Source organism: Nymphaea colorata, chromosome 10, assembly GCF_008831285.2.
Source record: "Nymphaea colorata isolate Beijing-Zhang1983 chromosome 10, ASM883128v2, whole genome shotgun sequence".
NCBI classification, from domain to species: Eukaryota; Viridiplantae; Streptophyta; class Magnoliopsida; order Nymphaeales; family Nymphaeaceae; genus Nymphaea; species Nymphaea colorata.
Window position 1 is genome coordinate 2,541,819 of NC_045147.1, and position 71,897 is coordinate 2,613,715.

The window sequence follows — 71,897 nt, forward strand, 5'->3', positions numbered from 1 at the left end:
ACATGCACATCTGGTTTCCCTTTCAGAAAGTAGAAGAAGGGAAATTACCAAACAACAAGTGAATAGCATTGTTCTTCAAAAGAATTAAAAGAACTATTGTAAAACCAATTCATGTCTTCCCTTCATTTTCCTTTTAATATCTTCGAAATAAAAGTTTAAAAAGGCTGTTCACCGTCATCGTCCGCTGGTAATATTTAAGAGACAGACCAAGTAAGATAAATATTAAAGACGAAAAGAGTCACTTTTCTCTGAGGCACAGATATATCCAAGCATACAATGCACAGAAAATTTACAAGAGCCCTAAAAGAATACTGAAAATATACGAATCTGTCCAATATAAAACATGATCAGAACACCAAAAAAGACTATGCAAGACATACCATACACTCACTGAAATCAGAAAACCCTTAAAAAAGAGAAGGAATACACTACCAAGCAATCAGAAAAGTCCTACAAAAAGACATTGAAAACAGAAAGTTGAGGAAAATATAAAACAGAAAGAGAGAGAGAGAGAGAGAGAGAGAGAGAGAGAGAGAATCACTGGGACTGACTGGAGAAGGTCGAAGGAGCGATGGGGACTGTGGGGCGTCCACGGACGGTGAGGGCGTAAACGGTCTGTTTGGTGGAGGAGGAGGACGAGGACGAGTATGACGAGCCGCTTTTGCTTCTAGCAGGAGGGAAGAAAATCCGGATCTGAAAATGAGCGGACCCCTACTGGAAATTGCAAAAATTAAAATAAATAACCCATCACATTCACATCCGTGTCTTTTCATTGAAATTGGAGTGAAGATTCAATTGGGTCGGACAGCATCTCTGCCTTTCTGTCTAAAATCTCCACTGTCCTTTGCTTTTGGTTGGGTTGCGCGACTCATTTTTTTACGTACAAAAGAACAAACATACATAGTGGATCCGACGGAGATGTCACAATACTGAGATGCCCACTAACTGCTTCACAATTTTCGGCACCCAATCTTTTTGAACCACTTTTGTGATTCCCCCAAACCTGGCTTCTGTTGATCAGTACTTACTTTAGACGTCAGTGGGAATATAAATGGTTCTTAATTCCACTTAATTACGTTCGTTTTGATTAACGGGGGGCTTAAATTCGGACCTTATTTATAAACCAAAAGGTGTAAACGTTAGTCAAATTTAGATATGGACCTTGTTTATAAAATGCATTTCAAAATTGACTAGAATAAGATCCAACATATGTACATAATCGGGTAGTATTCATCAGATCTCAAGACACCAAACTCAAACTAAGATTCGATTATGAAATTTGCAAGACAAATTCAAATCTGATCCATAATCCATTCAGGGAGGTTTTTGATCTTCAAACTAGACTGAATGGCTTCAAAATCATACTGATAATCATATATATCCAATCTACTTGCACTCATCCTGGATGGCTCCACAAATTCTTTACGTGATTATGGTACATGCTTTAACAACTATTTTTGGAACTTTTTCGAGTTTGGTATTTTTGTTTTCAGTTCTTCTATAGCTGGGTGATAAACCACTAATTTTTCTTTTTTTTTTTGTTTTTGGCAGGCAGTTGGTGATGTTGGTACTAGATCATCCATTTTCCCTTCGTAATTTTTAGTGAATTTTTCATTATGTGAAATGCAGAGGGGTTTCATAAACTTAGTGTTGAAGATGAAAATCCCAGCCTTCACCTGGCACTGCATTGAGTTGTTGTGGTGTTCTTGTTGAAAAATATAAAAGAAGCAGAATAAATAAGAACAAGCAATGAAAAACTTGTTTTCATTAAATGTGTATGGTTTTTCACCATAGAAGGCCATCATGAGCCTTGATTACACAACGCAAAGAAGGTGCTTAAATAGGTGACGTTACCAAAATCTTGGCAATGATAAGCATGGAAAACTAAATCTAATTTTATGAAAAGATTTTATTTTCCTTTATCATTAATTTTGATTTATCTTGTTGGGATTCTTTCCTTGAATCTCTTTAGAAACGGTTGTCTTTCAACCTTACCATTAACATCCTCCCTCAAACTGGATGATGAATCTAAAAGTCCAAGTTTGCTGCAAAAGTTTATAAAAGCTAATCATTCCATCTCTTTGATGGTGATTTGGCGAGCCCAAATTTGCTTTATGAAGTTCTGCTTCAAAAGGATCAAGTCCTTGCTTTGATGAAGAAGATAGCGATGTCTTTGGTTGTCTGTAGGCCATCTTTGGGCTTCGATCTTCTCTCCTGCTTTTGTAAAAGCTGATCATGCCATCTCTTTGGCAGTGATTCGGCGTGCCTAAATTTGCTTCATGAAGTTTTTGTTTACAGGATCAAGTCTTTGCTTTGGTGAAGAAGGCAGCAATGTCTTTGATCTTCTGCAGGCCATCTTGGGGCTTCGATCATCTTCTCCTGCTCTGATGCCATCTTGAAAAAATATAAAAGCAGAACAAATAAGAACAAGCAATGAAAAACTTGTTTTCATTAAATGTACATGATTTTTAACCATGGAATGCAATCATGAGCCTTGATTACACAACGCAAAGAAGGTGTTTAAATAGGTAATGTTACCATCATCTTGGCAACGATAAGCATGAGAAACTAAATTTAATTTTATAGGAAGATTTTATTTTTCTTTATCATTGATTTTGATTTATTTTGTTGAGATTCTTTCCTTGAATCTATTTAGAAACGGCTGCCTTTCAACCTTACCACTAACAGTTCTTTTTTGTAAGTTATGATGATTGTAGCTTACCCGTGCACTCTACCTTTTTGGCAAATATTAGGGTTTCTCCAATGGGGCCTTCCCCTGATATAGAGGGGTGAATTGATGATGTTGGAGGACCCCCTTCCTCCTTCTTCCATTGTTGTTAAGGGAGTGTGATCATGCAGTCTCGAAGGAGAATGATATTAAGCAAGGAGCCAGGTGAGATTGGTTTCCATATTAAAAAAAAAAAACTAGAGATCGTGGGTTCCCATCATCTCTGGAGAAATTGTAGAGTGTCGACCTAAGCTTGAAATGGAGATAAGGGAGGTTAATGGCAGGAAGAGGCTTTTTATCCCAAAGTTGGTGTATGCTCGGATATGTCATCCTTTAGCTTTGACTGCGATTGCAGCTGAAGGGTAGGCTTGATTGTGCCTACATATTTGCTTCACTCAAAGATTTGTGGGTTGATATGCCCTCGAACAAATTTTCTTCAACAAGGGCATCTTCCTAATTAGAGCATCTTCAGTTTATCATAAGCCCTGCAAGGTGGAGAATCAGTGATTGTACACTCATTGAAAATCGCTGAAGGTCCGAAATGCCCATAAAAGTGGAGGTTTCCAATCGAGTTCGCCTCTAGGTGAAACTCCCATTACTACCAGTGATGGTCTGATGCCTCAAATGCTACAACCAAATTGCTTCGATGATTGGTGCTGCATTTGTTTTTGTTGATGTTTTCACCAATGATCTTTATTAATATTGTAGATGTTTCTAGACCTCCCACTATGCTGATCGTGTGAGTAGTGGTGGCCGACTGATCGTGTGAGAAAGAAGTGCCATATGGTGATCGTGTGAGAAAGAAGCAGTGGCTGAACCACCCACTATGCTGATCCACTGTGCTGAGCGTGTGAGGAAGAAGTTTCTAGAAAGTGCTGATCGTGCAGACGTGAGAAAAGAAGTGCTGATCAGTTCAAGAACCACCCAGCGAGAAGTGTTGTGAGAAAAAGGTGTCGATCGTGGGATCTCCTTTATCATGTAACATGTAACTGTAAAATCCCTGCTTGATGTATAAAAGGACACACACATAACAATGAAAAATGGTGAAAAACGAGAAGTTTTCTTCCAATCTTCATTTTCCTTTTTATGGTATCAGAGCCATTGTAAAGAAAGGTCTCGCCCATGGCTTCTCCCATTGCTCACATCGCCTCAAACCAGAAGTTTCCTTACCCATATACATTGAATGTAGCCAATTTCGTTTCCATAAAGCTTTCTCAAACAAACTTCCTCCTATGGAAAACACAAGTACTTTGCCTTATTGAAAGTCAAGACTTGCAAGGGTTCATCAGCGGAGAAATCGCTGCGTCAGATAAATTCATCATTACTGGTAGCAAGCAAGAAATCAAACCCCTGCAATGGAAGAAGTTAGATCGACTCCTACGTGGATGGATCACAGGTACGCTCACAGAGGATGTTCTAGGCTTGGTCGTTGGATTGGAAACAACACAACAAGTGTGGAAAACACTTGAAGAAGCTTATGCACTGGATTCCCAAGAAAGAGAATGTTGCCTGCTGCAAAAGTTGCACACGCATAAGAAGAAAAATATGAATATATCGGATTACATCCAAATATTCAAAAGCACATGCGATGAACTTCAAGCGATTGGAAAATCAGTGAATGATCACACCAAAGTTTTCCTTCTTTTGAATGGATTGGGATCAAAATATGAATCCTTCATCACATCCATGTTGAAGCCCCCAATTTCATCTTATAAGGAGGTCGTCCCACTGCTCCAAAGTCACGAAACAATGAAGCAGCTCAAGGACAAGAAGAAAACGCTCAGCATCAATCCATTTTCTACACTCAAAGGTCTGGATTCAATAGCAATCATAGAGGAAGAGGAAAACCAACATTCTCTTCTCACAGAAGGGGGTTTTACTCGTACAACCGAGGACAACAAAAGAAACTTGGGAACCTGAACCAGGCATCATTAAACCAAATAGGTGCTCAACAAAAATCTTCGGACAACAAAGGCAAAGCTACAACAAACAAAGAAAAAGATATTACTTGTCAGATCTGTTCTAAACCCAATCACTCTGCACTCAAATGTTGGTTCAAGTATAACGATGCCTATAAGGTAGAAAATGCTACTGAGACATTGGCAGCAGTAACTATGGCCTATAACCAAGATCAAGCTTGGTTTCCAGACTCTGGAGCAACATCGCATGTAAGACCCACGAATTTTATTAAGTTTCCTTTAATATTTGAAACGTTAATTTGGGGAGGAATCAAAAGAAAGATCAAATGATTCTTAATGATTTTTCAAAAACCGTCAAGTTTATCATAAAGGAGATAATTATGGAAAAGATAGGGATGAGGTTGTAACTGTCAAGGGTAACCGCAACACTCGTATGGAAAGAAAGGAAGGGGAAAGAGAAACTGACGTGATTCCTTTACTTGAGAGAGGATAAAAGATAAACATCCCTTATTGCTACAGCCATCGACGAGAGAGTCCAGCAACGAGAGGATTCAAGAAAGAGTGAGTGAGGGACGCCCTCATCTTTGCCCTCCTTCTAGTTGAGGTAGAGATTGGTGGCTGTTGTGAGGGAACCGGAAGCGCAAGAAGACTGCGGCTGAAAGTTTAGCTTGGATTTGAAAGGTATGGGAATTTCCAGTTATGAATGTAGCATGAAGCATGTAATTTTGGATGCGGTATAGATGCATATACATGTAGATTTACTATATGTGAATCCACGCATGAGGTGTTTTGATGCACAACGTTCTTAGTAAGAGTTATCTTTGATCTTTTTGAAATAAAGCATGTTTGATACAAATGTGAAGTGCAAGGCCTGTAAATCATAGTTGAAGTTTTGAAACCCTCGGGTTCCTGCGTTAAGTTGTATGCATGAGTCCCTCTGTGAGAAACCAAGATTTCTTCCGACCCTGAAACAGAGCATGTATGGCTAAATGTAGGGCGTTGTTAAAAGAATTTGAACAAGCTACATGAAAGAAATTTGTATACCACCACCCTCACGGAGGGTCTGGCCACAGAACAATCTACTGCAACCCACGGAGGGCCTGATCACAGAACTTGTCATACAAATCCAAAGTGAGAAGACTGCTGTCATTCCGAACTTACCAAGATTTCTTCCGACCCTGAAATAGAGCATGTATGGCTAAATGTAGGGCGTTGTTAAAAGGATTTGAACAAGCTACATGAAAGAAATTTGTATACCACCACCCTCACGGAGGGTCTGGCCACAGAACAATCTACTAGAACCCACGGAGGGCCTGATCAGAGAACTTGTGATACAAATCCAAAGTGAGAAGACTGCTGTCATTCCGAACTTAAGATTATACAAAAAAAAAGAGAATAAGAAAAAGGGGAGAGTCGCCTTTTTTTGTGGTGGTAGCAGAGGCTAGTTGGGGGAAAAAGAGGATAACGGCATCATCCTTCCGTCGTCCCCCGTTCCCTGCCGGTTCCTCTTCGTCGTGAGGCAGAGATGAAGGACGAGAGTAGAGAAGGGAGCGGCGGTGTTGGTCGGACGATTGGCTGCGGCTGGAGGCGTCGCTCAGACGGTGGGCGGTGATATGTAACCCGAGCGTTGGAGCTCGCGGGAGGAGGACAGATCTCTCCCCATGCTCCCGCTTTCCTCTGGTTTTGGTTGATTGAAGAGTCGGTGGAAGCTCCACCGTCAGTCGCTCGAGAAGGGAAGGAAGGAGCAGCCCGCAAGGAGAGAGAAAAACAGGCGAAGGAAATGAAAAACGCTAGGGTTCGACTGATTTTAAATCAAAGTTGGAAATATTCAAAACAGGTCCATCTTATTAGATTAATTCACAAATAAGCTGTTATAATTTTTATAGTTTCATGCCGCAACGTTTTTGCTGAAAACCTCTTCAAGAAGAGGCTTGCGAAAGTGATTTTCAGCAAAAACTGCGTATTTAATATGAAATTGTGTTTTTCTACCCTCCGAGTTCTTAGAAATATCAAAAAGGGGGATTTCAGATAATTGTTGAAATTTCAATAGAGAAATTAATTGTTACGTATTATTGCTCTTTGGTAGCCTTAGTTTTATTTAAATTTCAGAAAAATGGTGCTGAACTCTTTTGTTTCTAAATAGTGATTTTTGTGTTTATTCTGGATGTGATACTCTATACCGTTGCATGTCTTATCGATCTTGTTCTGGTGACATTAAATTAAGATTTAAAATGGCTGAATTATTTCTGTTGTCTGGGAAACCGAGCCCGAGGGCGGTTTCTGTGAGAGGCACTAGACGAGGTCTAGTGATGATAAACCCTCACATTTGAAATTCGAAGGCGAAACGTGGACTTTGTACGATGGTTTATGCGAGTGCGACCTTTTTGTTTTGCCCAGTGTTTGGTTTTGTCCCGGGAGGTGTGGTGCGTGAGAGTTCTCTTTTGACGCTCACTCCTCTGTCTGTACTGGAGGGCCCACAGGGTATTGGGTGGCACAAGGGCTCGGGATTCTGTTCCATTTTTGTTTTGGAGCGAGACGTCTCCTGGTCTCTCCACCCGGGTTCCTAGAGAGACCATGCTGCTGCAGTGGCGATCTGGGATATCTCTGGAGGCTTCACTACAGGTGCCCTCGATCCGTTGGATCGCCTGGTGAAGAGATGTTCTGTTTTGCCCGTGAGTGCCCACGGGGATTTCTGTTGCTCGGCACAATGACCATGACATTGTCAGAGAACCACGGTTGGAAGCCTACGAAATTTTGGAGGTTGTGCACACCTCGTTTTGTTTCTGTTAATGTGACGTAACTCAAATATGTGCTAAGATTTGAAGATATTTGTTTTACAAAAGTAAAATATTATTTTATTGGGTCATGTTCTATTCATGGCTGGATTTTCTCCATACTCAAAGGAATTCTGACCCTTCTTTCTATCTCTACAGGTAGTCCTTGTTAGATTTGGGCTCTTGGAGTGACGACCTCAGGCTTTTTGATGGACGGGCATTGGCATTCTGGACACTGTGTCAGTTTTGGGGACTTGTGTTTATTTTAGTTGTTTGGGTCCAAATGTTTTATTATTGAAATAAAACAATGTCTCATTTCTTTATGTTTTGGTCAAGACTCAATGTTGTTTCTGCTATTATAGAAATGAAAAGAAAATTTTTGGTGTCAAAAAAATTGGGTCGTGACACCTTTGGTATCAGAGCACAGTGTCTAGAGTCCTTGTCTAATGCCAATGTCGATCACAAGCAGAGGAAATGTCATCCAAGCCGGTTAGAGAATGGTGTTTTGATTTGTTGTGAATATTGAGTTTTAAAGTCTTATATTAGTCCAAAATGGTCGTGTTTTTACAGTAGCTTTTAGGGATCTCATGAATCGGATATTTCTTGAGTATTTAGATCGATTCGTTATAGTGTTCATTGACGATGTACTAGTGTACTAAGAGTGTGAAGCAATGCATGCGGTACATCTCGCGATAGTAATGAAATTATTGAGACAAAACCAATTGTATGCCAAGTATTCTAAGTGTGAGTTTTGGCTAGACAATGTGAATTTCTTGGGACACATAATCTCAAAGGATGGAGTAGCAGTTGATCTGGCCAAGGTGGAAGCCGTACAACAATGGAATGTGCCAACCAAGGTCACCCAAATCAGAAATTTTCTTGGTTTGACAGGCTATTACAAGAAGTTCATTAAGGATTTTTCGAGAATTGCAACCCCAATGACTAAACTACTACGAAAGGGAGTGAAATTTATGTGGACAAATGACTATCAAAAGAGTTACAGATGTTGAAAGATAGTTTGACAAGTGCCCCAATTCTAGCACTGCAAAAAGGGAAGAAAGGATTTGTGGTATATACAGATACGTCAGGAACAGGTTATGGAGCAGTGCTTATGCAAGAAGAGAACGTCATAGCATATGCCTCTAGACAATGAAACTACATGAGAAAAAAAAAACTATTCAACGCATGATTTGGAATTAGGAACTGTGGTATTTGCACTAAAATATAGGGACATTATCTCTATGGTGTGGAATTTGAAGTATTTTCTGACCACAAATCCCTCAAATACTTGTTCTCGCATGAGGAATTAAATCTAAGACAGAGAAGATGGCTGGAATATCTCAAAGATTATGACTTTGAAATAAAGTATCATTCAGGAAAGGCTAACGTGGTAGCCGATGCACTCAGCAGAACGACGACTGCTAAAGCTAGTGGACTATTAAAGCAGACATGGAATTTGGTGGAATATTTTGAAAAATGGCATCCATTGCGAGATGATAATGGAAATGTGAAGTGTGCTGGAATAATTTGAGATAGTTTCCTTGATGAAATTATTGAGAAACAAAAACAGATCCCTGAATATGCGAATTTGAAACTTGAGTGTCACAAGAAGGAAGAAACTCCTTATTCTAAGGATGACGACGGATCTGTGGTGGTTCAACGGTAGATTGTGGGTTCTGAATGATCCAGAGGTGAAAAACAAACTGCTTGAGGAGGTACACAAAACAAGATACACCATACATCCAGGAAGCACAAAGATGTATCAAAATTTAAGGATAAACTTTTGGTGGCCAGGAATGAAGAAAGAGATTGCTGAGTTCGTCTCACAATGCTTGGTGTGTCAACAAGTTAAAATGGAACATCAGAAACCAGGTAGTTTGATGCAACAGATAGAAATTCTTCAATGAAAATGGGAAGACATCACCACGGACTTCGTAGTGGGGTTACCACGTACTCGACGACAACACGATGCTATTTGGGTAGTGGTAGACCGCCTAACTAAATCTGCACATTTTCTTCCGATCAAGATTTCACAATCACTAGAAAGTTTGGTAGATTTGTATGTTGATGAAATTGTGAAACTTTATGGAATCCCTAAATCAATAATCTCTAACAGAGATCTGAGATTTACATTCAAGTTTTGGGGAAGGTTATAGGAAGCATTGGGAACAAAATTGAAGCTGAGTATGGCATTTCATCCGCAGACAGATGGACAGACTGAGCGAACCATCCAGACTGTTGAAGATATGTTAAGAGCTTGTGTTTTGCAATGGAAGGGTGAATGAGATAAACATGTGAAGTTGGCTGAATTTGCCTACAACAACAACTATCACTCTAGCATTGAAATGGCTCTGTTTGAAGCTCTTTATGGCCGACCTTGTAGATGACCATCATGTTGGACTGAGATAGGAGACAACAAGATTGAAGATCCTTTGGTGATCCAGCATTACACTGATCAGGTCAACATGATTAGAAAGAAACTTTTGGCTGCTCAGAGTCGACAAAAGAGTTATGCAGACCAACGACAAAGAGAACTAGCTTTTGAAGCAGGAGATCATGTATTTGTCAAGATATCACCCACCAAGAGTGTTTTTCGATTCGAAAAAAAAGGAGAAATTGAGCCCAAGATACATTGGTCCATTCGAGATTCTGGACAAAGTTGGAGAGGTTGCATATCGAATTGCACTTCCACCACAATATAGTCATGTTCATCCAGTATTTCACGTGTCGATGTTAAGGAAGTATGTACATGATCCTTCGCATGTGATAGACTATGAAGAAGTTGATTTGCAAGAGGACATGACAACCGAGGAAAGGCCGCTTCGGATCATAGACCGAAAGGAGCATGTGTTGCGGAAGAAGATCATCCCACTAGTTCAAGTGGAATGGCAACATCATGGAATCAATGAATGTACATGAGAGCCAAAACAAGACATGACAAAGAGTTATCCCCAGTTGTTTCAATAAGGTACGCACATCATGTACATGTACACCAGGGGGGAAGGATGTAAGACCCACGAATTTTATTAAGTTTCCTTTAATATTTGAAACGTTAATTTGGGGAGGAATCAAAAGAAAGATCAAATGATTCTTAATGATTTTTCAAAAACCGTCAAGTTTATCATAAAGGAGATAATTATGGAAAAGATAGGAATGAAGTTGTAACTGTCAAGGGTAACCGCAACACTCGTATGGAAAGAAAGGAAGGGGAAAGAGAAACTGACGTGATTCCTTTACTTGAGAGAGGATGAAAGACAAACATCCCTTATTGCTACAGCCATCGACGAGAGAGTCCAGCAACGAGAGGATTCAAGAAAGAGTGAGTGAGGGACGTCCTCATCTTTTCCCTCCTTCTAGTTGAGGTAGAGATTGGTGGCTGTTGTGAGGGAACCGGAAGCGCAAGAAGACTGCAGCTGAAAGTTTAACTTGGATTTGAAAGGTATGGGAATTTCCAGTTATGAATGTAGCATGAAGCATGTAATTTTGGATGCGGTATAGATACATATACATGTAGATTTACTATATGTGAATCCACGCATGAGGCGTTTTGATGCACAACGTTCTTAGTAAGAGTTATCTTTGATCTTTTTGAAATAAAGCATGTTTGATACAAATGTGAAGTGCAAGGCCTGTAAATCATAGTTGAAGTTTTGAAACCCTCGGGTTCCTGCGTTAAGTTGTATGCATTAGTCCCTCTGTGAGAAACCAAGATTTCTTCCGACCCTGAAACAGAGCATGTATGGCTAAATGTAGGGCGTTGTTAAAAGGATTTGAACAAGCTACATGAAAGAAATTTGTATACCACCACCCTCACAGAGGGTCTGGCCACAGAACAATCTACTAGAACCCATGGAGGGACTGATCACAGAACTTGTGATACAAATCCAAAGTGAGAAGACTGCTGTCATTCCGAACTTAAGATTATACAAAAAAAAAAAAAAAAGAGAATAAGAAAAAGGGGAGAGTCGCCTTTTTTTGTGGTGGTAGCAGAGGCTAGTTGGGGGAAAAAGAGGATAACGGCATCATCCTTCCATCGTCCCCCGTTCCCTGCCGGTTCCTCTTCGTCATGAGGCAGAGATGAAGGACGAGAGTAGAGAAGGGAGCGACGGCGTTGGTCGGACGATTGGCTGCGGCTGGAGGCGTCGCTCGGACGGTGGGCGGTGACGTGTAACCCGAGCGTTGGAGCTCGCGGGAGGAGGACAGATCTCTCCCCATGCTCCCGCTTTCCTCTGGTTTTGGTTGATTGAAGAGTCGGTGGAAGCTCCACCGTCAGTCGCTCGAGAAGGGAAGGAAGGAGCAGCCCGCAAGGAGAGAGAAAAATAGGCGAAGGAAATGAAAAACGCTAGGGTGACTGATTTTAAATCAAAGTTGGAAATATTCAAAACAGGTCCATCTTATTAGAGTAATTCACAAATAAGCTGTTATAATTTTTATAGATTCATGCCGCAACGTTTTTGCTGAAAACCTCTTCAAGAAGAGGCTTGCGAAAGTGATTTTCAGCAAAAACTGCATATTTAATATGAAATTGCGTTTTTGTACCCTCCGAGTTCTTAGAAATATCAAAAAGGGGGATTTCAGATAATTGTTGAAATTTCAATAGAGAAATGAATTGTTACGTATTATTGCTCTTTGGTAGCCTTAGTTTTATTTAAATTTCAGAAAAATGGTGCTGAACTCTTTTGTTTCTAAATAGTGATTTTTGTGTTTATTCTAGATGTGATACTCTATACCGTTGCATGTATTATCGATCTTGTTCTGGTGCCATTAAATTAAGATTTAAAATGGCTGAATTATTTCTATTGTCTGGGAAACCGAGCACGAGGGCGGTTTCTGTGAGAGGCACTAGACGAGGTCTAGTGATGATAAACCCTCACATTTGAAATTCGAAGGTGAAACGTGGACTTTGTACGATGGTTTATGCGAGTGCGACCTTTTTGTTTTGCCCAGTGTTTGGTTTTGTCTCGGGAGGTGTGGTGCGCGAGAGTTCTCTTTTGACGCTCACTCCTCTGTCTGTACTGGAGGGTCCACAGGATATTGGGCAGCACAAGGCCCGGGATTTTGTTCTGTTTCTGTTTGGGAGCGAGACGTCTCTTGGTCTCTCCACCCGGGTTCCTAGAGAGACCCTGCTGCTGCAGCAACGATCTGGGATATCTCTGGAGGCTTCACTGCAGGTGCCCTCGATCCGTTGGATCGCCTGGTGAAGAGATGTTCTGTTCTGCCCGTGAGTGCCCACGGGGATTTCTGTTGCTCGGCACGATGACCATGACATTGTCAGAGGACCACGGTTGGAAGCCTACAAAATTTTGGAGGTTGTGCACACCTCGTTTTGTTTCTGTTAATGTGACATAACTCAAATATGTGCTAAGATTTGAAGATATTTGTTTTACAAAAGTAAAATATTAATTTATTGGGCCATGTTCTATTCATGACTGGATTTTTTCCATACTCAGAGGAATTCTGACCCTTTTTTCTATCTCTACAGGTAGTCCTTGATAGATTTGGGCTCTTGGAGTGCCGACCTCAGGCTTTGTGATGGACGGGCATTGGCATTCTGGACACTGTGTCAGTTTTGGGGACTTGTGTTTATTTTAGTTGTTTGGGTCCAAATGTTTTATTATTGAAATAAAACAATGTCTCATTTCTTTATGTTTTGGTCATGACTCAATGTTGCTTCCGCTATTATAGAAATGAAAAGAAAATTTTTGGTGTCAAAAAAATTGGGTCGTGACATCGCACGTTACCTCAAACCCACGTATGCTTGATAATTTATCTAGATACAAAGAAAAAGATAGTGTACTCGTTGGTAATGGAAATGCTCTTAAGATCACTCTTGTTGGCGATACTAAAATTAGTTCAAAGAATGATGAATTAGAGTTAAGAAATGTGTTAGTTGTTCCTGAAATTAAGAGGAATTTGTTTTCAGTAAGCCAGTTGACAAAGGATTTACCAATTGATTTTTGTTTTTCACATGATCGCTTCCAAATCAAGAACAGAGAATCAGGGAGAGTGATTGCTGAAGGCCAACGACAGGGTGATCTTTATGTTTTTGCGACAGAAACAAAGGAGGTATGCTTCTCCAATCGTCAAAGGTGGTTTGTCTTGAAATATGGGATAGAAGATTAGCTCATGTTAATTTTGGAATTTTAAAGTTCTTGAGTAGACAAAACCATATATGTAGCTCAAATGTTACAGAAAGAAATATATGTGTTGGTTGTGCTATGGCAAAATCTTCTCATTTACCTTTCTTCTCTGTTGACAATAGGCATTCACAACCTTTTGACATATTACATTGTGATTTATGGGGGCCTTCACCAGTAAATTCAGTTCAAGGCATGAGATATTATGCAATATTTGTCGATGACAACCAAATTTAGTTGGCTTTTCCCTTTAAAAGAAAAATCAGATTTTGTGCATTGTTTTGAAAGATTCATTATATATGTAAAGAATCAATTTAGTAGAATGATCCAATCATTTCACTCAGATGGTGGAATGGAATTTGATAATTTCAGGATGAAGAAACTTTTTCAAGAAAATGGAATTCAACATAAGATGTCTTGTCCATACACGCCACTACAAAATGGACAAGCAGAGAGAAAACACAGGGTTGTAGCATAACTTGGGTTAGCTATGATGTTTCATGCTGGTTTGCGGCCTAAATATTGGGTGGAGGCATTCAATACTGCAGTTTGGGTTCATAATAGAGTTCCTTCACCTAGGTTGAATATGACATCTCCATATGAAAATTTATTTAAAACTAAGCCTGACTATAGTTATATGAGAACTTTTGAATGTTTACGTTTTCCATATCTAAGAGATTACGTCCAACATAAACTCAATCCAAGATCATTGCCATGCATTTCCTTGGGCTATAGTGCAATGCATAAAGGTTACAGGTCCCTACATGTAAAAACGGGGTGTGTATATATTTCTAGGCACTGAATTTGATGAGAATAAATTTCCCTTTTAAAAATATAGACGATGCGAGAACTCCAATTTCTGAAGTTGAATATGAAGCATGGTTTTCTGTTGATGAAGAGGCAAGTAAAAACCCACTTAATGGAGAGCAAAGACAAAACGTCCACCATGACAGAACAACAAGTGGTCTCACAAAAATGCATAGCATCGAGGATGCAAGTCAAGCTACTCATAATCAGTAACCTACTTGTTCGCAAGATGGCAGCTCAAACAATGGTGACCAAAGAGAAGAGCATGATGACATGGAAGAGATTATTACATCCTCCAATGAACAACTTGAAACCGACCAAACAGAGGTAATTTCAGCACCCATTCCTATAAGGCAAATGACAACTCGCTCTATGCATGGAATAGTGAAACCGAACCCTCGGTATTCACTCACTTGTGAGAAACTGCCTAAGGAACCAAGTTCCATTAGGGACCATTTGATGCACAGGAAAAATCCTGTGCATTGGTTGAAATCTGTACGGGCGGGTGAACTTTCACCCGCCCGTCTCACGCCGTATCAAACGGTGTGAAATTTCAGCCGAAATTTGATCTTCGATCGGGTGAAATTTCACCTATGAAAAAGTCCGACCTGTGAGGTCAGACTTTTTCACGGAGACAAAGTCGAGAGCCATTAGGGCTCTCGATTTTCCCCTCTCTTATGCCCATTTCCCCCTCTCGACTTGCGTCTCCTCCTCCCTCGCAGTCTTGAACATCTCCTCTCTCGCGGCAGTGTTGTGTTCATCGGCAACATCCCTTCTCACCGGCAGGGAAGAGGGTCGCAGAGACAGGGAGAGTCGTGCGGGTCAGAGCTGCCACCGTCGCCGTCCTCCACTAGGCCACCATTCACCATCGCCACATGTAAGGGTTTCTCTCTTGCTCTCGCTGTCTCCCTTTCAAAAACGCCCAAAAAATGTGTCTCTGTTTTTCTCTCTTGCTCTCGCTGTCTCCCTTTCTACTCTTGTTGATGCCTGGATATTCCCGCAGCATCCCTTTTCACCGGCAGTGAAGAAGACTTCACCAGGTTCTTTCTGCCTCTCTTTCTCTTTCATCTTATCTCTCTGTTCACAACAAATGGAATGGCTTGCTTGATAAACTTTCTATCAGTAGCATAGCTTGCCTATTGCTTGATTCTGTTATGAGGAAAATCTACGTGTTCTCTTTCATTTTGCTGTTTGGATTTTGTGGTGTTCCTTTTCTTCTTGTCTTACGTTAAACTCTTCATAGTGGTGTGAAGTTAGGCATCGCTTGTTCTGCTTCTTTCATAGAGTAAAGACAAGTTAAGTTTGGGCTTTATTGCTTTTTCAGTTCTTTTCTTGCTTGGCTTCCCTTGCCACCACTGCTCCCACTTCCTCTTTACATCATTGATTAGATTCATAGTAGAAGATAATGAGAAAGTGTTTTGGGTCAACATTCTAGTTTTGCTCTGCGTACGTCATAGAAACCCAAATGCAATACTAGGCAATAGGATTATTTCCAGTGATAAGTATGAATCAGTACAGTTCATAGCCAAGTGTGGCTACTAAACAGAGGCTGAGAGGAATAAAGACAAGGATAAAATAGCAAGCATTAACAAAGTCCATGCCAAGCAACTAAAGTTCTTGGACAAGGTGACTAATCCATGGAAGAGGATACCTACATCAGAGCATTATCAAGACTGAACAACTGAGCACGATAGGAAAGCATGGTAGTTTTGAAAGCATGACTGATTTTTTTTTTTAAAGAAGTGGCTCTCTTTTCCTATGTCCATCGACCGAACCTGTCTTTATACAATTATTTCTATTGCTTGAAGCCCCCTCTGTGATCCTTCCCATTCATTCCTTTGCAATCCTCAGACCTATATCTCTTTGTTTTTCTTTTGTCTTTGATTAAATGAGGGAATGGGCTCCATTTTTTGTGTCTATCTAGTTGGATCACTTGATCCCATCTCTAATATGGGTCTGGAATCATATCAGAAATCAGTACAGTTCTAATGACTTGCTACTCTTTGGTGAACCTAAACTTGCCTTTTTGTAGATATTACTGTTTTCTACATGCTTGTGAAGTGTTGTAATTCATACACATTGTTTAATTTTATTTCGTCAACTATATTGCACTCTTGGATGTCATGGTTCTAACTGTGTTATTTTATTTTTACCTGAATTTTTTTTGGTACTGCATGCTTAATGCGTAGGTGTCAACATCAAGATTTTGTTGTTTTGGAAGATCATCTTCTTATTTCTTCCCACGTGAAATTGGGGAGGAGAAGAAAAAAAAAACAACCACTACTAACAGTCCTAAAAAAAAGTCTCTCAAACTTTCTACCCTATGCATCAAACAAGGTTAATTTTACCCTACAAAAAACTACCATGTGCATCAAAGAGGGTTAATTTTACCACGTTAAATTCTACCCTATCATCAAACAGGGTCTTAGATTGGAAGAGGGAGAAATTTCATCCTGTAAATTTTTTTAGAAAAAATTACCATGGTAAATTTAACAAGTTAAATTCTTCCAAGCCATCAAACGGGCCCTTAGAAAAGCCTTATCAGATGCAGGTTGGACAGCTGCAATGAAGGAAGAAATAGATGCTCTCAAACAAACAAAAACATGGGATTTGGTTGCTAAAGAACAATCTATGCATATTATTGGCTACAAATGGGTGTTTAAAAGCAAAGTAAAGGCAGATGGAAGCTTAGAGCGATTGAAAGCAAGAGTTGTGGCTAAATGATACGACCAACTTCCAGGTATAGATTTCGTGGAAACATTTTTGCCAGTTATTAAACCTACAACAATCAGAATTATCTTCACAGTTGCTCTCTCTAAAGGATGGAAGATACATCAAATTGACATAAAAAATGCATTCCTCCATGGCGAGTTGGAAGAACCTGTGTATATGGATCAACCACCAGGATTCAAGGACCCAAACAAGCCCAATCATGTATGTAAGTTAAACAAAGCCATATATGGACTGCGTCAATCTGCTAGGATGTGGTTTAATAAATTCAGTGATTTCCTATTGAACTATGGATTCTTACCATGGAGTTATATGGTTGCTCTTGTATGTCGATGACATACTCATAACCGGCGACAGGCCTAACACATTGAAGAAGTTTATTTCAGACATCAACCATACCTTTGCTATGAAAGATTTAGGAAGCATCCATTATTTCCTTGGTATACAGGTACAACATAATGAAACATGCATATTTCTCAACCAGACAAGATATGCCAAGGAGATCCTCCAACGTGCTAACATGCTAGATTGCAAGCCTGACAACACTCCCATGGTAGAATCTCTGTATTGTAATCAACCCACATCAAATTTTTAGGATGCTACCCTTTTCAGCCTCAGGAGTTTGGTTGGTAGCTCACAATACTTAACATTCACATGTCCGGATTTGGTTTATAGTGTTAATTTTGTGTCTCAGTATATGCAGTCTCCATCGCAATTTCATTTCCAACTGGTCAAGAAAATCCTCAGGTATGTAAAGGTCACTATCAATCATGGTTTAAGAATAAAACCTACAGAGTCTATGCTTCTACAGGGGTACTCGAATGCTGATTGGGCAGGATGTCCAATCACTCGGCATTCAACAACAGGCTATAGCATATACCTCGAGCCTAATTGCATCTCTTCATCTGCTAAAAAGCAGCCAACCATCACACAATCAAGTTCAGAGGCAGAGTACCGTGCACTAGCTGCAGCACCAGCTGAAATGACTTGGATCAGCTACATACTGAGAGATATTGGAGTTAGTATACACAACACACCCATTTTATTTTGCAATAATCTATCAGCGTTACACATGACCACCAATCCGGTACAACATAGATCGGTCCAAACATATTGAATTGGACTATCATTATGTTCGAGAAAGAGTGGCTGCCAAGCGCCTTGAAACCCAATATGTTCCTTCAACAGATCAGATCACTGATATCTTCATGAAGCCATTGGGAAGAGCACGATTCCTTTATTGGAGAAACAAACTTGGCTTGGACCACAACACCAGTCCCATTTGAAGGGGGATATGAACATTATAGATGTTTCTAGACCTCCCACTATGCTGATCGTGTGAGTAGTGGTGGCCGGCTGATCATGTGAGAAAGAAGTGCCATGTGGTGATCATGTGAGAAAGAAGAACCGCCCACTATGCATGTGAGAAAGAAGTGCTGGCTGAACCACCCACTATGCTGATCCACCAAGCTGAGCGTGTGAGGAAGAAATTTCTAGAAAGTGCTGATCGTGCAAACGTGAGAAAAGAGGTGCTGATCAGTTCAAGAACCACCCAGCGAGAAGTGTTGTGAGAAAAAGGTGTTGATCGTGGGATCTCCTTTATCATGTAACATGTAACTGTAAAATCCCTGCTTGGTGTATAAAAGGGCACACACATAACAATGAAAAATGGTGAAAAACGGGAAGTTTTCTTCCAATCTTCATATTTCTTTTTAACCTTTCCCAAATTGGATTCACTTGAGGTTTTTTTTCGGCTTCATTCCTATGAAGACATTGAATTGGAAGTTGAAGGGGGACAAGTGGTGGTCCAAATGATTGAATATGAAGCAAGGTAAGATACTGCCAGAATGTGGTTCTCCTAGCCACTATGTGGTTGATTGCCCAAACTCCCCTCAACAAGGTTCATCTTCTCCTGACAAAGAGAATGCATGGCATGAAGTAAAGTTTGCAAGAAGGAACAACAAAGCTATAGCTCAAGTTTATGCTAATGGAATGAATCCCTCAAACCAGTTTCATGTGTTCCAAGAAGTGGTGGATATGGAAGAATAACAAGTTAAACTGCAGGTAGAGCTGGTAGATTCACACTCATGGATGTACCACGATTCAACTATTAAGAAGATGTTTGTAATATGTCAAACAACTTAGATTTGGAGTAAGAATGAAGTCAACAAGTTTAAACATTGCATCAAAGGTATCATGGATGCATCGTCATAGGTTGAAGTTGAGGCTCAAAAGGGCTCTACGATTGTTGCTTATGAGGAGAACAAACTTAAAATCGAGCTACACTTTCTTATCTTGCAAGAGGAAGAGTTTTGGCATAAAAAGTCAAGGATTATATGGGCTTCCAAAAAAGAATTTAAATACAAATTTTTTCGTGCAAATGTCCAGCAACATGTGCTGCAAGAATAAACTCCAGCCCATTGTTGTTAGATACCCCCATTACTGAGGCTCCAAGGATTTTTGAAGACCACACCAACTAGTTTATGAATATTCTGGATATAGATGCAAACATGGGTGGACTCTCTGAGAGAATTGTTAAGGGCCTCCTCGTGTCCCATAAGGAAATTGATAATCTCCTTTGACCAGCTACAAATATTGAGATTCATTGGGTGGTGATGGATGCTGATGGGGATTCTGCTCTGGCACATATGGCTTTCCCAATAATTTTTTTAGACTTTCTAGCCTATCATTAAAGAGGATGACTCTAAGCCCTTAAGGATTTTTTTAGAACTAGAAAGATTATTAAAAACATCAACCAAACTCACGTTACTTAATTCCTAACATGTAAAGTGCAATTCAAGTTGACAATTCTGCCCTATCTCCATATGCAATAGCATCCCTAAATTTATTAGTCATATCACAGCACTTAGGATTCAGCCCATCATCGGCTACATTATTGGAAGAACTGGAGTGCTTTCTTTCATGAAAGGCATGCCCAAGATAGCAATCTGTTAGCACATGAAGCAGTAGTAGGTCTCAACACAGGAAAATGTAAAGAAGACTGCATTAAATTGGATCTCGGTGAGGTTTATGATCGAGTCAGTTGGATCTTGCTATTTAACGTGCTTAGCCATCTGGTTTTCATGAAGCATGGTTAGGGCGAGTGCACACTTACATTACGTTAGTCTCTTTTGCCCTTCACATCAATGGACATGAAGGTGATTGCTTTCTTCCAACTAGAGGCCTTCTTTAAAGTGATTTTTGTCACCTTACTTTTTACTGTCATGGAGTTCTTTTCATGCAGCTTGGAGTTTTAGATGGCTAATTTACTGGTAGGGGTATTGAACATTGGATTTAAGCACCTTCACATTGTGTCTATACTGTATGTGGATGACTTATTGAACTTTGCTGTATGCAGACTTAAAAATCTGTATAGCTATCTATCTATGAGAACTGTTTGGAGACAAATTAGAGGTACCTAATTTTACTGGCTTCAATCTTTCATATTCAAGCTAATTTTGGGTGGAGAAATCAGGAATTGCCTTTTACTTGCTTAGGCATGCCTTTACTCTCTAGTGATCAAAGTCATTGCCCTTCCTTTTATTTAGAGTGGACAACCATCTTTAACGCTGGAAACAATGAATTTCACCATATGCAGCACATGCATGCCTAATAAATTGTATATTCTTTGATCTATTACTCCATACTGGGGGCTTGTTTTTAAGATCCCGCCTAGTGCAATTTGAAAAATTAAAAGAGCTTGTACCAGTTTCTTCTCTGAACAGAATAAAGTATCTCATAACAAACATCTAGTCTGCTGGTCAGACTTGGTAGGCCCAAAGTGGAGGGTAGACCAGGGTTGAGACACCCTAGGATTTTCTTTCAAAGGCAGATATTAAAGACAAGAAACTTTCACTAGATGGCGATTGGGTGTTTCTTGGCAAGGAAGTCGAGGAACGGGATGGAGTTCAGCTTCATCATTGTTGGCCTTAGAAGTCTACGGAAGGATGTTAGGAATCTAAGGTAGCCTCAATTGTACCTTTTTTTGCAGACCTCGACACCAACCTCATTCCTTATCTAATAGCCGACAATCATTAGGGACCCCTAGAGATTTGTTGGCAAGCTAGTGACATCTAAAACAGAGCTCCAAGACAGTCTTAGAAGGAACAAGGAAATGGGAAGAAATGACAGCCAATTGGTTCTTAGAGGTTGATGAGTCCCCTTGCTTTCATTGTTGCTTCAGCCAGAGAGTGAGGATCAAAATTGAGAGAGAGAGAAAGAGAAGATGCTAATCAAGCCAGTAACTAGCAATCCACTAGGGAAAGAGACTGATGGAGAGTGAGAGAGGGAGGGAGAGGAAGAGAGGTGATACTAGTGGTGAATGGAGGAGGCATGTGGGTGGGGGATGCAATGGAGTGGGCAAGGTTTTTTTGAAGCAATAGAGTGGGAAAGGGTTTTAAAATAAAATTAACCATAGTTTTAGGAACATGCATGAAACTGGTCCTATAGATCATGTCTTAACTCTTAAGAATTGTTGTAATGATAAGGATATGCGAAACAAATGCTGCTCAAAACATACATAGTGTTTCATTCCCAAAACCATAGTTGACAAAGTACCCTTAAACGGTAGTTGAGTACCCTAATGTGTTGCCATTTCTAATTAATCGGACTTCTGCCTTCCAACACAGCTCTGAGTTTACGCTTCCAGCCTTCATTGTTTGTTGTGACCCCAAAATTTCCATTAACTATCTCCATAGATTGCAGTCAGCCATTCAGCATGTGCAATTTCGTCTCATTGTCCTTAGAGCGAGCTCCAGTAAAATGGGTCTCACTAGATTCCATACTTCTCAATCTCCACATACTCATCACCGTGGTTTTTATGCCCATCTTTGCAAGTGAAAATTTAAAGCACAACAACTTCCATGTTTAAGCTTGAGAGACTGCCCTCACATAGGATTCTAGTAAGCAACCAAGTCGACAGTGCCTTACGTTCCACGTCCTCCAGCTGCAGACTTTAAAAAGCCTCCTTTGTTGAGCACCAAATAATAGAGAAATCAGTGCAATCGTAAACATGGTCACTCTCCCATGAGCCACTTCATTTCTAAACCACCACAACTTCTACACAATGATTGGGAAGAGCAACATCCAACAATTAAGCCATTTAGCCTTGAAGGGGACCTTGCTCTAAAGCTTGATTTCTTTATCTATACTTTGCCATGGGTGCCTACTCCTGCCAAACTTAGAGATCGCCTTGCTCTACACCATTTGCACTACCAGACACTTGAGCAGGACATGCAAATTGCACTCCTCCACCCTTTTGCATAAGTGGCATCTATTTGCCAAATGCACTTCGTGCCTTTGTAATCTCTTTTGAGTGGTCAGTCTCGTGTGGCTGGCAAGGTAAGTGATCCAACTTGCTCTAGCTGGAATGTGTTTGTTCCATATACCCTTCTGCCAGCCTTCATGACTACCCTTTTGGCTTGTGGCTTCTCAAATCCACCTAGAGCTTAGATCCTTGAGTTCCTAGGCATTGCTAACTAGTTGGTCAGGCCCACTAGTTAGTTAAATATGACCAGTTGCGGATAACACCTTGCTCGGTAGAGCTAGTCTACCCTCACTCACCTCCTTTACTTCAACCATTGATAGCTTCAACTGATCAATTATGACACCATATTCCTCCCCACTCATTGATTTCACCAAAATTTCATCATGCCATCAGTCTGACAAAAAAGAAACTGATTTCCATCACTAATGTTCCACCTCACCTAGCTTTCTATCTTTTTCCAACCTTTTCCTAAGCTTTTTCAAGCCCAAAAACCCCTCCATGGTTTTTGCACCGTCCACAAACTCCTAGATTTATGATATCTTGCCCACCACTAAGCAAAGAGGGAGTTGTTACTAAAGGAAGAGCAAAGTTTGCTCGCAAGTAGTGAATCATTAACATCCTTAAGAGGGCATATGCCAATCCCTCCTTCAGCTTTGGGCTTGCACAAGGAAGTCCAGGCTATTTGGTGGATACACCAGTTGTCCTTTTTATCAGCCCAAAGGAAACCAGCCATGCATCTCTCATCTTCACTACATCATGTGGGAGAGAGAATGATCGTATCCCCAAAAATTTATTTGGTTTTTTTAGCACTCCAAAAAAATAGAGTTTTGTTTTGAAAATGAGAGTGAAAGGGACTTGCCCGTCGGTATGAGGAAACCAGCTATGCTTATCCTTGACGCATTTCATTTTAGCTTAAACATTTTCTTTATTTTGAATGAAGTATTGTGTTTGAGAAAATGTTGAAGATTTGATGTTTCAAACTTTTGAAAAAGTTCTTGCAGAATCACTTGAGAATGAAAAACATTTTGATTTGAGAAAATTTTGAATTGAGAAATCTTTCCAAATATTTTTTGGAAACATTTGAAGATCATCGTTTGGAAATCATTTTGGTGTTCTCTTAAAACTTTAAGTAGGTCTGAGGTTTTGCTCTAATTTGGTTACTACCTAGTTAGAGCTCCATCTCATCTTTCTTAAGTTCTTTTAGAGAGGTGCTTGTGATTCATACTGTAAAGTGAATGTAGATACATGAATGCATTGGTCCTACATGATTCATTCCTACCATGACATTTATCTACAAGCATTCCTACCATCATATACATCTAGTTTTTTATTTTTTATTTATAAAATTGTCGTAAATATTGTTATAAAAAGAGAAAAGTTTTTGAAAATGAAATGTGGTTATAGACTATCAAGCATGAAAGCAATATTGGGTCATTACTTGAGTTTTAGTCTTGATGAAGTCCACAAATGAGAAATTAAAACATTAAATCATGGAAGAAAAATATTTGAAAGAATGAAAAAGATGAAAGACTTGAATGTAAGAGGAATGTGGAGAAAAGGAGAGAGAATGATATTCTGAAAATCACAAACCAAAGAATTTAAAAGAAAGAGAGATACGTATTCATGTACATAATTGTATATACATATATATGTATATATATACGTATGGATATGTATATAAAATTTTGTGAAAAGGAGATTTAAATCAAATAGAGAGGATAAGAAGATTTTTAAAAAGAAAGGAAAAGATTTTGAAATGGAATACACGTATATATTCATATATACGTATACAAGAGTTTGTAAAAGACTATGTTAAATCACAAAGAGAGAAAGACAAATAAAGATTCATGTGCACGTATATGTATATAACATGTATATATGCATATGTTTTCATGAGTATTAAAATCAAGAAGTGACTTGAAAATATCCGATTTCAATTTTTATGTAAGCCAGAGGGGAACTTCGACTCATGCAAGAATCTAAGCTAAGTCTCCAAGGCCTTATTAGAGAGGGTTTTGCTTTTGAAAATCTTTTGGAAGATATGATTTCAAATATATTTGATGTGTGAACATAAAATCATGTTTATCACAAGAAAATTTAGTTCTCCCACCGTTGGGTATGAAAGAAAATCAAACATTAATGAAATGAAAAGCAAACTAAGAAAACACTCATTGGGGTCCCTAATTGAGTGATTAAGAAATAAATTAAACATGAGAATGACATGAAAATGCATATGAACATGTACAAATTCTTTAGGGGCTTTCACAGGTTGGATAAGTTCCAACCTCAAAAATCAACATAAAAATGAGAAAATCTCAAACCAAACACTAGTTCTTGCCATGCATTTGGTCATCAATTGAGGAAAAATTAATACATCAAGCATGAACATCATCTTCCAGCATACAAGAAGCATATTTTTGGAAATAAATGAAGAAATAGAATTTGTTTTGCCTTGCTCATACTTCCAGTGCCCTCAAGATGTAGCTCCCGTCACCGGATAGGAAATCTTTAGGGCTTTTTTGTACTGCCATATGGAGGAAGCAAGGGAAAACAAAGAATGAAAAATAAGAGAAGGATTACATACCTCTAATATGAATGATATTAGAAATGAGCCCTCTCTTTTGAATGATCTTTGGAGTCGCATCAGATGACACACCAATATTATGAACTCCCAAGAGATCTCTTTGTGCTCATTTGAAGAATTTAAACTTGGCGAAGCTTGCTCCCAAGGATGGAGAAGAAGAGAAAATTGGAAAGAGAGAGCTAAGGAAAAGTTTAAATTTTCAAGTGTGGAAGCACAAAACGTTCCTCTATGGTTGGCTTATGCCCAAGAGGGAATATTGTGGGGGTATTTATAGAGAGTTTTTGAGCCAAAATTCAAAATTTGAAATTCAAAATTTGAATGTAAGAGGGAATAGTTTTTGAGGTAAAATTCAAAATTTGAAATTTAAAATTTGAATTCAAGAGGGAAGAGTTTTGGAGCCAAAATTCAAAATTTGAAATTTAAAATTTGAATTCAAGAGGGAAGAGTTTTGGACCCAAAATTTAAAATTTGATTATAAAAAGGGATGTTTAGTATAAGACTATTTTTTATTTAAAATGTGTATAAAAAATGCTTGTTGTTACAAATGGGTGGGCCGACTCCATTCTGAATGACTTTGGGTTTTCTTTAAATTAGATTGGGTTCAATTGGTCGTCAACGCGTTCTAATGAGCGATTTAGGCTCAAAACACATCTTGGCGCGAGAACATAACATAAAACAAAGGGAAGGCCCGTGCATGCGTGCGCGGTGTTCATAAATTCAAATTTTGTTGTTTTGATTTCGGTTTTAGAATTTGAGTTTGGAATTCTCAATTTGGATCTAATACGGATCTGATAATTGGATTTTGGATTTGAATCTTGCGTCTATGGTTGGGTTTGGACAACGGTTTAGAAATTCATTTTGGATCAATAGTCGCAAAGTGTTTTGAGTCTAAAATTTAAATTTAAATAATAAAATATAGTCTTTTTGAAAAATTTGGGGTGATAACAGAGAAACATTGCATTCAGAAATTACCCATGAAGCTAAGGCTATGAGTGATAAGGCCGTCACACCCTGCATAAGATAGGAGTTGGGATTTCCAAGGAGCCATCTTCTTCTCAAATTTAACAATCAATCATGCGCAATGCTCCGCATTTAAGTTCTCTATAAAAAGAGGAACACCCAGATATTCTTTGGGCAGCTTAACCACTGCCAGCCACAAACATTGACCAGCCTTTACTATGGAGGAGCATCTATATTAAAGGTAAACAGAGAGGATTTGGAGTTATTGATTATGAAGTCCACTCTCTTCTATAATTGGTTGAGGAGTCTCTTGATGCTAGTAAGTGATTTGACTGAAGCTACACTAAACAACAAGAGATCATCTGCAAACATTAGGTAGTGGACATTAGATATGGCTCTAACTGAGGAGGGGAGCCGAATGGCCCTCCTCATTATTTCCCCTTAAAGTTCTTTGCTACAATTTTGATTACTATGATGAGTAGGTAGGGGGACATTGGATCTCCTTGCCTAACACCCTTTGTAGCAGTGAAATTTCTCTTTACCTCTCTATTAATCATCACTTCATAGGAGACTGATCAGACACAAACCATAAGCTTTTGCATCAATGATGGGTGAAATCTAAGATAAATAAGGCCATTTTGCAAGAATCTCTAAGATATTCTATTATATGCCTTTGAGATATCAAGTTTGAGACAAGCCACCGCCTCTTTCTTGTTGTCAAATAGATGAACCAGCTCATTGGTCATAGCAATATGATCATGGATCACCCTAGACTTAACAAAGGCTCATTGAGTTGTCCCAATCAATGGAGATAGGATCTTCTTCATGCGTTGAACCATAACTCTAACAATCCCTTTTTAAAGACTATCGTAGAGGACAATGGGCCAAAAGTCCTCAATCTAGCGAGCTCTTCTTTTGTTGGGGATGAGCATCAAGTAAGTATTGTTTAAACTTTGCACTATCTTCCATGTTCTCAAAAAAAAAAAATTCCACTACTCTCTAGATATCTTGTCCAATCTTCTTCCACATGATTTGGTAAAAGGAGTTCAAGAACCCATCAGGCCTTGGGGCACTGTCCTTGTCAAGAGTCATAACTACTGATCCTATAATGGAGGTGCTCTCCTCTTCCATGATGAGTTCTCCCTCCCAAATGTCATTAGGGATATCACCACTCGCCCTATCATCATTGGCGAAGCGTTCAAAGTAGTTGCTAGTTGCTTCCAACATGCTGTCGGGGGTTGAGAAGGTTTGAATGATCTGCAATGCCATTCCTCCTTAATCTATTGATGGCTATTGTTTGAAAAAAAGTGTGTTTTTGTCACCATCTAATGACTACATAACTGTAGACTTTTTCTTTCACATAATCTTTCAAAGGAAATGTCTACTTCAGCTTCCTCTTGATGGATTAATCTTCCTTATATGCCCACCCATCTCCTGCTTCACTATTCATTTGAGTTTGCTTCAGCCGACATTGTAGGGACTTTATGTTCTCCTCAATTCTCTTAAAAGAGGTTATGTTCTAGTGTACAAGACTCTTCTTAACCACTTTTAGCTTTTGAAGGATCCGCAAAGTAGGGCACCCTTGCACAGCTGCCCCCAAGCTTCACTAACAACATGGCGGCCTTCCCAAGTCAGCAGCCAAGATTTTATGACTCTGAAACATCTACTTTTCCTATTATGTCATAAAGGACTCTTCATCTTGACTATGAACACATTATGGTTTGACGTGGCTTGGGGGACGTAGAAAGAACATATACTACATTGGTTTGTCTCTCTCAAGCAGTATTTGTAAAGCCCCAATCAAGTTGTACGTGATCTTATCATTTTCCTGGTGTTTATTGGATCAAGTATAATTGCTCTAATTGTCGCATAGCTCCTTCAAATTGGAAGATAGGATGAACCTACTAAAGTTAATACATGCTTGAGCAATCAGAGTCTTACCAGTTTTGTTAAGGCTGTTCCGCATAACATTAAAGTCCTCATAGATCAGAGTAGGAATGTCCTACACATTAAGAAAATGACCTATCTCTCCAAAACTATTATGTCGTATAAGAGGGTTATTTGGCATGTAGATTATTATTATCCAAAAGATCTACTGAACACCGATAAAAGTGAAATATCCTGCCAACCACCACTGGCTTTTCACCCATCCATGGGTATGAACATACTCCTGGTTTCATAGGCAGAAAATACACGCTCACCCATCTTCCTCATCTTCATTCCTCTAAACCACTTCCATGCTCAAACGACAAGCAATACTCTTGATTACCATCTCCTTAACTTGTGCATCAAGGAGAAACCATATCATTGGCCTTTGAGAATTACAAAAATTTATGAGGCCTTGTTGGGCCACCGGCCATGCAGCCCCCCTTATGTTCCAACAAGCGAGTTTCATCGGCACATTGCTGACTTGTCTCCGTCCCTCCCCCCACCATTCCCTAACCACTTCTATTCCTCCTAGCTGTTGTTTATTTTTTTCCCCTCTTAAGACACAACCTATCTACTTAATTAGGTCAAATTGTTCTTTCCTTATCTTCCACCCAACCCTAATCCATTCGTTTTCACCATCCTTTTGGTTAGTCTTTTTTTCTAGAGGAGTCCTATCAATGGACTGTTGACCTTGCTTCTTTGGTCTATACCCATTAACATGGGTACATTTGCTCACCACCTTATCATTGGATTTAGTTCCTTTGGTCTCGCCCCCATTGGGTTTGAGCACCATCGCCGGCCTCCTAGATTTAAAGGTGAAGCCAGGTGGGCTGAGTTCCTCCATCTTACTATTGTTAGCCGAGGCATCAAAAGGGTTGGGAGCAAAGGGTATGGAAGGGCTACCTGAATCTCGATGATTCGGCTCCATTGCTTGATTCTTGGCTGTCCCTCTCCCATTGTCACCTTGCAATACTTTTCCCTTGGTCTGCTCCTTTTGACGAGCAAATGGCTTGTGTTTCACCTCCTACTCCCTAGATTTGTTCCTTACCTTTGCAGCACCTAACATGGTCAGTTTGGTGGTAAGTGGTCTTCCCTTTCATTGGTGCCTCTTCCTGGCTTTGGTCGCCATTTTCTCCCTGGACCAAGGGTTTCTTGTGGTTTGCTTCCCCTCTACATGTTGCTTACACATTGACCTCGTGTGAGTGAGGGTACCACATAGGCCACAAAATGAAATCCTAGCTTCGTAAACAACCTCTTGTAAGATCAATTGACCATCTCCCAAGTCCAGAGAAATCCACTGCACTGGGGAAAATTTGATCGATACTTTGATCTTCACCTTCGCAAAACCAACCTTCTCCCATTTGCCCGAACAGCTATCTTCCTCAACATATTCTCCCTTTAGAGCCCTTTCTATGGCCTTGTAGCAGTATTCCTTCCATAGGTGAACCAGTAGCTGAAGGAGCTGAATCCACAACAAAACCGTTTCTACTGCTTTAATCTTCATCTCCTGACCAGGTTGCCATCAGTTGGAGATTAGAGTGCACCCACCCAACTCTCCATGCCCTTCTCTTCACAATTTCAGCCAAATCATCTTCTATATCAACCCTGATAAAAAACCTTATGTTCCCCGCTATGGAGAATTGTGGGTTCTTTATCTTCCCCTACTGCTTTTTCGAGGAAGAGAAAACAAAACTCAAGTCAGAGTCCCATCACCTCCAAGCAACCCAGCAATGGCCGCAAATTTAAAGGGCTCTTCTAGTCGCTTCCTCCATTTCACCCAGGCATGGCTTTTCTTGGATATCCACTACCTTCGTCCAAGAACGGCTCCATCCATTTTCCTCACCCACCTCATCGCCTGCAAGTGCACCCTAATCACCCTTATTAGGGCTTTCCTCTAGTTCCTTAGTTTCACACTCCATCACCTCCGGACCCCCTAAACACTCCAAAGTTGAGGTTGGGGAAAGTAGTGAAGGGGTGTTGGGTGGGGCTGTGTATGGGAAGATGATGATCATGTGAATGACATCGAGACTATGGAAGTACATCCATTGGTAGTATGGTGTTCTTAAACAATCACATAAACAAGGTAGGAATTCTTAGATTCTTAGAGAGTCTTCGAGTGATGGTCAGAGGGAGGCAGCATAATCCTCCTATTCATACATATTTTTATGTCACCATATGCATTTTATCAAGAAATATAAGGGGCATCGTCAGAGCACAGAACCCTAAGAGAACTCCAATTTACATTGCATGAGAAGCATCAAAAAGTTTTCTTCATTTACGACTCGGTGCTTAGTCGTGAAAATTTGGACAAATTTAGGGGCTAGTTTAGGAACTTGGCATTTGATTCCAATGTGAAAATGGTCGGCCATGTTCGTGTAATTGTGAGATGGGATCCAAGTATTGTCTTGTTGTTAGTTGACAATGATTGTCCTTTTTTTTATCAAAATTGACTATACTCTAAACAATGGTTTCAAATTCTGGCTTAAAGGTGTCTATTTACACAAAAGATATAGTTAATTATTTTTTTAATTTTATGTTACAATTGGTAGGTGTCAAGAAGGTCGTCGATCAAGAAAATGGAGTGTTTCCTAAGGGAAAATGGACTATTTCCATGGAAAAATGGACCGGCCAACCGAAGGAATTCTTGATCACAAGTATATATATTAACCTAAATGGGTAATTAGAGGCAATTCTTTTAGAATGAAATTTGTGAGCAAATCTATCTGCAAGGATTAAGGATTAATAAATCTGCAACTGGTTTTCCATCAACTAAACATCCTAATCATCTTTACATGGGTTTAACGGCCTGCCATCATTATTTTTGCCTTTTTATGCAGTTAAGTTGTTTGAGTAGCTGGTCATGTCAAGCCCTGCTATCATGGCTACTATGATGGGTAATTTTCTTACACTTTGCAGAAATTCAGCCCCGTAAACATAATATATATTTTCTTGACACATTAATCTACACTCTTATGTATGTAACTAGTAGCTAGCAATCCATTATTGTGTGTTCATGAAGAGTCTTTTCACGTCAACTTCCCTTCATTGGAAAAAAACTTCTTGTAGTTAAGGCATAATTTTATTAAGAAGAAACAAACAAAGTTCAATAGAGTTGGGTTATCCTACAACCTTGTAAAAAGTACCATAGCGATTGATTGATGTCATGCATGTGTTTTACACCCATTACCGAACCAAAAGTTTGACCTTGAGGGTGCCCTTAACAGATGAAAAGAATTCGTGTTGGAAGTTGATATGCTAGTTATTGCAAAAAGGTGATCATGAAGATCATTGTTTAGTGCAAATTTGACAACATAGGCTCGAGAAAAACTGGTCAAACATATTGTTGTACTTCATAATATGTTATCTTTTTTTTCATGAAATGTTAGTACTTCATGAGATGCTAGCAAAAGTATAGTACGTTCTTTCGAATGCTAACTTGAATAGAATCTGTAATGGCCCAACCCACTCTCGAAGCTCGAGCTCATGGTCCGACGGATCTCAACCCGCCCCCTAACAGTTACAATTCCAGCCCTAAAAAGGCTATGTACAAGGACAAACAACTACTTTAACAACCTCATTTATGTGCTCTTGAAGATCTCTCACAATCTTCAATATGGAACTAAACTTTTTGGTTGTTACAATCCACCCCCTTAAGACACACATCTCTGTGTGTGTGGGATGCTATGTCCAAGTGTTGTCATGCTTTGATACCATTGTAAAGGTCCAATCCACTCTTGGGCTTGGTCTTTTGGTCCAATAGATCCCAACCTGCCTTCTAGCAGTTTCAGTTCCAGCTCAAAAAAGCTAGGAACTAGGACAAACAACTATTTTAACAACCTCCTTTATTAGTCCTTGAAGATCTCTTACAATCTTCAATACAAGACTAAACTTTTGGAGTGTTACATAGTCAAAAAGAAGTCATTTCTATGTTATTTCAAATAATTGACGGTGTAAATGAAAAATGACTATGTATGTTATGCAATCGTTGTGTGACTACAAATATGTGGTTTTTGCTTTTTGACCATTTTAAATAAGCTATGCATGTCTATTCTTCCACAAAATAAATTTGTGTGTGTATGTGTGTGTCTATATATATATATATATACCAACTAGTGATCAGATCTATTGTGGCTTCAATTCTTAAAGAATGATGCTGCCATGTTTTTTGGATATATATGATAGTTAACTTCAAAGTCCTAAATTAGTTTGTTATTCATCTCAAAATTCTATTTTATGAGTCTACATATTCATGAAAATATATGATTTCTTGATGATATATCATTTTAATTATGGGCTTTATTTTTTATTTGTACATTGAAAGGCATGAAAGAGGAAATAGTTGGAGATGGAAGTGGATCTAACTTGATCTTTAAGTAATGAATTTTTTGTGTATATTTGATGATCAATTGTAACATTTTTTGTCATGTAAACAAAATGTTATCAATAAAGAATTTGCATTATTTTTATTTATTGTTTCTCTCTCGCATTCATTTATATATATACTAAAAAATGATATGGTACTAGGCCAATATTCCCAAGTCATTTCTTGTTGAGTATTCTTAGAGGCCTTCTATGTTGCAAATTCATCCCAACAATAGTCCACATTGAGAATTCTCATATGCCTTCCGACATTGGGAATTCAATTGAATTGCCAATAGCAACAACCATTGATAATATGGCAAAATGCTAATGAATGGAACAAACAAAACAAAAAACAAACACCAAACAAAACATATGCGATGGACATAATGGATATCATAAGACATAGACAAAATTGATAAAATGAAAACAAACATTGGATAGAATGGACATGACAGATAGTATAGGCATATGTGAAACAAATGCTGGACAAAACAAACATAGTGTTTCATTTTTAAAATCATCAAACAATGGACAAAGCACACCATTGACAAGATAGGTAGGACGATAGTGTGATGGACAGGTCATATATGTTATGTCCAATAGGACAATTGCCGGACGACCTCAAAACCATCAAACAGTGGACAAAGAACACCATTGACAAGACAATTGTGTGGTAAGCAGGATGTCCTGCCCAGTTTGTCCAACAGAACAGGTATCAAAAGGCCCGTTAGGGAAGTTCTTCAAGCAAAAGAATTAGGGGTGCTTTCAACTCCAAAGATCACTCCCTTGATATCTTCCCAGATGTAGTGGCATATCCCCCATTGTGAGAAAATTGCTACATCATGAGAGTTGTGTTCCCAAATCTCCATAAATTCCAAACCATAATGGTGAGAGCAAGTCTCCAGCCTATATCAAAGTCCTTCAATGAAGTTAATGGTTTCCTTGAAAATTCAGAAAACGTTCATCCAGTACATAAGAATTTGATTCGTGATGTGGCGAATGAGACAAATCTTTCATGCGTAGGATAAAAGTCTTCCTTTCCAAAGCACCAACCGCTTATTAATTCTGGATACCAAGTCTGAACAAAGGCACGTAATGAGTTTACCACAAAATAAAGGTAAACCTAAACTATCTTCTGCCAACTCAATAGGGATTGAATTCCCTCCTCCAATGAACTGTTAACAGTCAAAGCAATGATTGCCGACTTTTATTTTCTGATCAACATCCTTGTTTTACATTCAAATTCATCTAATAGTCTATTAATGCAAGCTACAGAACTCAAATCAGCTTTGCAAAACAACATGATGTTATCAGCAAAATAGACACCCACTAGAAGGGATTTAATGCTGTGAAAATTGCAATTTTAAGTTTTTGGTATGTGCTTCCCATTTAATTCTTCTAGATAAGATCTCAATGATAGTAGTCAGGAGAAAGGGTAAGATGGGGTTGTTGTGCCTAAGAACGTAGTGACTGAGGAAGAAAGGACCTTCACTTGCTGTTAATGACCAAAGCATAAGAAGTGACACAAGCATGCTAAATAACACGTTTTGTCCAGTTCTCACTGAAACCCAAAAATAATAAAGGATTCACAAGGAAACCCATCTGACTTTATCATATGCTTTGGAAATGTTAAGTCTAACTAACACTGGGCTGCCTTTATTTGCATTTAAGCTGTTGAACATTTCATGACATAGAAAGATCTGCTTACGTATCGATCTTTAGGAGAAACTCACTTTACTCCCTGCCTATAACTGTGGCAAGCACGAACTTCATCCTACTTACCATGATGATAGAAATGATTTTGTAAAGGCTATTGCAAAGTGCAATAGGCCTAAAACCCTTATGTCCTTGGCTCCATTGAATTCAGGAATTAACCAAGTGAAATCTTTTGAGTTTTTGACAAGTCTGCCCTTCTTGAAGAAATCACCAACTGTGAGAGTAACATCTTTGCCAATAATATGTCAGATTTGTCAATAATATGTCAGAAACTCTTAAAGAGTTCACTATTAAATCCATCTGGGCCCGATGCTTTCCCTTCAATCCTAAAGCCCTTTACCTTGACCTCCCAGATGTTCTTTTTTCTGATTTGTAATTAACATAGGCATGGTGACTTGAGTTTTTATCCTCGTTGAAGAGCCATTTAATTTGAGACTTTTGCTTCCACAGAATCCCCTTTTTCCTTGAGAGTTAAATTAAGTCCCTCGAGCAAAAATCCATTCATAGTGGAGATTCCCAAAAGTTTGAATATTTCTGAACTTCTTGGACCTGTGCTAATTCCTTTTCGAGATAATCAATCTTGTGGTGGATGGGACCATAGTGTCTGGAATTCCACTGCAATAAACATCTTTTAATTCGGCCTCAAGTACTGACCAAGCAGTAGCCACAATCCATACACATTCTTTGTATGACAAACAGATCTAAATAGGCCTTTACCAACAACATTCCCAGAAATTTCCATCAAATTTAAGATAAGAATGTTGTGGTTGGACATTGTGAGAGGCAGACTATGAACTTCAAATTTGGTATCTTGGCGACCTCTCAGAACTGATTAATAGCAACGCAGGCATTCCTGCAAATACTCTTTGGTGGTCTATCATATTATTCATCCAAGTGCATGATCTATCTTGGTCCTGCACAAGCACTGATTGAGGAAGGCGCAGAAATCCAAACAAGAAGCATTGATGGGGGGGTCAGGCAGATTTCTCTTGGGGGCTGCACAGTGTTGTAGTCGCCCAAGACGGCCCACAGTAGTGTCTAAACACCAATAATATTAGCCAAAACACGGTACGACAATCTTCAGATCATCATATTAGGATGTAAACATACGCTTGTAAGCCAGAATTTGAAACCATTGTTCAATGTTCAAAGTAGCGTCAATTTTGATCAAAGAAGGATCAATCAAATGCCAAGTTCCCAGATCGGCCCCTTAATCAAGGCTTTTGCTTGGATTTGCTAGCCAAAACAGTTAGCATATGAGAAAATAATGGGCGTTTGGATGCACCTACATCTAATCCAGTTTTTTAAAAACAAGTTTTTTTAATGAGTTTTAAAAACTTTACTTTTTTGTTTGGGTGATACATTCAAAACCAGGTTTTTTGCTTCTGTTCATAAAACCAGGTTTTAATCTAGTTTTGGTAGCACCCAAACACTCTGAAAACCTGGTTTTGTGGTGTCATCTAAAACACCGCTTAAAATTGTAGGTTTGGTGGCAAAACGACTTCTTGTGCGGGCGGCCAAACGCGCCCTAAGAGTCTCTTATATAAGATGGACCCATCAATTGAAACTGCCATTTGTAATAAAAACGAAGAAACACTTCCTTTTAAATTCCCAAATAAATAAAACAAGAAAAAAAATTAATTAAAAAAGGAGAGGCAGCTGTCCATTCCGTTCACTTAAGTTGGCTGGAAAAAAGAAATGTTAAAAAAATAAGGAAGAAAAAGGATAATTTATGCCCCCTTGAGTAGGTAGCAAGCAATTAGAAAGGCAAAAAAGCACATAAAAGCACGTGCTTTTCTCTTCCTCATGCAAAATGGAGCGATGAAGAAAGCATCTATGCCAAGCACTGGCCTTTAATTGATGGCATGCAATTGAAATGACCAAATTACCCATCGTGTTCAAGAGTGACAGTTGGTAATTATTCTACCTTGCCTCATTTCACCTAGCTTTGGTAAAGCAACATTCATGAGTAAGGTAGTTTAGTATAGATGGCCCCAATCTGAGCAATTTGTGCTTCCAAATCTGGATTTTTCTCAAGCAAATCCTCTTTGGATTAGGAAAAAATTATCACCACATTGGAAGGTGAAAAAATCTTTTCCCAGCTCCGTCACGATTATTTTCTCTTTATAAAAGAAAAGAACCAATAACTGAAACATAATCAGCCTATAAATATCGCGCCTTGAGCTTGAGCTTCATCCAATCATAATTGCCTGATGTGATCCATTTGGTAGTGTACTGTAAGAGGTTAGAGGATTTTTTTCCCTCTAAAAATGTGTGTGTATATATATAGTTCAAAGCTAACTCAACTCAGATGATGGATGGTTTAGAGAAAAATAAGGAGAAGAAGGTGATAGACACTTTCGCCACATAGTATTCATTCACACTTTTTTCTCATTGTTTTTTCCTTATGTGTCAATCACGATGAATCAAACAACCCTCATGAATAAGCTCAACGACTCTGGATAACTAGAGTCACACACATACATATATACACAAACACATATAGAGAGAGAGAGAGAGAGAGAGAGAGAGCATTTGAAAATTTTCGAATAATTTTTCTCTTTAAGGTTTTATCAATCTTTTGGTTGAGAGGAAGATTATCAAAAGGGAATACGTAAACAATAAGAAAGAGAAAACAAATTATAACCCAGAAAGAGAGAGAAAATGTAGTTATTGATGTATTTTCTTCTCTAGGCATTGCAATATTAATTTGAAGAGGATGACTAAGAAAAGATTTCTCAATCAAAACAGAAGAGAGGAATAGAGAGAAAAAAGGATTGGAAAAACCAGTCCCACAACTGTATCGGTCACGCATATTGGGCAGACATATCATGAGCACCAAAAGATGCAACATGGACTGCATTGAACTCCTCTTTTAACTTGCATGGTTTGAGCACAATTCCCTAGTGAAGGAGATAGATCACTCCTTGGAGCTTTTGAAGTACACCTAATCAACAAGAACAAAACTTTTGCCCCAAGAGACATAGCATAACTGGTCAGTTTATTTCCATGAGTACTACTCACTTGGATTGGAAATGGTGGGATCATAATACTCTAGTTGATGGATGTACCCTATCTGACCTTACAGGTCAAGAGCAAAGGAAAATGAATGGGCTTTTAGGATTCATTTCTATGCAATAGATTGTTAACTTCTCACTCACCCGACACAATATAAGCTTATACCTGCATAAACAATAGGCAATTGTACCAAATTTAATTGATAAATTTTAAACCATGCAAAATTCATCCTCTTTGGTATGTCCTTCACCAATTACATTCACAAACTTAATATTTCATTTTTATCAACATGGTGACTTTGGTGAATCAAAAGAACTTGATATAATCAAATTATTTAATTTTTTTCCCCTCGTTGACATTGGGAGAACAAGTTTCTCGTACTTGCTGTAGTTGTCGACCCTATTCTGGTTAATTTCCCATTGATCTGGAACTATGGGGGTACTTCCTGGACTCCTTATACACACGGAAAATTCTCTCTATCTATTTGATCTTATGCCAGCACAAACATACCCCACATGTTTCAACTAAAAATTTCCTTTAACTTATTGGAGCTGAAACATATCATTAAAGCATTAATATATATCTCATGGATTCGTGCAACTTAAGCAGTTTTTTTTTATTATTTTATTTCTCATTAATGTATGTCGAAAGAAGAGAAGGTGAATTTGGTAAATTGTCTCGTTGGAACAAATTAGAAACATACTCTTGGACATTCTCTTTGAGCAGCTTTCCGCCCACTTGGTCACACTAGTGCAAAAGTGCATATGTGTCTACAGGCATCATCGCGCTTAAAGCAAAGAGAAGAAGATAAACTCCACTTTCTTGCCTCACTCTTTCGTCTCCTTTTTCTTTTCTAATTTTGTTCTTTTTCGGAGATTCCTGGTCTTGATTTCTAGATGACCTTAAAGAAGAAGCACCACGTTATTACATATACCGTGGACATGAGTGGATCTGTTTTCCTCGATGGAGAAGAGGTGATTACTGCAAGTTGGAAGAGCTGCCACTGCCAGTTCTAAAATATTTCAACTTCCGCCCCGTTGCTCAAGGAAAGAAGAAGAAGATGCCATGCGTGGTTGTCATTTGCATTTTGTTTCTCATTCTTCTCGGCTGCCACTGTGCAGGTACGCAGTTCTCTCTTTCTCTCTCTCTCTCTCTCATGATCAAACGATGGATAGCGCCAACCGATCGGGTTGAGTGGAATGCATAACTAAATCCTTAGTGGAATGCATAACTAAATCCTTACGTGTTATTCTAATGGTATTGAGAGAGTGTTGACCTTGGCATTATGGCTCTAAACGCCAAATTGACAAATTCTTGTTCCGCCTTCTTTTTCCTTCTCTCTCTCTCTCTCTCTCTCTCTCTCTCTCTAATGGATACTTTAAAAGAGGGGTGACATCCTCAAATCAACTTATGAAGAAGCATTTATAAGTGCACAGGAACAGAGCCAAAAAATTTTCATGAGGCATGCTGAATTAAAGTTTTTATCGAAATATTATTTTTTGAAATTTTTATATAAAACAAATAAAATTTTTTAAAATTTACCTGTAAAGTTTTAAATTATTTTTTTTAGGTGGAGCCTTGACTCTGCCCCTACACTTAAAGGTTCTAATATTATTATATATATACACCTTGCTTATCGAGGTCATTAAGATGCAGTTAGGAATTAGGTGGTCCTCTTGGTTTTAGTGTTTATCGGGATGAGGTCACCATTCATCCCACTTGCATTGTATGTTATTACAGTTAGAAGGACTTAGTGCATGAACGGGAAATTTACTGTTTTACTGTACAAGGATGGGGTTAGATGTTTTGTTTATTGTCCCCGATGTAGTCACTAACCAAAAACTTTTAACAAAAAAAAAAAATTATGTGCCGCTGGCTGCCCGTCAAACCTAGCGAACGCCACCGTCGTAATCTTTCGTACATCAGCATGTTAATAACTAAAATGTTTTACGTCACACTGAAAAAAACTTTTTTATAAAGATAAAATTAACATTTTTTAAATAAATTACTAAAATATCCGTACCTCTTTTACTGCGCCCGGTGCACGTAATTTTCTCTCACTGCAGCGAGTTCTTAAGGCCTGAAATTACTAAAATAAACTTTATGATCAGTAGGAGAAAAAAACACCCATGGGACAAAGATGGACTAGGAGAAATTTTTCAAAAAACAAAAGATACCTTTCACACAGTCGCGTGTTTGGCTTACGAGAGGTCGAACAGAGCAGTGGGTGCAACGAGGAGATCATCCCACTCCGTTGCCCCTTCAAATCAGGAGTCATGATCAACCCTTTGTGAGGTTGCAGTCTCATATACTGCGCTTGGGATTACAGTAGAAAAAAAGAGGTCATGTTTTTCATCTTTTTATAGTTGTAGTGCGTCATAAAGTAGCTTTGAGTTTAAGCTCATAACCAGGATCAGAACAAGTTGTTGCAGGAGCTATTTCACATGTTCTTTGATGGAAAACAAAAAGAAAGGGTCAAAAGCTTGCACTAACCCAATTTCGTTACTGCAACAGAGGAATCTGATACCATCAGGGGACTTGGAAATGGTGGCCCCTTCATTCTCCCACCGTCTTCCTCCCTGGAAAAGCAAGCAGAAAAGCGAGAAAAGGGGTCTCATGCCTCCCTGCCGGCCCCTCCATACTGCATCTATCCACGGTCACCGCCCGGCCAGCTGCCGCCACTCTTCAATTACCCTGCACCACCACCACCACCTTTCTACTTCCCCCCCGTGGTCATCCCCTCTAACCCACCACCCACCACAGTAGGGACGAGCCCACCTGAAACCATCCCAAACCCACCAACCACTTACATCCCAAGCCCACCTGGGACCGACCTCAACCCACCAATCATCATCTGTCCACCAAACTCGCCCGTGTTCCTGCCGCCGGTCATATATCCTGCACCCTCGGTCCCGCCGCCGCCGCCGCCACCTGCTGTGCTTTGGTGCGTGGCCAAGCCGGCGGTGCCGGACCCGATCATACAGGAGGCCGTGGACTATGCCTGCGGATCGGGCGCAGATTGTGTCTCGATCCAAGATGGGGGCCCCTGCTTCAGCCCCAACACCTTACTGAATCATGCCTCCTTTGCTTTCAATAGCTACTGGCAGAGGAGCAGGGTGGCTGGTGGAACCTGTGATTTTGGTGGCGTTGCCATCCTTATCAATGAGGATCCAAGTAAGCTGAACCCTTTGCTTAAGTGCGTTTGGTAGTCGTTTGGAAAACGCGACCAAGTTCGTGAAATCATTGACTTAATTTGCTCTGTGCGAATTTCAGGCTATGATGGCTGCAAGTTCGAGAACTATTGATGTAACGATCCTCCTGATTTCCAGTTGTGAGCAGCAGTCAACAAGCTCTAATAGGTATAAAATGTTGAAATTTTGGTGCATAATTCAAATTTTACATCATGAATCGGCCAATTTGGAACGAATTAATGGTAGAAAATCGATTTGAATAACAAGAATTAGAACCTTGTTTTAAACCAAATTTTTCATTATTTTTATATAATTTTAAGGTTTTTTGTTTATTTTATACATTATTAATTTACTTATTTCTTTGTAAAAAGAAAGTAACTGTATCAGTTGAAAGAATCAGAATCAGCCGATTTCTCCAAATTGATAAGTTGGTCGATTTGATTCAGATTTCAACTTTCTAATTAAATTAGTGCAAGAAAAATTTTTTTCTTTGTCTCGTTTATATCTATGATTGTTAATTTTTTGTGTTCTTTATTGACAGATAAATAGAAGGTTATTTGCCGCCAAAAAAATTCAAATTCAAAGATACCTTGAATATGATAGCTTACCTAATGGACTAGCCAGTTCATTTGATATTCGTTGATGTAATTTTGTAAGTGGGTCTGAGAACATTCTTTATGATAAGGGGTTTGATTATTTTTCCTATGAGACGGATTGGGTTGTCAAAATAACACGACTTCAATTTTGATAAATAAATATGAGAATTTGTAAGGTTCTCTTCTACATTTGTCAGTCATTGCATGAAGTGATCAGTGATGAAAGAGCATGATCCGATCAATGGCACTCCTTGGAGAGATCTCGAGAAAAATGAAGCTAATCTTCCTCACCTTTACATAGGGATGTCAACAGTATTCCAATTAGATATACTTTAACCTTATCTATTTTATCGGGTGCTACCACATTCATATTCAAATACGAACAACAAAAATCATATATGAATCTGAATCTGAAATCCAATTTGAAAATCCAAATCCAGTATGAATCCGGCTTTTACATTCATATATGAATTTAAATCCGAATTTTGAACCAAATCGGACCGATTTTCAAAATATAAGAACATTGGATATAAAATGCTTTTTAAAAACTGAACCCAATCACAATCCAAATTACACCTGCCTGTTGAATCCCTTCATCCATAATAGGGCCAAGATGCCACATTTTCTGCACTAGTTTCCTTGGGACCCAACCATAATAAACTGCTAGGAAGATACCCAGGAACTTCATTGTCCTTACTGTAGAAATTTTTAAAATATCTGAAGCAAGCTTGTTGCACACCATCCTGCCCTTCAAAGCCCCCTCCTCTATCCCAATTTTCAGAATCTTAAATCTTCTGTATTTTTTCATCGCCATGCCACGATAGAAATGATCGTTCCCGTCCCCTTCATGCAACCATTTAACTCTTGCATGCGACAGGGCAAGGCTTCATGTCTCAATTTGTTTACTGCATATCCATGCTTCCTTTTATGAAGATCAGTCATTATATAACGTACTTTTCAAGATAATATACTCAATGCATTAGTGGAGTCTTACTCATCATATATAAGGACCTTACCCATTTTTGGGTTTAAGCCCCTAGTCTGGCGGATATCAACATTTTTTGTAGCAAACCAAAACAACCAACCACTTTTAACAACTTTTTTTATAAGCATTTGAAGATCACTTACAATCTTTAATATATGACTAAATTTGGGGTGTTACAACCCCCCCCCCGGTATACACGTCCTCTTATGTGAGATCTAATGTTTGAGTGTTGAACCTAGCACTATTACCACTGTAACTACTCAACCCATTCTTAGTTTCGGACCTATGGTTGAAATTGTTAAAGGGCGGGTTAGGATGTGTTTAACCAGGGGTCCGAGCCCAAGAATGGGTCGGGCCGTTACATTATACTTGTTGGGGCATGCTGCTTCTCCACATATCAAGTGAGCACATGAATTATCACCATGCATGGGCTAAATTGTGTTTATATATATATAGTTGAGCCCAACAAAGCAGTCCTAGTTGCTCCTTACGTGATGAATTGGTGTGAAACCAGATCAGGTTCATCTCTAAGATAACTATATATAGCATTGTGTAGAAAATTTTTGAATCAAAACTTGATAACTTGGATAAAACAATTGTAAAATGCAAATGCATTGGGTACCCTAAATGGATATAAAGAAGCTTCCCAGTTTCATGAAACTATGACATTGATTAAGAGTATAGATATAGATCCTTTAAAAAATTCAAACCTATTGATCCCATTGATGATTGAATTTGGTCTGTTGAATGTTTTAATGAATACTTTGACAACGAACCAACAATGGATCAATTTGGCATTGAACGAGCTCAAGCTCAACAGAAAATGGAGTGATCATATCATAGAATTGGTATGATTTGGCCGATGATTTTGATAATTTAGATGAACAGAGTAGCAAAGAACCAATGGTGGATTAGTTGGCCAGTGTCTCTTTGGAGACATGTGATAAAATTGGATCGATAAATAGAGAGAAGAAACAACAGATTCTGATATCTTAATATCTTATAAAAGGTTTAGAGCTTTTTAGTTATATCTGAACAGTTTGTTATTAGTGGAGTTACATTGAAATGGTTGATCATTTGAGCGGCTATTGTATATTCGTATTTTTTATTTCATATGGGATAACTAGCGGCTATTACATATGCGTATTTTTGGCTCCTTGATTCATGTAAAGCATGCAAGCTTTTTTTAAAAAAAAAAAAAACTTTTTAATAAATCTATTTTGGTTATATATGGGGACCATAATGCTTAAAAGGACTAAAATACGCCTTCACCAAACAAAGAAATGTTTTCATGAAGCAATGGTCCCAGTGTCAAAAGGGACTTTCGGATCAAAATCCAACAAAGAAGAGACAAAGGATGACAGACACCAACCCCCTGTAGTACATGAGAAAAGTTTACATTCAATGTCAACTCATATTATGGAAGCTTAAAAAATCAAGCAAACAGACAAATATATGGCATGACATTATAATAGCACATTATCATTATATTTTTTATTTTAATAATTAATTTTAATCAAGTTTGGTCTCGGGCTAGCATATTGAGGAAATCTAAATTGAGATCAAATAATTAACAAGCACTCCAGCAGCAATCATGTTTTTGGACCTTACTTTAGTTTTAAAAATTCAAATAAGGGTACATACTGGACCCAAATGTATGATAACCCTCGAACCTGGTTACTGGTGCATGAATTTTCATGCGTTAGTATGAATAATGACTAAAATACCCTTACCTCACACTAAAAACAAACTGACAAAAATGAAAACAAAAAAAGTTAAAAGGCTATAGAGGACATTTCTTTTTAGCAAATTACTAAAATGCCTCCTTCACTGCCTACCATGCTCACGGCACATACAACTTTCTATTGATAAACCTCAGCCTAAACCATAAATTATAATAAATGTTTTGGTATTACTAAGCCAACTTGCTTTCATAATTTTTGTCCTCTTCTAAATGGGCCAAGTGATTAGCTGAGGAGTAGATCTTTGGTATTGGTCATTATTTAATCGCTGGTTGTTAAGCGCGCAGTATTGTGGAGAACCACTATCTGTAGTGCATGCACTGCTAGATGATCTTCTCTAGAACACTTTGTATAATAAAATTGGTGCGGACAATAATGTCGGCTAAGGTGTGGACGAGAACCCAAACCACACAGCTATCAACTTAACCACTGGGAGTCCCAAGGGGCATAGCACAACCAAGCAGTAACGTGATTCAGCTAAGGGCTCTCATGTTTGAATCCTATGGTTACTACCATACTTTGGTACGCTATTCCTTTGGACTGCAAATGGTGGCAAGTATGACACTCGATTTAAGAATGTACCACAGGTTTTACCCAGGCCCCGAACTAAGCTAAAACCATGAAGGCATAAAGATATTGCTTGGAGGGTTTCATGTCAAAGGCAATTTACCATTAAAAATACATAAATAAATAAATAAAAACTGATCCAACACAAGCACGCATGCAAATAAATCATGAAGATGAGGTTCACACGGCATAATTGTATATATTTATTTAATTATATACACGACAAGACTTGGGTCATTGTCCTAGTAGCTTATAAAATTAAGCTTTGAGGGAACATGTGAACATGATCGTATCTGTATGCTTGAAAATTCGAGAAACTAATGACTTTTGAATTGAACCTATTCCATTTTCAAATTCGATAATTAAGTTGGATCTGATAAATCGAGAAACTTGAATCTGATTGCTAATCAGATTAGGATGTGTCATGTGGTATATATGACCGAGTTAGAATACAGTGTGATATTTGACTTTGATTCGATAAAAAAAAAACAACTCAAAACATGTATAAAACATCCATGATGAACCTTATGGTAGTTGGAACTGAATTTGGATTTAAAAAAATGGCGTGCTTTCAAGTCTGAATTTGAATTTGGTTATTAATTGGACCTCAGATCGTATTTATAGTTTAAAAAGAGCTGAACCTAACTACAGCCTAACGTCTGATTGGAATAATCCAATAACGATCCAATTACCCAACCACATAAAATGTGAGATCTGAATGTGTGTTTGATATCCTTGGACTCAGATCCGATCGAGGTTCTTAAAAGATCCTTTTTATAAAGGATCAACAGTATAAACAAACACCAGATTTTACCATTATGTGAAAAAGAATATCTATTATGCTTAGTTTATAGTCAAAAACTTGGATTTGAGGTCGGATAGAAGGGGGGTCTGACCTTACATCCCCAGATCAAAGATTTTCAATAATCTCAAATCACTTCGGATATCAAATATGAGGCTATCAAATGCCCCAATTTAAAAAAGAGTCTGAATATAAGTAAGAATATTGATCCAGTTACATGAAATGTATTTAGTCCAATTAAGGCGAAAACCAACCCAATTTATTTAAATAGTTTGCATCCCTACTTTCGGACTCCTTTTAATAAATGATTGATTAGGTGGCTGGTATGTATCTGAATTGGATCTGAAATCTGAATCTAATCCATTCCGATGCAAGAGACGCCAAAGACTCCAATCCCCCACCTTTCCTTCCTTAGCCCTCCAAGTCCAAGGTCCATCATTGTCAGAGAGTTGACACTACGTGAGTTTGAAACAGAGATTGACCATTTAGCAGTTTTGCCCCGAACATATCCAGTTTCCAAAGCAACAACTTAGTAAGAAAGTTGCAAGTTCTTTTTCTGTCATGGATCTTTAAGTTGAGAACTTAAGAGGCAGTGCTTACAGATTTGAAGACCACCATAGTAGTAGAAATAGGAATGCCAGTTCCTAAGAGGTTACATATTTTTTTACTACCGATGAATCAATAAAAAAATGAAGCAGGCATATTGTTTTATGAGTCTGCCTTATTTTCTATAATAAATTAATAAGATAGTAACAATGTGTTATTGTTGTCAAACAACCACTAAAAAAACAGAAGCACAACCTGTTCTGAAACATGTAGTCTAGTCTGATATCATGGAAATCACGACTCAAAGGTCTAACCAACTTTTTAATTGCCATTTTCCGTATATTATTTCTTCCACTACACTTATTTAGATTCTTTTAATGCTTTTGCTTGTCCATGTAAATTTTCAATTAATATTATTTATGATGCTGCACGTTACTTCCTACACAATTCTCCATATGTCGCTTCAATTTCTCATCATTTCCGGAATCATCCAGACTTTTAATTGACCTCTTGCATGTCATGATTCCAGGTTACTGCTTCCCGCTTGGGATGTCCGCTCTACCATCTACTCTCTTTTATATATATGTACATATATATATATATATATATATATAAAATTAAGCAGCAGGCTAAGAGAGAGCCACAAAAAATTTGGATAAATGGCATTAGTCATATAATTTTAATTTTTTAAATAGTGCGCATACATAAATGAAAAAAAAAAAAAAACTGTCATGAAATTTCAATATAAAAATAAAAGCCTTTTGTGAGTCGGTATGCTTACACCTGCTTTTGCCTATGCAGCACTCCATCACAAATATACATTTTAAGATAGTTTTGAACAAAACAAACTACAACGAATAATCATTTGGCTATAGAGATTCCCCGTTCATTTCAATTCCTCTTACTTTTCCTCATTATAGATTTCATCTTGTCAATTCAATGATATATTCTGGTAAATTAGCCAGCGAACGAGGGAGGACTCTCTTTCAGCGACATCAATGATCAAACACTTAAACAGATGATTCAAACCGCTTGATAATAATACAAGAAGAAGAACGAGGAGGAGCAAAGCACTAGACAGTTCGTCTTTTCACGCATTCACGATCTTGTCATCATGGTGACAAACTCCTCGAAGTCGACGTAGCCATCGCCGTCCTTATCAACTCCCCTTATCATCCTCAGGCAGTCTTCCAATGTGCAGTCTTCGTCGCCAAGGGCCACGAAGACCCGGCGCAGCTCGTACACCGATATCTTGCCGTCCCGGTCCGTGTCGAACACGTTGAATGCGTCGACGAGGTCGGAGCCGGCGGCCGCCTGAGGCGACTTGCTCAGCTTCTCGAACTCCTCCAGGCTGATGAAGCCGTCGCCGTCGACGTCGGCGTCATGCACAATGCTCGCAACTTCCTCTTCGTTCATTTCGGCACTGAACCATCTCAGGATGGATCCCAGCTCGTGGCAAGAGATCTTGCCGCTTCCTTTGTCGTCGAAGAGCTTGAACACTTTGTCGACCTCCCATTGTGCGGCCGGCGAGAAGTAGCCGCTGCTGGACGGCGACTCCTCGACGATCTCGCCGACAGATGCCGGCACGGTCACCATCTGCGACGGCAAGAACCGTCTTGGGGAGGGCAAGACGCTTGTCGGCGTGCCGGCTCGGTTTCGCGGCAATCCAGCCGGAGGAGACGGTGAACTGCAAATGGTGCCGGGGCTCCATGTGGGCGATGAGGAATTAGCTCGCACCTTAAACAGCCCAGTGAGCTTGAGGCCATTGAACTTCATGGTCGTAATTTTTGTCTTCAGGCGATCGGAGAATGTTGTGAGAGTGTGGATTCCCGGAGAATGATGGGTGCTAATAAAGGAGTTGCATCAGTTATGGTGCACCTTCGCGGAAACTTCGTTCAGCAAGGATGAAGCTGCAAGAAAAATAAAAGAACTATAAAACGTCAATATCGGTGGTTAGATGGCTGATGGAGTGGTGATTTGATTGGAGAAAAGTGGTTGATTGGGGGTAGGGATGACCGATGATCGCTGGTGGTGTTGATGAGCAGCCGGTGGAAATAAAATTTTGTCGACAAGAAAGTGGGAGCCACAATGAGAAGTGGATGAGTTATGATCGGAGAAGCTGATTAGCCATGGAATTTGGTACCTTGATCACGTCAGATGTAGGGTTAGAATGGATGGCATCACATGCATAATCCTACAGACAGCTTATGACATGGTCTCTTTGCTTGCTTTTAGCTCGACGGCGCCGGCGGCGACTGTTTCCACGGGAGAATGGGTTGCGTGGACGATGGTGGTGTTAGCGTCCCTAAGATTCAGCTTGTTCAAATTTATTCAAAAGCAAAATATATAAAAAATTATTACTTAGATGTTGGTCTTTACGAACTATGAAAATGAATTTTAAATGAGCGTAAGGCTAAAAAATTTTGACAATTGGCAATATAAGAGATGACCTCAGTTGAACGTCGACGGCTGGATTTTGCAGTTCCCATTCAATGGTCCAGAACATGTTCTATTGCTAAGCTGCAAAAGGGACAACCTGTCGGCGCTTGTATCTCTAGTGAGACAAGATCAGTTAAATGATGCTCGAAGTAGACCTTCAACTTAGGTAATCCAAAACCCCACTCAGATTGATAAACCTTTTTCCTTCGCTAAGTTTGTCTTGTTGGAAAAATACATGATTCACTTTGAGTGTCATGGTACTGCCAACATTAGGTTGTTTATTTCAGGTCGAGTATCGTGTTGACAACATGTCTTTAGTTCGATTCTCATAGGCGTTATTTTTCTGCACTGCACTGTAAATAGGGGCATGAATAGTGTTTGAATTAAAAGGTATTCTTGAATTGAAGAGTACTTTGTAAGACCACTAAGATTCCAAATAGCCTTTGAATTTGAGGGCAATGAAAGGGAGGGTAACTTCACATTATAATAAAAAGCACCTACATCAGGTTGTCCACTCGGGTGCTTTTGCCCCTTCTTGGTTTTTTTCTGGCTGCCTCTCTCTTTTGGAGGCCATGGGCCCAAAGAAAGCTAGCGACCACCAACCATCTCATTAGTTGGTGCAACTCTTGAAATCCCATTTGGTGTCTTCCATGATCTAACTGTTACTAATTGCAGCCAAATTTTTATCCTGCAATTGAGACATAGAATGCATTGTCGTGTGTGTGTATATATATATATATAGACTAACTCAATGTTAGATCTGTTTAGCTGAATTTGGAAAAAAAAAATCCAGTTTACTGTGTTCAGATTCCGAGCCAGTCTAGAGTTTCATAACCAAATTAGAATCTGTGTTTGATATGCCACGAGAATCCCCAAAATGAAAAAGAAATCTTATCTAGTTATCTATAAAGAAAAGAGCTTGATCTTGTGCTAGTAAGATTCAATTCCAATTTAACAAGTTGGAACTAAGTTCGAATCCAAAAACCTAATTAAATAGAGCTGATTAATCAAATTTGGTAACGCTAGAGCTGACCCATCTGAATTCTTTCTTAACAATGGTTTAATCTGTCCTCACTCCAAAAAAAAACTTGTGCGCCGACGGTGACTGTTTCATCTACGTCAGAGCTGAGTAGGAAACCAAATCTTCTAGATTTGGACTCTTCTGGGATACTTTTTCTTGCCTGCATTTGGGTCATGAATTAGAAAGAATTGATCATGTTGCTTATTTATTTTAAACAAGTAGGATTTTAGTTGACCAGTGTTGGATTTATAGCTTATTTACGTCCCCACCTAACTTCAGAGCAACAATTAATCGTGTTGCTCATAGTTAATTTGAAATAAAATAGGATTTATGACATACAACTGTTCCTACCTTGACCTTGGCTCTTATATTTATGTTTTATTGTGCTTCTCTCCGATGACTCGCTCTAATCCAGATGAATAACCGGCTCCAAATTTTTTTCCTTGTATAGTCTTATGATAGATCGAATGGCCTTCATGAGTAAGGTAGATTACTCTTGTTAGGTAGAGTCACTATTCAATTTTCATATATATGTATATACAAAAACTGAACGATGACTCTGGCCTTTCAGAGTTACTGAAAGGCCATCTAATCAATGTCATCTAACTCAACATAATGAACCATTAAAAGAAAAACAATGAGAAAAAATGGTAGCTATTTTTACTATTTAATAATAGTTAATATTTTTTTTTTCTCTCAATCATCTTCAAGTGTGTGTATAAGTTAATAATGACTTGACTATTTAGAGTCACCCATACATCTATCTCGTCAATCAATGTAGATGTGAGGTGCTCCGAATAAGTCAAAAGAAAGAACCTGCTGCAGTGCAGAGGAGAAAGACAAACTTATAACGTTCGTGACCTTAAATGCATCGGGGGCTTGTCATCCCCAACGCACACATGCATTCAATTGCTTGTCGCCTTTAAAAACTGAGAGTCTTTTGTCGAGAATTTTTCGTTTCTGGTGATGTCAGGACTACTGTTTATGGGTTTACCTTTGTGCGCATATTGCTAAACAAAAGAAACTGCCTACCTATTTCCAGCAAGGGGGATCAACAACCCCTTCTTCCCAGTGATGTAGCTTGAAATTTCTAGTTAATTAAGGGGTTATAATAGTTTAAATTTTAAATTTAAAGGTGCATGTGTGTATAAATTAATAAAAAGATGATGAAACATCAATATGGAAATAAGAGAATTTGTGTGAGCTGAAGTAGGTAATATTGAATTTTTAATATTTCCCACCCTTAAGTTTGAGTTGAGCCCAAGTTTACTCGACTCATTGAAACATTTCTCACTGTAGGCAAAGCAAGTAACATGTAAACACAATAAAGTTGGGTTGTTCCTCCCAGTTAAACATGTCCCAATAAAGTTGCCTTGTTTGCAGTAAAAAAGGAGGTGATGCTCGCTCTCCAGACCTGCAAAACAAACAACACAAACGGAAGCGAGGTTGACACCCAACCTTTGGGCTGAGTGTCAAGAGGTAGCATGTCTCTCCAACTCTCCTCGATTCCCCTCCTGAGCGTCTAGTGTAGAAATGGGTCGTGTTGATTAGTTGGTATTAAAGCCGGTTTAACATTCGGGCAAGGAGTCTACAAGACTACATGCACAAATGCATGTGCTTTGAAGGGATAGATTGTAATATCCCCATTTTGACAATTTTAGTCATGTTTCTAATATTGTGGAGAATTTTTGAAGGACTTGTAGGGGGATGGTCAAATAGTTAAATGTGTTAAGCGGCTTGATTCCAAGCCTTTTGGATTGAAACCAAAACTGCTAATGGACATATTAGGATCCGTCGAACCATGAGACCAAACCCAGTACTGCGGGTTGTTATAAAAAGTGGCATAGCTTTAGGATAACTAGTCGAAGGATTTGGAGTGTACCATCATAAGAGGAAGACCAACCTTCTTCTTCATCTTAATGGAGTGGTTTCTTACCATCAATCTTTGAAGAGGGATTGAACATATGATTCATACGAAGAGGAGAGAGAGATTTTGGAGTGAGACATCCCCATATTTTCACTCACTAGGTGAAAAATGAGCTTTCATGGAAACTCGGTTCCACAAACCCAATTCTTCAGAGTTCACTATATAATTTTGTGGCACTCAAACAATTAGTTTAGACGTAATTTAGTATAAATTAGCACTATTAATTTTGATATAATTAAAGTGGATAATATCGTCAGAACCTCCTAAGCTTCAACCTCATGTGATAATCAAGGCTCAAAATCAAGTACGACTGTAGCCGTCAATCCTTCTTGCAATATTCAGGGAAACTTTTCTAAAAATGCTAACGATGACAGTAACAACAATATTCATGACGGGCAAGAACAATATCTAAGGAGAAATTGTTTAGTCTGCCTACGCTGGAAGGGCACAATTACAGTTATCAAAAGTTATGCTATCGTGATGATGTTGATAAAAGATGAGCCATTACGTAAACATATTTTTTATGAGAGAATAATAATAATGGAAAATTCTCGTAGACATAAACATGTTATCAAACCAAAGATCTCTCGAGTCTTCCTTTTTCTTTTTAGGTTACTTCATTATTCTTGTATCGGAGCCTCATGCCTCCTAGTTTTCTCACCGGCAAATCAAAGCATATCCCTAGAATCTTCATCACAAACCCGGCAAGTTCACATACCTAGCGGTGTTGAATATTCCATTTGTTTCTAAGATCTCATGCACTCTAACTGCTTACTTCGGTGCACCCACCAAGGATTGAAGATGAATAAGCAAGGTACTTGATTTGGGAACAAATCCTCAAAGACAAATTGTTCGCCAAAAATGTTCTAAGCCTGACATTCAACTATTAATTGCTATTGTAGGTTTAGGTACCAAACATGTTCTTTCTATTTGCACTGCCTTTTGCTGAAGGTGAGTTTGTTGAATCTAGTGAAGATTCTGTTGAGAATGTGGTTCAATAGTTAGAAGGAGATTTTCAAGTAAATTGATATACCAACCTAAGGTGCATATAGTATTTACAGTTTCTAAAACAAAAATTGGATTAATAATGACAAGCTGCCTCTTGTTAAGTGTTGGCATTTAATAGAACATAATCCTTTATTTCTTGAGAGGTACAACTGCTATTTGTTATTTGTAATTGTATTTTCTTAATGATCTAGTTTCTTTCAAGATAATATAAGTAGCAAATGTTTTTGTATGGTACGTCTGGAAATATTAGCTTTTCATTAGTTTTGATGCTTTTCATTGAGTTCTCTATGTCCATTTAACATTAATGAGATAAGTTATTCATTATATAACTTTTACATTTTCGTGTATGTAATCATTCAAAACTTGCCAAGATCAAGAAGAACATCATACAAGTTTTTTAACCTGGATTTCATTACATATGATTGAAATCCGTATAGCAAACCCACGAATTGACAAACATCTTGACATAGTATTCCAAATAGCTACTTTAAAGAGGTGCATCGGCTTTCCTACTTTTGTAAACGTGCTTTTTGCAAAGCAACATTTCCCTTAAGATAGAAGGTTTTTTTGTATGTTCCGGTTGAGTTCACCTAGTCAAATTTATTATGTCATATTGCACCAATTAACAAATATCTAATGTGTTGTCATAAATTTGCTCATAAAACTACATATAGCTTATATGTGCTGAATTTTCTTTACATACTCGATTGGCAATTTGAATCATAAATTACTTAAACAATCCATTGATGATCCTCTTTTTGTCATGCCATTGTAAGTAGTAGGACGAGTAAAAGCAGTACCTTCTAGAGCATATTTTAAAATTCAAATTCAAAATGTTTCCTTTTAGCTTTTGTATCAATTGTTTGTTCTCCTTTCTTCCAAGCCTTGCAAAACATCAACATTTTAAAGTTTTTATGCTTTGTCAATTTTTCAAGTTCTGCAACGGTTCAGTTTTGGGCATAAAACATGCTCGACAAATTAGGCAGCTACATAGTAGGTCTTATATGAAACTATCATATTTCATTTTACATCTTTTCCAAACCCTCAGTAGAACTACAACTCCAAAGTGCATTTTTACTTGAAGGTTCTTGTACTCATAAACCGTTTTTATTTTTTTACCACTATTTGAGTTTTTATAGATCTAATGGTAAAGGTGCTAAAAAAATGAACTTCTATGCCTGCCATCCACTACCAATCATCCGACATCCCCTCCAGAAGAATCCGCAAAAAAACACCCTATTTGAACCCTAAAATCATGTTTTGATGGATATTTCTTTCATTCTTTTAAATGTTCATTCCTTTAATCAGAATTTCTTTCTAATTAAGAAGAGACGTGGAGGTTTGTGTTATAAACAATTTGTCTGCAACAAACATGATTTCAAGAAACGAATAAGCGATGAGAAAATGAAGCATGCAACAACGAACTGTGGTTGCAAGACATGCATGATAATTGAACTTAAGTTTAAAAAAAAAAATGGTGTGTGTATAATATTTAATGTGCAGATAATCACTACTTGTACTTTTCATAAGACATGAAAGAGGGTTTGTGTTCCTCAAAAAATATAATGAATATTATAGTTGATTCAAGAGTAAGGACATCAAAATTAATGGATGTTTTTGTACATGAGGGTGGTGGAATGGAGCATGTAACATTTACATGATAATAATTATGCAAGTATTTACAGAAGTTTTCAAATCCTTGCTATGAGGAAGATGGTCTAGAAAATGAAAGATGAAAACCCAAAATTTTGTTACAACATTCAAATCCATAAAATGGGGTAGATAAGAAATTGCTTTTGGGAAAATGCTTAAGTTATAGTCCATTTCAGTTTTCTACCTTGCTAAGGTATTTGATGAATCAAGATATTCAAGCTGGCCAAAAAGGTCCAATTCAACACCTGAAATGCTTCTCAGTTTCAGTAATCTAGTAAGGTCTACATTGTTTCACCTTGTGTATCTGTCTACTAATTTTGCGACTGTGATTCTTATGCCAATGAGCTCAACCCTCTGGATGCTTTCAATATCGGCTGCCTTTTAGCGATTCGGTCTAAACCTGATCAGACTGCTTAGTTTGGCAAGCTTCAACTTGCTCCCTAACATATTATACAATAAAATGCAGAAAACAAAATTGGGAAAGAACAAGAGTCATAAGTTTCATGAATCAGCTGAATTACATAAAAAGAACGTCTCCTACAAAGTCTACAAATAGATCTGCCATCTGAAAATTGGAATCATTCATACACAATTCCTAATTAGGTAAACACAAAAGCAAGAAGGACCAATGTTGATCGCAGAATTATTTTGAAGAATACAACCAACAATATTGATACATGAAAAAAAAAATATGAATAACAATAAAAGGGTTCTTTTACGTGCCGAATGCAACCATCAAACAAAGAAACCGTGCTGCTTCTGCTTGTTCAAGAAGAAACCATCAATAAAGGTGGAGAATATTATATGTGCATTGAAATAATCCTTGTATTTTTTAGCTGCATTACATTATGTTTACCAAGTATATATAATGTTTTGGCAATTTATTGGACAATGTTCAAACCAAATTTTGACAACCTGGACAAAAAGAACATGTTAGCCATGACCACGAACCGGCATAGATGAAATGAATAGTGCATAAGCTGCAAACGGCACAGAATGGAGAAAACAAATGCAGTATGAATTAACACTAAACTTCCATGTTGGATCAATTCATCATTCAACCTTTTGAATATGTGTGTGTCTTGTGTGTGTCTATATATATATATATATATATATATATATATATATATATATATAGAATTGAATCGTGTCATGATGGCCATTTGGTCCATGGTGATAGCTAGTTAAGAGAAAAAAAAGAGAAAAAAGTGATAGATATATTTGCCATAGTATTAGTTCACAATTTTTTTCTTTTTTTCCCTCAGTTGTCTATACAACGGACTTGATAGCCATTGACTCACTATGTATAGAGAGAGAAAAAAGATGTTAGATTGAAAACATTTAAATACTAGATAGATAAGAAACTCTTGATCTTTACTAAATAGGCAGTTAAGAGAAGAAGGACCCTTGATCATTTCTAAATTGGTGGTTGACAAAACAACAACAAGGTAAAGGGATGAAGTAGTACATTTTTTTCTTTGTTTTTCTCTCAACCCCCAATTTAGAAAAAATTAAGAGTTTCTTATCCCTCTATAACTAAGTGCTTAGGAGCTATATATATATATATATATATATATATATATATAGAGAGAGAGAGAGAGAGAGAGTACAAGTACATATAACTGAGCTAAATATGCTAGTAAAGGTTGTATGTTATATATGCATAGACATTATTATGCATGTTATGTAGAATATATTTGTCTTATTAGTTATTATAATAAGAACCAAAAGCACTATTTTGTACATATAAAAATATACTTTATGCAAAGAAACGAAATTGCTACAAGCAGGGCGAGTGACTAAGTTGACCAGTGAGTTAAAAGTCAATTCACTCCAAGACCAGTCCCAATTCACTTTGTTCTTTGTCTCTTGTTCATTTTCCAGCCACATCTTCCTTGCCCCTAGCCCATGACCTCACCCATCTAAGCATGTTTTCATGCACTTTTCTTCAGCATCCACCTTTGGCTCTTTGCATCGTGGTTTTGACTCATTCATACTAGTAGCAGGCCTAGGAAAAGAATAGTTGGAAAACTCGCCGAGTTGGCTTAGGAATTGTTCGAGTCAGCTGGGATCGCTAAAAAGTTCAGCCACAAGTCAAGGTTGACCGGACTCACCTGTGACTCAGTTTGACTTGGCCCGACTTGCCCCAGACTTGGCCTTGACTAATCTGATTCAGCTGCAGTGATTTACATTATGGTTATTTTAAAACTCGATTGAGTTGACAGGTCAACTCACTGACCCAGTGACCCGGTCATCTGAGTCACCGGTTCGCCAGCTATCAAGAAAAGTTCAGCAACAGTTAGGCTGTTGAATGGCATGGTTTGGGGATGGGGTTATTGGTTCTCTCTCTCTCTCTCTTTGGATGGTGCAACCGGTCGGAATGGGTGGCATGATCTAGCTACATCCTTAGTTTGAATCCTAGTGGATGCCTTATGGTATTGAGAAGTGTTGATTCTGGAATTATGAGTGTTATTATAAGGCCAAGTTGACCGGTTTTGTCCCCCTCTCTATCTCTCAAACCTTTAGCACATATATTTGGAACTCAATTTAAGATTCGTATAAAAACCAAATAGTTGAAATATCTCACAAGCCCATATAATTGAAACAACGAGAGAAAAAAGACGCCTAATTATAAAAATACTTGGAGGCCTGGGACTTGGAAAGGGGTATTCCAATGGATTATATTCGAATCTAATACAGATACCATGTCCAACTATTCTATTCCAATGTTACCTGATTTGACCCTAAATCTAATTCAGATTCTAACTTTAATTAGACAATTACTTGTGATCGGATTTGGATGTCCATAAAAGATCGATATCTATGAATTTGATCTTAGGGGGAAAAAACGTGCCCGTCTACTTGAATTTGAGAATCGAGACTTGGATTAAATTTGAAAAGCACTCCTTGGACCATCATTGAATCCAAGTAACTGAATTTGGAAGTTGAAGCATGGATCATAACCGTTAAAACTCAGCAGTTTTCTTCTAGGACGTTCAAACCCAGCAGGTTTTCAACATTTGCTTCTTGTGAAAACTTGGATTCAAATAAATTGAAGATTTAAACAACATTTAAGCTGACACAGAAATTTAAACAATATTTGGCTTGGCACTAGGGAACAAGTTTCAGCGTAGATTTTAACGGTGGTCTGGTTCTTAGGTTTTGTCAATTTATGTCACAAGGCATTCAATTTCATTTCCAACCTCACATCCTCCTATTTGAAAGGGAAACCTGCCTTCGGCATAAAACTCTCAAAACTATACTCCCAATGGTCTAGGTAGACTACCCTTCAATCAAGCGCAGAGCTAAAAAGTTTTAAGGACACTAATTATATAATTTTAGATTTTTAAGGAACACCGATATAGAAATTCAATTGAAATTCAATATAAAAATAACCATTTTTTGTGAGCTACACAATTGCGCCAGTGTCAAACTTACCACTGTTTACAACCCTGAAAATGACAATGCTATGCCCCTTTGGACAAAAAAATAATGTTGCCAACATCAATTGGTGCAGTTTTTTGCTTTTAATTAAAAAATAACTTTAAATTGATTTAAATTTTAAAAATATATATATATAAACGTGTACATGCATCATATTGACAACGATGATGCACATTCAGACTGATAATGACAAGAACCATCCTTTAAATATATCGATTTACTAAACGCATCATCCGATGCCATACCATCCAAGGAACAGATGAGGTTGACGGAGAATTATTAATGGGGCGTTCGTTTGTTTCAGATTTAATCTTATGTAACATGTTTTTGCTGGTGTAGCAAAAGATTCACGGTAGAGTCAATGTTTTATCAAACTAAAGTTCTTAGGTTGGACCTAAAGATCCACACTTGAAATTTGTTTTGTCTTTTTGCTTTGAAAAGATGTTGGATTTGAGATCAAAAGGAGAAGAATCAGATCTTAAATCCAAATTCTCAAATCCTAAGGAGCAAATCCTAAGTATTACACCCCTAAGATCTTTAAGTTCTAAGAATTTTAGATCAGAAGCAACCAAACGCCCCTAAAAACACTTTGTGTGTATGACACCAATTTTTAAGAACATAGCTTACTGAGAGGTCGCACAACTAAAATGGGCCTACAAAAGGAACCGTTAACAAGTGGCCGCCATTGTTGGAATCCAGCCAAGTTTACACAGTCCAAATAAAAAAAACCCCATGGCCTGACAACCCTTAAAAGGAAAGGTTGCCTGCTGATCCTCGTTACAATAAAAGATGCTCTCCCTTAATGGTTCCTGATAATTGAGAGACGGCCATGGACAGAGCTCAACCAGGCCCAAGTCGGGCACAAGCACAACCAGACCAAAGAAACAGTACACCAACAATCGGATCATATACTTCTAGAAGCCCAGTAATGTCTGCATTGACCGTTTTGAGATGCTTTACTCTTGACATTTGCGTTCAAGAAATCTCACCGTAAAAACTCGGTCCCCTTCATGAACAAAAGAGAAGCTATTGAGAGAGTTTCCCAACGTTCAGTTTGCGCCTGTTTCCTTTTAAACTTTTCATTCTGGTCGCAGGAGTACAGGTTTGTCGTCTCACTTTCTTGCAATAAAATTTCGGCTATTATCCATCATCGTCTCACATGGGTAGGGTCCATAAAAAAATGTTGAAGTTCAGGTGTCGGTAGGCTTGTGCCTCGAGACAACAACTACTTGCAACAGCGCAAGCGTGAAGCAGACTCTTCCCCAAAATCTGCACATTGATCACAGCAGGAAAAAGAAAATAATGCTGAGGAAAGGAAAGCTAGCGAGCATGAACTCTTTTTCTTTTTCTCGGAATACTTCTTCTGCCAACTCTTTGGCCTGTGGAAGAAGGCGGAAAAGAACAGTTACTTTCCAATAATGTGAGCGATGTTAGTAGGGTTTTGACATACAGCAGCAAGGATGACAAGGGCACCGAGCAGAGACAGCCCAAGACCTAAGAAATTAACAACCATGGACTCTGGAGAGTTCCTTAACACCAAACCTTTGCCCTGCAAGAATGTGAGCTTCTCCAGGAGCCCAGTTTCAGCTGTTGCCACGGACAATGCATATGTGTAGAGGCCAACAAAGACATGCCATGGCAGGACATAAACCCTCACTCCACGCACTTCTCCTCTGTGCCAAAAACTCATGAATCCAACGATCCACTGCACCAATAGAAGCGGAATGTGATAAATAACAAAGAAAGGATAAATGGGTATCAGTTAAAATGGTTCAGGTCCTCTTTTTCATGGATTCCTCCCGCTGAGAAATTCTAAAACGAAAGAGGAATTGGAAAAGAACCAAAAGACCAAATGGGTTGATGATCACGACTGACCTGGGAGACAAACAAGCACATACAGATCAAGCCCATCCAAGAATGCAGGCTGTAGAAATTGGCAAAACCCTTGTACTTATAGAACTTGATCCAGATGCCGAAGAATCCTAAACCCAGAGCCACTGCTTGCAGAAATAGATGCAGAGATTTCTTGAAATTTCTAGACCAACTTGGCAGAGCTTTATGTATAAGAATAGCTGGAACCACAAAAAATGGAAATGGGTGTCAAGCAGGTGTGAGACAGAGAGAGAGAGAGAGCAACATTAAAAGACTTGCAAAAGAGCTGTACCTTCCCCACTGACAAGTATGAAGCCGATGACCATTACAAGAGGGTGCAACACCTGCAAGTGACAGAAAGAACGGGTAAACAAAGGGAAATAAGGCCGAAACGACATTGCCCTGAAGTTTGGCAAAGACAAGCATTAAGTGGTATGCACACTGTAGACTGTGTCCGTCTTGGAGGAAGAAGGAAGCAGGAAGGATGTCCTGAATCTGAACGCCCAGATGAGCACCAGCACTGCCACAATGACAGATGTGAGTCTAGCAAGGAAGAGCAGAGCATAGAATGGCTTGGTGAAAGTAGCCATGGAACGCCGCAAGCGGAGACACCAAGAAGGAAAGTCTTGCTTGTTCTCTTGTTCTCTTTACTCTTTAACGCTGCAGTGGTTAAAGTGGAGCTGGGGCTGCACACTGTTCCTTTATCCATCCTTATCGTGTTGGTCTCGGACAATGGAGAGGAGAACAGGACACATGCCGATCGAACTGCCACTTGCAGTTGCCTGGGACATGCAAGGTAATATAGTAAAATGGCAGCATGGATGGCACATTAAAAAAAAAAAAAAAAAAAAAAATTGGTTTTATTATTAGTTATTTAAAAATTTTGCTTTTTAAATTTTTTTTTAAAGACTGTTTGCGTAATATGATCAATCACGTTCTTTTTTATGAGGGAATGTTAGGTTATTCACTCTTTTAGAAAACAGTTTTTGTTAAAAATGAATTTTGGCAAAACTCATTTTTGGTGTTATCCAAATTGGCTTTCATTTCTAGTACGAAATCGATTTTCCATTAAACTTTGCAGACAAACTTGGATGTGCCTTTTTTAATGTGCAAAAGTTTTTTTCCGGTGCGAAGTTATATATTTACCTTTTCCTGGTAGGAATAATGCTGAAACTCTATAAGTTACAATTTGAGATTAATAGTGCTCGAAAGCAGTTAGATCTGGTTTGTAGAAAAATGAATAAATCAAGTGTGTGTCATATTAACTTGGTTATGTATATTCTAAATAAGTCCGTGAAGATAAAGAAAAAAAGAATGGAAAGCAAATGCTCCCTTTAACTTCAGACTCGGGGTTCCCAAAATATTTTTTATATGAACACGTTCATTCCTTGGACGGACATCACTTCTCACGGAACTTTATGGAAGTTTTTTTGTGAACGATATTTTTCCCATTACCAAGAGTCCACGCTGATTCAGCATTAGTGAAAAAGTACATGAAAAGGAGCAATGAAGAGAATAATTTCCATATAGTTCAGCAACTTTTCAAGGGTGGTTTTGGTCAATTCCCTTTACAGTGTCTTTTTTCTGTAAATGGGAGCTCAGCTTTCAAAGCTATAGGATTGAAAATCTCAAGTATTAAGCTAGGCCAATCTCTATCATGACCTGATCGGGGCCAACAATAAGCCAGATATACACCTCTGTCAACAAGCAAAATGTCATGCAGTATAACCAAACGGAATCCGAAAGTGATCCCCTTGGAGTATACAGCCTTTTCATTTTGTTTTATCACATAAAAAATACACACGCTGAGAAACCATAGCTGTGGTATGTCAACCTATGATTGCCACTCGAACGATAACTGACAGAGTTACAGAGGGTTTTATTTTTCTAGAGAGGGCACTGTATAATCTCAGATGGCAAAAGTATTTTTCTCCAGAGCCGGTGAATTTACTCTGCCCGTGAAAATAATCAAAAGGACCTCCGGATTACAGGGCAAAGCAAACGTGAAATAGCACATGTTAGAAGGTGCTTTGTCATCATTAGGTGACTGCACATCATGAAGCGTGGCCTAAGAATATACTCTTGTTCTTTTAAATAGCTACATAGGGAACAAACACTGGCCCTTTAGGACAATGTTAAATGATACAACAATTCTACAGATGCTGGCACCACAACTTAACTTCCCATGAAGCACATACTCAAGAGATGATCCCGACCCAGTTTCTCCTAATCCAACTGACCAGCCCGAATCTTGAACCCACTCTTCATCCACGACCGAACACACAAGATCACTTGTGCATTGTCGTGTGACAGGCATAGTCGTTGCTTATCTTCAGTGTCACCCACTGTAGAAAACAGATTCTCGGGTGGCACAGATGTTGGCTGAATTGCCAAATAATCACGAGCCATAACAGCAAGACGAGGATACCGTGTGCTGTTCACCTTCCACCAGTCCAGAATATCAGTTGGCATGGGTACTGGAGGCTCAGATAAATATTGAGTCAGCTCATCAGTTGCACTGCTCATGCTCACCCTCCGTCTTTTGCGTGCTATCTCCTCTGCAAAAGAAACAACAGAGTTGCCAGCTTCCTCGTTTTCCTGACTGCCATAACCATTTGATATTGTTGTGAAATGCCCAGATGAATAATTCATCACAAAGAGGTTTCTGGCAGCCTCCAGATTTCTCTCGCTGTTTAAATCCATAGGTACAAGCTCCCCTTTGATTCTGGGATCAAGAATTGCAGAAATGTATGTGTACAAATTATAAACCTGGCTGCTATACTTCAGTGCTTTGTTACCCATATCTACTGCAGCAGCTTTCAGCCACTCTTGATCATAACGAGAATCTCTGCAAGTGCTTATCATTTCCACGACATTGTCCATGAAAAAGAGAACTAGACCAATTGTTGGAAATTTGCTGGCACAGAGATTGTTTGTAGTTTTATAAAATGGTTCCAGATATCTCTGTGTGCGGTCAACTGCCATCTTCTCTGCAGAAGTCATCTGGTTCCTTCCAAGTATTTTTTCATTCTTCATGATAACAGCATCCATTGCAGTATGTGCCTGCAGCATACAAACAGTTGAGATCAAGAAAAAACACGATTGACAGTTTCTAACTTACATTCCGTAAATGATCAAGATGCAAAAATAAAGAACTCTAGACATCAACTGCAGAAACAATAATGATAGAAAACTCCATACCACATACGAATGACCACTAAACTACCAGTTATTAATAAAATGATGATGAATGAATTCAGAGTGAATGGACTATATGTACCTTGGCTGCGACATCAAGCATCATGTAGTGACCAGTCCAACGCACAGAGGCATCAAGAGGAAATTTCCATGAACCTTCTTGACAAGATGATGCCAACTCACAGAAATCTTGAGCAATTTCAGGTGAAGCATTCATCTCAATAACACATTCCCGAACCTTTGAAATGGTAGCTTTAACAGATCGCAGCCCATCCTCGATAATTAGGTTAAGTGTATGAGCTCCACAGGGGATGTGGGTAAATGGCATCTTCAGATCATCTAAGTAGTCTTTCAGCATGCGGCAAGCAATAATTGCATTCTGATTGTTATCATACGTGCATGCAAGGATCCTACTATTGATATCAAACATCTCCAGTATCTTAAACAGTGAGTGGTAAATCTCCAGTCCTCCATGCGGATATGGTATGTGAACAACATCAAGAAGAACCTTCTGGGCGCACCAGTTTTCATCAATCCAACTCCCCGTGACACTCATATAGGGTACTTTCTCATAAGAAGCCCAGAAATCAAGGGTAATAGATATCTTACTGCTCACCTGCCGTAAGAACATTCTCACATCCTCTCTCATGCTCTTGAAGGCATCAACAATTACAGATTGTGCCTTTGCTTTTGACCAAAACTTCACCGATGAACTGAGGAATTTGAAGGCATCTATAAGACCTGCATCCTCAAAGGCTGATGGGGAAAGCGAGCCACCAATAAGCCACTTAAGTAGCAACCAATTAAGATGGTCAAGATCTAGGGATGGTTGTTTGGTAGGAAGCTGGGCCTTCTTGGATGATGAAGGAGCCAGAATGGCTGGGCCAACAGAGTCACCTTGCTGGTCATATCCAGGATGTCGATTATTAAGGTGCCTTCCCAGATTACCTTCACGTAGAAGAAAAAAAGCAGGAATCAAATGAAATGCAGTTCTACTATAGAAAAAAGGCTCTCACTGAGAGCTGATCTCATTCGTTTAAGTATGAATCAGAAGCTGTAGCCTCATTATTCATACATCATCGATTGCTATGGTAGCAGACAATATACTGCTGCATCGAGGGAGTTGTTCTCCAATAAAGAAAGATGAAAGCAGAAAGTGTAAGAGAAAAAGAAAAATCTTTAAAAAAGGCAATAACTGTTGCATAACCAAATTTTGACAAGCATTACCAAAGTCTCTGACAGCAAATAAGGAATTGCTGTGAATATTTACTAGGAAGCAGCAAAAATACCTCAAAGGAAAGAGATCAACCAGAAGGACTTTATTTTTATTTTAAGGAAATGTAGAACAAACAAATTGCAATACTGACCAGTAGCAGTAGCAATTGAATAGCTTTGTTTGCAGAACTTGCATCGACGACTTTTCCCATCTGCAGCCGTTTCAAAAAACCTTAGGAAAAAGGATGTCATTGATTTCTTCTTTGGCTTGACACTGGGAACAGTATTTCCTTTATCAGAAGCACCCAATCCAATATCAATTGCCTGAGCAGTTGGAATAAGTGCCATGTCCATGGATGGTTTGCTGTCCAGCTCTACAGAAGACAAAAGTCACATAACATTACACTTGCCAAAATTTTGAACATGACATCCACTTTGAAAGAAAAAATTCAAATCCAGTACAGGTTGTTCCACGAAATACTGGAAAAATCATTTAAAATATCATAGAACAATACTATCTAAAAGTTAAACATCAAACTTTTGAACATGTACAACACATTATCAAAATCGCCCAACTTAGCTAATAAATTACTTATAATCTTACTTTTCAAATTATCTAGGGACTAGGATTCTCTTAGTCTTACTGCAAAATCGAGTACAGGTTGTACTTTTGATTTTCTTTTCCTTTATTTCTCTCTTTGAATTACAAACATCATTTTTTTTTCTTTTTTTTGCTATTTATTATTTCTTCACAAGATGAACTGCATGCATTATGTACACATACATGGATGCATAACTGAAAAATCCACTGGTTCTCCGAAAGCTTTATTCAGTGGCATCAGCAGTCAAACTGCTTCTTTGCTAGCAATTTAGTCTCTAAAATTTCATATGAATGTGATGTTGGCAGTGTTGTACGTATCGTACGATACGGGGCCGTATCGTACGATACGTATCGTATCGTTTGTAAAATACGATACGATACACCCCCTGTATCGCAAATGGGGGTGTATCGTACCTGTATCGTACGATACGTGCGATACGGGCCCCCGTATCGTACGATACGTGCGATACGGGCCCCCGTATCGTACGATACGGCCCGTATCGTACTATACGGGCTGATTTCTAAAAAGGAGACTTGAACCCCATTTTTTCGAGTTTTTTTATAAAAACCCACCCCTTCCTCATTTCTAATCTATAGATTGTACCGTTTTAGAGGGAAATCATTGATTTCCATTGTGAAATCATCGATTTTCATTGTGAAATCATCGATTGTCACCGTGAAATCATCTATTAAACCATGGATTTGTGCATGGGTGGCTGATTCCCATTGAGAGGAAATGGTTTTTTTTAAACCATGAAGATAAAGATGAAAAAGAATGATATTGTTATGAATTTTGATGTCTATGAAGTATGAATGATGAACCGTGAACGTGTAAGTTTATAGCATTTAGCAAAATAATAAGTCTATCATTATCTAAAAGACTAAACCATGTTTTCTATGAAGAATTTATTATTTTTAATTTTTTCTGATTTTTTATGAATTTTTTGATTTTTTTTTAAAAATTTTTCTGATTTATTATTATTATTTTTTTAAAATTTACGATATGGTTACGATACGTTACGATACGGCGTATCTTAAAGCCCGACCGATACGCCTTACGATACGCTTTTTTCATGTTAGAACCATAGTTCCAACATCATTTGTAATGATGAATGCCATAGTAAACCAAGATTCCATATCTCATATAATTGCTAGTAACATCCAGCATATTGCTCACCAGCATAAATTATAACAACCACATGGCAGCCTGTGAGACCAAGATTAGCTAATGACAATTGGCGCAGGAAGCAAATCAGGAATGGAGGATTGCAACAACATTCTTACTTTTAAATGCATTATTCATCTTTCACTTAGTAATGCCCGGAGTTTACATCCAAAATTTTCTGCCAGTTGAAAAAAAAAAAAGAAACTATAAGCGCTTAATGAAACAATTTAAAATGCTCTAAACTTTAAAAAGTAAATAAAAAAATTCTACTCACAGACAAAGGACTTGAACCTTTTTATGTGCAAGCATGATAAACAGCAGCTTCTGCACCTCCAATATCTCATCCACAAATACCAATACCCTCAGTTGCTGAAAGGAAGAAAATAATTAATATAAAAAACAAGGTCATGGTAAGAGGAAAAAAAATTGCAAAAAATAAGAAATAAATGAACGAAGTTTAAGATAAGATTTAGCACACTAGGTGAATGACAATCACCTCAGCAGCCACCCAGCCCACCCCAAAAGAAAGACACTCTACAAACTCAAAATTAATTGAAGTTACTGCAGTAGCTAACTGAAAACTGTCAGGAACAAAATAGAACTTGAGGAAAGCTCAGCTGGTGACATAAAGTAGTCTCACTTAATAGCTGCAACAAATCAAGTGTGCCAGCTTAGAAATTCAGTCAAATGTACAGCAATGATAGGATCCTAAAACTGACATTTCTTTGTTTGAAACACATGGCCAACAGCTTGTATGACACCACTCAGAAGAACATTATGAAAAAGTCATAATGCTATAGCATGATGAAGAAGAATAGCCAGCTAATATCTTCTGGAACTAACTAGCAATGGAGTCAAACAATTAAGTTAAGTGTTTTCATAATTGCAACAAAACAGTGACCTCAGAAGACAACAAATACAGAGTTGGATAATATGGTAAGTCATAATCTTCATAAAAGTGCACCTAATCTCAACCAAAAATATTGAATCACCAATAAGCTAAAATCTCTATAGGAAGAGCATTTTGGCCATGCCTCATGAACATAGGTTCATAAGAAGCTTTCCTTGTTTCATACATGGCCATGCTCGTGGTTTTCAGAAAAAGAAAATAAATAATTCTCAGGTTTGACCGTGTGGCCTCACTGAAAATATAGAAGAATGCAAGAAAAGTCTATCATTCACCAAGAACAAGGTGCACACTCATTGCTTTGGAAGCAAAAGGACTTTGCATTTTCTTGGAGAAGGATTGGCGGCGCAGGGGACGACAAGAGCTCCATACATCTTCACTTGGCAGTTTGGGTGAAAACCTTCAAGTTGATGAAACCAGGTCAAGAGCTCCCTAGTCCACACTCTTGCTCCACTCTTATTAAGCTGGAGCAAAAACTCGCTTGCTCATTCACCAACTCACTCAAGCCTTTTTTTCAAGATCAACCCACTAACTCCATTGTTCAGTAGACCTAAACTGTGAGACCTCCGAATGTTAGTTGAGGGTATGCAACGCATTATACACAGAGCATCTCTTAGCATAATATGGTAGCACGCGTTCAACCGCAGCTGGGGAATTTTCCTTTGTCTCTTTGATTGGCAAGACGGGGTTAGGCACTGCCCGGCCAGAGAGGGTCTTACAAGATTAAGCAAAAGGTTCAGCCTTAACGACAAAGAAGGAAACCAATCAGGTGAGTCTGTCCTTGGGATATGCCTACAGCTTACTCTCTTTTGAGTTCATAAGAACATTGTGAAACGCCACTACATTCACATCTCAATTTTTTCTGCCTTCCAAGTTTCCAACATGCCTTGCAAACTTGATGGAATACCAGACGAAATTAAAAAAGCAAGAGCATGCAAGTGAATCTTATAAATTCAATTAAAAAGAAAGTGAACGGTTGGAGCATGCAATCAGCCGCACCAGGCAGAACATGTGCCAAGTATGAAGAAGGTGTACCAGCTTAGTTGGTAAAAGAAAAACGAGTCCTTTATAGAACCCAAAAAAAAAAAAAACCACGGCGCCAAATAATGCAAATGAAGCAGTTAATCAGCAAAATATGGAACCCAGCATCTATATACAAGTTTAACAAACCAAGCTTTAATGTGTAAACAAAAGAGAACCGAGCAGGAATTCGGGCACCCAACTGCCTCAGAGAGAGAGAGAGAGAGAGAGAGAGAGAGAGAGAGAGAGAGAGAGCTTACCCAAGAGACGAGGAGGGAAAAAATCTCAAGGGTTTAGTTCTACCGCAGTGGCTAAAAACCCCAATAGGGTGAGCCCCGCCAGAGGCTGCTGTCATCCCGATCGTGCCCTCTAGTCGATAACCGTCAATTGTGATCTGAAGCTCCTGACTAAGATTACTTCATCTTCCGCTCACACGCGCGCACACAGACAGAAAGGGAGAGAGAGAGAGAGGGAGGGAGGGAGGGAGGGAGAGAGAGAGGAGGGCCAAGGTAGAATCAGGGAAGCAGGAAGTTGGAGCTACGAGTCCGTGAGTTTAGGGGAAGAGAGCGGGAAGGAAGGACCAAAGAAGGAGGAGGAGGAGAAAAACAAAAAGAGGGAGGGAAGAGAGAGGGGCGGGGGTGAGGCCGCCACCAAGAGCAAGGCTCAGGAGCTGAGCGAGAAGAAGAGGGAGAGAGAGAAGCGGATTGGAGTGAGGAGCCGAGCGCCGCGACGCCAGCGACCAAAATAGATTTTGATTTTTGGGGATTCGGACTTCGACTTCGTGTCTAGACTTTTTTAGAGAGAGAAAGAGTGAGGAACTCCCCCTCCTGTCCTCTCATGTGTTCTTTTCAAATTTTTTTAACCTTTTCCCCTTTTTTGTTCCATTAAAACCTCTCTTTTTAACTTTGAGGAGGAAGACGATCCGCTGCGCGACGTCCCGGCGGTTCTCTTTCTCCTTTTCCGATTCACTTCGATTCCCACTTGACAAATCTCTCCCCTCTTTATTTTTACTTTACTCGAAAAATCAATTTAAAACTCTGAGTGGGCAACCTTTATCGACCGAATCAGTTTCAAAAAACGAGACATGGACACTTATCCACTGAGTCGGTTTAAAACACGACTCACTGTAACGTGAAGAAACATTTAAATTGACCGATACATGCCCGCAGGCACCCCGAAACGTTAGCAGTTGAGTTTTCCAACCTTTGCTTTTCCCTTTTCCGTCTCGTCCGGTACGAATCGTATTGACTAACAAACCGAAACGGTTTGGACTCACCATTTTAATAAATATTATAATTATTTTTTAAGCTGAAAAAGAAAAATAGTTAGGACAAGCCGACGCAGATGCGCTCTCAATTGGGAGCCAGACTGACGAGAGCGCCATTTCCAATTTATTTCTTAGATAGAAAGGTAAAAAGGCAAAATTTATACTTAAAAAAACAAAAGGAAGATGGAGAAGGATAATGGCGACGCAGAAGTCACAGCTTTTTCTTTCCTTCTCATCTCTCCCTCCTCCTCCGACCAGGATCCAAACATATGCACTGGATCTGGATTATGTAAAAACCAAATTTAGCTATAAATATAAAATTAACCTAAGAGGTATAGCATAACTGAGCGGTAAAGCGGCCACCTTAGAGTGGTTTGATGTTTCAATTTCGTGGTTGTTGTGGAATGTTATTCATGTGTGACATCTGAGTTGAAAGATATATTATAAAACCATTAAAGTCACTAAGCAAGTCAGAACCTTAAAGACATAAAAGTATAATTTTATGAGTATTATATTGAAAGAAAACAGTTTTTCTTAAGTAAATATAAAAAAAAAATAAAAGCAACATTGGGGATGTGTGGATCTAAATATGAACTCAGATCCAAATTTTGGGTTTGGATAAATGAATTCTTAAATGAATTCAGCTCCATTGAGGAATGAAGATAGATGAAGTGATAGAGCATTTATATGATTCTATCGATCGAACATCGAATTACTTAGATTTGAATCTTCTGGTGGATTGTATATCAAAAAATAGTACAACCAAACATATTTCTTTCTTGATTTTAGATCTTTTCAAAATATAATTTGGTAGATTATGCATGATGCAGCGGATCATATTCCCCTACCTTCCATTTCTTTTGCATTTCAAAACACCATGCGTTTTCAGAGCAAGTAGAGGGGACGTTCCGTATGGTTCGCCGATCTCTAGACCAACCCGGATCCGAACAGATCCAGATTAATTCGGTGGAGTCGGGGTAGGTGGCCCATGCATCACGGATTCACGGCAGCTCAGCTGATACTGTCTTCGTGGCTCACTTTAGCTTAAAATTGAATAATATAAATATATAAATAAAAGGAAAGTGGCGATTTCGGCTCTCTCATATATACATCGCATGAAAATAATTATAATATTTCAGCAATCAACTTACTCTAAAAAGGATTAATTATACACCATTTGGTTTCTGAATTCGACACCCGATCATCTGTAGAAATATAAAAAAAACATTTCACATTGTTTGTATTATTCGTTGTTATTGCTTTGCTTTCTACAAGCTCTAACCATCAACTTTTACGAAAAAAAAAAAAAACTTAAGCAATAGAATTTGTCACAAGGTGGGGACTCGATGGAGAAGCTTATACTTAAAAAAACTTAACCTACGACGGTGTTGTTGATTGTTTTTAAATTTTTAACAATGTTTAGTTGAGAATTTAAATTTACAACCAATAATTACGTAAATCAATTATTTTGTGATATACCACCATATTCCTAGGAGGACCATGGCAAGCTATGTCAATTCTATTCTATCATGTCTAAACAGAAAATAAGACCAACCTAAAACATCTAAAAATGAAAATAATTGATTATTCTTTAAAAAAAAAAAGGATTTACATGGCCTGTATAATTTAATTAAGCGAATATGGTTGACAAGATGTGTCACAAACCCAACTCCTATTCTTACAGCAGACTCGAGCTCCTAATGTGACGGATCTCAACTACCCCCCTTAATGGCTTTAGTTGGAGCCTCAAAATGCTAAAAATCAGGACAATCATTGTTTAACTAACTCTTTATAAATTCTCAAAGATTTCTCATAATTTTTAATATGGGACTCAACATTTTATAATGAAGTGTTACATAGACAGATGAAATCCAATATTTAAAAGGAAAAGCAAACTTAAAATGATAGTAAAGAGGAATGACCATCAAATTAAGTGTTTTAAATTCATTATAGCATGTTTTGGTTAGTACTTGTCTTATATTTGGTTTACAACATACAAAATAATTATCTCCTTGGCACAATGGATTGACTGGGGATGGTAGGTGGCCAAGAACTTTCGTGGTATCAACTCTCGAAATTACAAAAGAAGTTTTAGAAGGAGAGAGGAGTAGCGGTATCAATATGAATGTTGAAGCATCGCGAGAGTGTCATCATGAGGTGCCAAAAATAGCCCCTAAGGAATTGGGGTGGGGGTTGGGGGAGCGGCTATATGAATATACTAGTTGAAGCATAACAAAAGTGGTGCCAAAAGTAGCCTTGAGAGGAGTTGGTTTTTACAGGTGGAGGGAATGGGGGTATTACCTTTTGCTCATCCAATAACATGTGAAGTTATTAAGCAAGCTAATAACTGTCATTTCTATGCAATGGCCTGTCGTCAGTTTCTTGCTTCTACTTGTTTCCTCTACCTTTTTCGCCATAGATAAGCAAGTTCGTTAGACATGCCAAGCCAAGCATCCATTTGGCCAAGCATGTCCTTGTTGCTTCTCCTTTTCCTTTTTCATGCTATGTTAGTATGTTAGTATTAGTGGAGGAATATTTTGTCGTTTGTCAAGTACCTCTCTCTCTCTCTCTCTCTCTCTCTCTCTCTCTATATATATATATATATATATATATATATATATATATCAAAAAATTAAATGGCCGTTCTGGCTTTTAAGAAACACCTAACCATTTAACCAGCATTATTTGATCCAACATAGTGGACACAAGGAGAAAAAAGGTGATAGGTATTTTTATTATCTAGTATTAGTTTGTATCTTTTTCTTTTTTGTTTTAGTCTCAATCCTCCACCCATATATATATATGTGTGTATGTGTGTGTGTGTGTGTGTGGAAGAGAGAGGATCCACTAATTTTCAATGGAGAATATGATTGTGAGGCAGAGTGAGGGAAAAAACACAAGTGAGACAGTGACAAAAGAAAAACCAGTCCTATGATAAAATTAATGAAACCCACTACATGTATATGTATAACAGTTGATCTAAAATACTAATTGTTATTTTGTTTTGTCCATTGAGTCAACAACTCTTTAACCATTGTGTTGCCACACGAAACATAAGTTCAAGGCAAGGGGATACTTGGTGCCCAGAGTACGCAGGTGGGTGATGTCGATCGGTCGTCCTGGTTCCAAAATCTCAACCCCATTTTGTTAGATGTTACACAAATCAGCATCGAGATTTCAGGAAGCAGATCGAGAATCAGCAACATCGTGATTTCAGGAAAGGGATTGTGCTGGATTGAGCCGTGATCTTGTCTTATTCTATTGGTGACTCCCTATCTTGCCTTGTTTATCATCTTGTTGTATATTCGAGAAAATAGGGAAGATGAGCATTGAATCTTGTATAAATAACTTACGTTGGGTAAGGCTTGGGTAAGGCTTATACACATTGAATATGAAAAGAAGAATTTGTTCTTTGTTCTTCACTCTTTCCCTCTCGTTCTTAATATGGTATCAGAGCAAGGTTAATCGCGAGAAATAGAGGAAGAACAAAGAGATCTACTGCCTATCCTGTGGCTGTCGCTAGAGAGTCACTAACTTCAACTGTCGGGCATGCTTCCATTCCATCTGGAGAAGAACCGAGTGGGAATCAACCAAAATACCTGAGCTCTGTACTATCTATTGAGAACCCATCCAAATTACCGGCGATCGGCCGGCGATATCAAGGGGCTTCCAATACCATTCGATCTGCCACATCCCCACGATGATTCCCACCAAGTTTGAGGCCAATCTATGCAGTATTGACGGAACTCCCCCTTTCGGCCGGAATTAAGCGAAAATCAGCGGTGATTTCTTCAATATCTC

The 71,897-nt window shown here is 38.5% G+C and overlaps 5 protein-coding genes across 9 annotated transcripts in view; 1 reads left to right on the top strand and 4 right to left on the bottom strand.

The window, feature by feature from the left end:
• Positions 1 to 854, bottom strand: part of LOC116263399 (inosine-5'-monophosphate dehydrogenase-like) — an 8,259-nt gene extending 7,405 nt beyond the window's left edge. The window contains exon 1 of one of the 4 annotated variants that reach the window (XM_031643135.2): positions 542 to 854. In XM_031643135.2, coding sequence (XP_031498995.1) covers positions 542 to 773 — 232 coding nt within the window. In that variant the 5' untranslated portion in view covers positions 774 to 854. The remainder of the gene's footprint in view (positions 1 to 541) is intronic. The other 3 variants (XM_031643136.2, XM_031643138.2, XM_031643137.2) reach the window with 3 other exon arrangements.
• Positions 855 to 17,384: 16,530 nt separating this feature from the next.
• Positions 17,385 to 40,898, top strand: LOC116262175 (uncharacterized). The gene is made up of 7 exons (XM_031641314.2): positions 17,385 to 17,664; positions 17,790 to 17,842; positions 17,907 to 18,117; positions 37,827 to 38,051; positions 39,445 to 40,104; positions 40,204 to 40,289; positions 40,663 to 40,898. Exons 1-6 carry the CDS (start codon positions 17,385 to 17,387, stop codon positions 40,233 to 40,235), a joined length of 1,461 nt encoding a protein of 486 aa, XP_031497174.1. The 3' UTR covers positions 40,236 to 40,289; positions 40,663 to 40,898.
• Positions 40,899 to 46,358: 5,460 nt separating this feature from the next.
• On the bottom strand, positions 46,359 to 47,200 carry LOC116262884 (uncharacterized). The gene has a single exon (XM_050080224.1). It carries the CDS (start codon positions 47,133 to 47,135, stop codon positions 46,458 to 46,460), a length of 678 nt encoding a protein of 225 aa, XP_049936181.1. The 5' UTR covers positions 47,136 to 47,200; the 3' UTR covers positions 46,359 to 46,457.
• A 10,299-nt stretch (positions 47,201 to 57,499) lies between these two features.
• On the bottom strand, positions 57,500 to 59,483 carry LOC116262822 (probable transmembrane ascorbate ferrireductase 4). 2 transcript variants are annotated; one of them, XM_050080196.1, is made up of 5 exons: positions 59,166 to 59,483; positions 59,016 to 59,067; positions 58,727 to 58,923; positions 58,394 to 58,556; positions 57,500 to 58,230 (listed from the first exon to the last, which is right to left on the bottom strand). In XM_050080196.1, exons 1-5 carry the CDS (start codon positions 59,430 to 59,432, stop codon positions 58,172 to 58,174), a joined length of 738 nt encoding a protein of 245 aa, XP_049936153.1. In that variant the 5' UTR covers positions 59,433 to 59,483; the 3' UTR covers positions 57,500 to 58,171. The 2 variants fall into 2 exon arrangements, with proteins under 2 accessions (XP_049936153.1, XP_031498189.1); XM_031642329.2 differs by having other exon boundaries at positions 57,500 to 58,556; positions 59,164 to 59,434.
• Positions 59,484 to 60,739: 1,256 nt separating this feature from the next.
• Positions 60,740 to 67,606, bottom strand: LOC116263003 (putative AC transposase). Its single transcript, XM_031642565.2, has 6 exons — positions 67,090 to 67,606; positions 65,177 to 65,271; positions 65,022 to 65,080; positions 63,289 to 63,510; positions 62,004 to 62,869; positions 60,740 to 61,786 (listed from the first exon to the last, which is right to left on the bottom strand). Exons 3-6 carry the CDS (start codon positions 65,038 to 65,040, stop codon positions 60,950 to 60,952), a joined length of 1,944 nt encoding a protein of 647 aa, XP_031498425.1. The 5' UTR covers positions 65,041 to 65,080; positions 65,177 to 65,271; positions 67,090 to 67,606; the 3' UTR covers positions 60,740 to 60,949.
• Positions 67,607 to 71,897: the final 4,291 nt, after the last annotated feature.

Excerpts from the sequence above, each read along its gene's own strand:
- LOC116262175 (XM_031641314.2), top strand. The coding sequence starts at position 17,385 with ATGGATTCTTACCATGGAGTTATATGGTTGCTCTTGTATGTCGATGAC. Across the intron at positions 17,665-17,789 it reads CATGGTAGAATCTCTGTATT|TATATGCAGTCTCCATCGCA; the intron begins GTAATCAACCCA and ends TTTGTGTCTCAG. Across the intron at positions 18,118-37,826 it reads ACTGAGAGATATTGGAGTTA|ATGACCTTAAAGAAGAAGCA; the intron begins GTATACACAACA and ends CTTGATTTCTAG.
- LOC116262884 (XM_050080224.1), bottom strand. The coding sequence starts at position 47,135 with ATGAAGTTCAATGGCCTCAAGCTCACTGGGCTGTTTAAGGTGCGAGCT.
- LOC116262822 (XM_050080196.1), bottom strand. The coding sequence starts at position 59,432 with ATGGATAAAGGAACAGTGTGCAGCCCCAGCTCCACTTTAACCACTGCA. Across the intron at positions 58,557-58,726 it reads TGTGCTTGTTTGTCTCCCAG|TGGATCGTTGGATTCATGAG; the intron begins GTCAGTCGTGAT and ends CTATTGGTGCAG. Across the intron at positions 58,231-58,393 it reads CACATTCTTGCAGGGCAAAG|GCCAAAGAGTTGGCAGAAGA; the intron begins GTTTGGTGTTAA and ends CTTCTTCCACAG.
- LOC116263003 (XM_031642565.2), bottom strand. Across the intron at positions 62,870-63,288 it reads TTCAATTGCTACTGCTACTG|GTAATCTGGGAAGGCACCTT; the intron begins GTCAGTATTGCA and ends TTCTACGTGAAG. Across the intron at positions 61,787-62,003 it reads TGCTTGATGTCGCAGCCAAG|GCACATACTGCAATGGATGC; the intron begins GTACATATAGTC and ends TGTATGCTGCAG.